The sequence below is a fragment of the Brienomyrus brachyistius genome, unplaced genomic scaffold, assembly GCF_023856365.1.
Source record: "Brienomyrus brachyistius isolate T26 unplaced genomic scaffold, BBRACH_0.4 scaffold35, whole genome shotgun sequence".
In the NCBI taxonomy this organism is placed as follows: domain Eukaryota; kingdom Metazoa; phylum Chordata; class Actinopteri; order Osteoglossiformes; family Mormyridae; genus Brienomyrus; species Brienomyrus brachyistius.
The window spans coordinates 3,406,867-3,476,267 of record NW_026042310.1 but is presented as its reverse complement, the minus strand read 5'-3'; the positions used below and the strand labels follow the sequence as shown (position 1 = coordinate 3,476,267).

The window sequence follows — 69,401 nt, the reverse complement described above, 5'->3', positions numbered from 1 at the left end:
GCCCTGCATGAACTCCTGTGTGACTGAGTGAGTGGCTATTGAGCCGTCAGCCATATTTGTTTGGGGGCTGGGGGGGGGGGGGGGGGGGGCGTAATTGCTGACTGAGTCGTCAGCAATTCCCAGTACGACACCCGTCTGAATTTTTTGCGCTTTCGCTAAACTCACAAATCAATACCGGCGCCCCTTCAGGGGCTCGACCGCGAGCCCGCTCGAGAACGGGATCATGCGGATTTGCCGCCCCAGCCGTGCCCGGCCATTGGGCGTCTCCGTGTCCGCCCTGTCGCAATTCGCCCCGCTCCCTGAACCTTCCCACGATGCCCTCTGATTCGCTCAGCAGTCCTGAGGGACCAGAGCCAAAGTTACGTCCAGGCTGGGAAAAACACTTATCGAGCAAAATAAGAATTAAAAAAAAAAAAAAAAAAAAACAGCCCAGTAATCAAAGCTAGCCATGCGAATAATTACAAGGAGTAATTGCAGGGAAAACATAAAGGAAATGAAAAGCTTTTAAGGAAACTGCCTACTCAGGACACCAGGCGTCTGGTCCAGGGTGGGGCGGGGCTGGAGACCGGCCCGTGCTGAGAGGCGGGGGGTTACAGGTCAAAGAAGGGGGCGGGGAGCAGCTTTCAGATCCATGCTGTGAGGCCCGACTCATTTATGGTGACTGCCACCTTATGGCGTTTTTTAGTATTAACAAAAATATGCACCTGTTTCTGGTGTACAAGCTCACGGTCACACACGTGTGTGTCAGCTGAATTAGTGTTTACTTTTATGTTACATATCACATATTTCCTGCTTTGTGTATGACCTGCGTACTGCTGTCGTGTAATGGACCCGGACCGATGATTTCTTGGTGCTTAGATTAATTGATCTGGGTGACAAGTGCGAAAGAATGGATTTTTTTGTAAGCAGTGACCCTGTAAAACACACAAATGAATATGAATTTCACTGAAAATAACTGAATATAAATGAGTTTGAGGCTGGGCAGCAATTTACTAGACTGTCTATTTGATGTTCAGTGCTTTACCACATCACCGACCTTGGAGACGGGTCACCCGTCATCCTGCCCGATATGGCATCCATCATCCTGCCCCTCATGGTATCCGTCATCCTGCCCGATATGGCATCCGTCATCCTGCCCGATATGGCATCCATCATCCTGCCCCTCATGGTATCCGTCATCCTGCCCGATATGGTATCCGTCATCCTGCCCGATATGATACCTGTCATGATTCCCGTCATGATACCTGTGATGATGCCTGATATAATACTAGTCTTGGTGCCAATCGTGGTACCGCTCATGGTTGCGGTTCCCGTCATGATACCCAGTCTTGGGTAGATCAAGCCAGCGGTGATGAGCTGCTGAACAGCCATCACTTCTCCAGCTTCCAGAAGCCTGTCGGCCAGGCTGAAACGGCCCAAATTCATATTTCATTAGAATTTATTTACATCGGTATTATAATTTAATAAACACACACATGGATAAATGACCATTTTAAGGTGTAATATAAATGCTTTGGATCATAAGTGACCAGTAAACTGTTAAATGTCAGTCTTCCTTGGAACACTCTTTTCGTTTGACACAGCCCAGTGGGCAACACTGAGTAGTTTGCCCACGTGTCTCTCAGAAGATGTGTTTATGTGTTTGTCTTGGATGTGATCTGTGATTCTGGCATGACTGTCAGCAGATGGGAAGCTTCTCCCTCATCGGGGGGCAGAAGGCAGCGCTGTATGGGCTCAGGGGTGGGAACGAGGCCAAGGAACCAGATTCTCTGATCTGAGCTGCTTGGCGACCGGGATGAAGGCCTTAACCCGGCCCCCGGTGGACAACTCGACATCCAGCTAAGACTGATTAATGTTAACACGATGATGATTGCAATACGAAACTTAGGCAGAGAAGGCCTAACAGATGGTCCCGGCCACGAGTGTCAGCAGGGACCATGCTGTTGTACCTTTAAGTGAACACATTTACAACAGGGACAGGGCTGATTCTAGGATTTTTTTTAAAAGCGAAAGACATAAGAGGAGCCAACCTTAACGTTAGCCAATGATATGTCTTGAATTGGTGAGAGACGTGGGAGGAGGCATTCCTGGGGCCAATCGGCTTTCACTTAGGCCCCTGTGGCCCCGCCCCTGAATATGCTTCTGATATTATGCTGTGAAAATGAGGGAAAACACAAGCTGTGTGGGGCTTCTGAGACATTGGAGGGGGGGGTGTTTTACACAGCCTGAATTCACACAGGTCGCTTGTCTCCATGAGCAACGCTGATGCCAGGTCAGCAGTATGTCAAGCACACGTTTAGCCTCCATATCGAGCAGCACTGACCAACACGGATGAGTCAGTGGGCGGCACCCATGTAACGTCATCAGAGCCGGCCCAACCCCTTACGGGGCCCTAAGCGAAATCTGATTAACCTCATTGTCACCTGTCACTTTTCTTCCCACTCTGACAGGCTGATCAGTGAGGGACGCCCCCTGATGGCCGCTGGACCTTAAGCAGCCGCTTAGCTTGCTTATGCCTTCGGCCCTGGACATCCGTTGGCTCTGGCTGGGTATATTCAGCAGTTCAGTCCTACATGGATGCAGCCCGGCAATAATCGCCGTCTTGGATGTATTAATAGGAGAAGTTGTGGGCGAGTGAGAGGGAAGGTATCTCGCCATCAGCAACGGGGGGGGGGGATCAGCGAAGCTGGGGGTGGGGGGGGGTGGCTGATTCATTACGGCCCCCTCCTGCTCCCCTCAGCCAATTACATTAGCGGGCCCTGCACGCTTCCCAGCACCATTTATGGGATTGAATCGCTTAGGCAGGCAGAGCCGCCGGACGGACCCTAAAAGCAGCGGGATCTTGATGCCGCCCTGCCCCAACTCTCCATGAATAAACTGTATCTGGCACCAGTGATTATCTCCCCGCTATGATAAGTTGCGAAAATTGCAAACGGTGAGAAAAAAAAAAGACGACGGATCTGGCCGTGCATGGGGGGCCGGGTGTGGGGGTTTTGCCAGAACAGCGCCCTCCACAGTGAACGATGGAAATGCAGATTTTATCAGCATCTTCCTGAAAGGGGATTTAGTGTGAAGCGGACACGGGGTCGGCACAACCCTTTTCGGGGCCCACAAGTAAATCGCGATTAATCTAGTGGTCATTTGTCATCCTTTCCATTCTGGCACGCTGATCAGATGAGGGTGCCCCCTGGTGGTCACTCAGCCCTAAGCAGCCGTTCAGTCCGCTCACGCCTTGGGCTGACCCTGGCCGGACACATCGATCCTGCAAGATCGATGACGCGCCGCACCGGCTAATTTGACGTGGTGCGATTTAGCGAGTCCTTTAGCGCAGCGCAGTTTAAAAGTGTGCTGTCTGTAATGTGCTGTTCGGCCGAATGTAGCCGGCCTGCATTTCAGTCGGTGATTCTCCCAGTCACGGCAGGAGCCTGCTGTCATACCTTTCAGCAGAAGCATTCAGTCTGAATGTGCTGGCAGGATCAGTCCACTGGATTCACTGCATCCATCTGCTACGATCCACAGATGTATGCATTAAACTGACATTCATCCAGATGTGGAAAAATGGAGGGATCACACACAGCTGCGGCGCCCTTAGCAGACTGACTTAGAACATACAGTAGCCCTTAGCAGACTGACTTAGAACATACAGTAGCCCTTAGGAGACTGACATAGAACATACAGTAGCCCTTAGGAGACTGACTTAGAACATACAGTAGCCCTTAGGAGACTGACTTAGAACATACAGTAGCCCTTAGGAGACTGACTTAGAACATACAGTAGCCCTTAGGAGACTGACTTAGAACATACAGTAGCCCTTAGCAGACTGACATAGAACATACAGTAGCCCTTAGCAGACTGACTTAGAACATACAGTAGCCCTTAGGAGACTGACTTAGAACATACAGTAGCCCTTAGGAGACTGACTTAGAACATACAGTAGCCCTTAGGAGACTGACTTAGAACATACAGTAGCCCTTAGGAGACTGACTTAGAACATACAGTAGCCCTTAGCAGACTGACTTAGAACATACAGTAGCCCTTAGGAGACTGACTTAGAACATACAGTAGCCCTTAGGAGACTGACTTAGAACATACAGTAGCCCTTAGCAGACTGACTTAGAACATACAGTAGCCCTTAGGAGACTGACTTAGAACATACAGTAGCCCTTAGGAGACTGACTTAGAACATACAGTAGCCCTTAGGAGACTGACATAGAACATACAGTAGCCCTTAGCAGACTGACTTAGAACATACAGTAGCCCTTAGGAGACTGACATAGAACATACAGTAGCCCTTAGCAGACTGACTTAGAACATACAGTAGCCCTTAGCAGACTGACTTAGAACATACAGTAGCCCTTAGGAGACTGACTTAGAACATACAGTAGCCCTTAGCAGACTGACATAGAACATACAGTAGCCCTTAGCAGACTGACTTAGAACATACAGTAGCCCTTAGGAGACTGACTTAGAACATACAGTAGCCCTTAGGAGACTGACTTAGAACATACAGTAGCCCTTAGCAGACTGACTTAGAACATACAGTAGCCCTTAGCAGACTGACTTAGAACATACAGTAGCCCTTAGGAGACTGACTTAGAACATACAGTAGCCCTTAGGAGACTGACTTAGAACATACAGTAGCCCTTAGCAGACTGACTTAGAACATACAGTAGCCCTTAGGAGACTGACTTAGAACATACAGTAGCCCTTAGCAGACTGACTTAGAACATACAGTAGCCCTTAGGAGACTGACTTAGAACATACAGTAGCTCTTAGCTAAGCGTGGCTTTTCCCTCCATTGGAAGGCCTCTTGGGATCAATGGGTACCTCAGAAGCATTTGGACATATACTGGACTTCTCGCATCACATGACTCCCTCCACATACCGCCCAAACCCTCCCACAGACGACTCCACCGCTCTCCACCTGACCCTGTCTCACCTGGAAAAGAAGATCACCTATGCAAGAATGCTATTCACAGACGTCAGCTCGGCATTCAGCAGCTCGTGGGAGTTTTACTTACACAAAAATGTTTTGAGGGCAGAATGAAAAATGATTGGTTCAGAGAGATAACCAATCAGATTGTAGAGGAGGTGGGTCCAAGCAACCAGAGGAGGCGGGACAAAGACATCCGATTGGTTGGACCCTGGGTTCTATATTCCTTTAAATTAACTCGAATTGACTAATCTGAATGACTTGATATACCATACATTATAGTACACAACATAATAAGACAATTAGCCTGGATATTTTGGATAAAAAATAAACCATGTTTTGACCATGTTAAAGGCGGTTAAAATCATGGACTTAGGTCTGCAGAACAAACTGTGAGGTATTAGCTATCCTGCCATGGGACACCAACGTAACACCCATTTAAAGGCTTGTTTCAATCAGTTCTGGTGCCTGAATGGGCTATGTGTTATACGTGGGGGGCACATATTAACTAACCAAGAATGACACTAGTAAAACTGCTATGACAATGTTAAAACAGCAACTGAAAGACACTCGTTGGTGAAGCAAATGACTGTTTTAGTTTTAAACAAACTAAGAAACCAATGCTGACCGGCCTGTCAGAAGAGCTGAAATCCACACCCGATGACTGGAATTAAATCTGTTTATCCACTGTGAAATATTCTCTAATGTACATCTTACCACATTTACTTAGATTTGCATTCAATGGTCCACAGTCATAAGCTAGTCAGTCAGAATACTGAGCCTCCTCCATCCTCCAAGTTAACGTTCAAGTCAAGTATTTTGCCTCTTTCATTTGCTGTTCAATATTAAGCTACTTTCAGTATCAATTAATGAATCTCAAATCAGCTTTTTTAATCTACTTTTACAATTTATGCAATATTTCCATAGGCCCAGGGCCGCCATTAGGCCTGTTTTAGGGGGGCTTTAGCTTTACCCCCCCCCCCCAAATAAATGTGTATTTATTGCCTTAAATTTTGAATATTTTGCCATTGCCCCCCTCCCCCCAGTGAAAACGTACGCATCCTATCCATTCATCTCTAAATATACCTCTGCATAGTTCCCATCTTAATATTACATGATCAGTCTTTTTTATTGTACATGGACTTTGTACATGGACTAATAACTATAAAACTTAATGAAACAGACACATTCAGTAAATTGTGGTTTAAGCAATAGACTTTGGCTTTTCAGATTATGCATTTCTATACAACTTCATTAATACCGGGACTGCGTCCATTCACCAGCAGCTGTTGAAGGTGTAGTATACATGCCAACAATCAAATATTCATTAATATTCGCCCGTAAAACAATATGGAAAACCAATGGGTGTGTAAAAGTCACTATAAACTCAAATTGCTGAGCCAATATCTCATCGCAGCAGAAATGGCCTCCTGTTCTTACATATTAACAAGGTTTAGCACACATGGCGAAAGGGCTTGAAATGTAAAAATGATCAGTGTGCATCTCTGCCTGTCGACATCAAAGGTCTGTGATTAAAAACTGCCTGGCATGCTTGTGCAAAGGTATTCCAGCTGGAATACTGAATATCAAAAATACAGCCAACTTTACCACAACAGCAGGATTTTCATGGACAAGCCATTTTGAGAGTTTGGGAAAGCTTGTTATGTCAGGTTGGGGATCACAACGTCTATGCCTGCAAGACCCTACAATCGAACTAGAAAAATGATGAGGATCCCTCTACCCTCCATTGAGGACATCTTCCTCGACCACTGTTTGAGGGCCCCTCTCACCCTTTACACCCTCTCTCTGTCCCTCCCCAATCTGGGAGAAGGTAGGGGAGTTTTACTTACACAAAAATGTTCTGAGGGCAGATCAAAAAAATAATTGGTTCAGAGAGATAACCAATCAGATTGTACAGGAGGTGGGTCCAAGCGACTAAAGGACGCAAGACCAACCAATCGCATGTCTTGGCCTCCTCCAACCAATCAGAACCCCTCCACAATTTTATTGGTGATCTCCCTGAACCAATCATTTTTCATGCAGTAGCACCTGATCTCCTCTACCAGGTTCTGCCACAGCATCTTCCTCAGAACTGTTAGAACTCTAAACTCTTTATAAACCTCTATAAATCTAAACTCTTTATAAACCTAGCTTACCATCAGCACTGGCCACTGTATACAGTGGACATTGCCCACACTGCACTTTTCCCTACATCTGTGGCATATCTGTCATATTATTCCATTTATTATTTCTATATTTATTTTCCACAGTACCTGTTATATTGTGTGGGCACCCCCTAGCCCCCCTGTGTGCCAGTGCACGTATATTCTGTACAATTTTTATTTATTACCTATCATTCTCCTTCCCCCCCCCCCCCCATGTGTTGCACTTGTCTTGTTTACAGTCTCTGCACTTCATGCATATATACTGCACCGCGGTCCTAGGGAAAGTTATTTCATGCCTTTGTATGCCGTGCATCGTATTTATATGGTGTAACGATAAAGACTCAGCTGACTTGACTCCACTTGAATGTAAGTCAATTCAGCCTCTGAATTTGTACCCGCTGACGGCGAAGGTACCAAGAATTATAACCTTAGTTGTGATATGAAGCAGGATGATCTTTATTACTGCTCTCTCTAAATCTCGGCCTGCTGCAGTATTCGACGAGCTCAGCAGCCTTATGAATGAGGATAAGTGGCCACCTGGCTATCCAAAGTCCGGAACGTTCCAGGGGGGAACCGGGGCTGGACTCGGGAGTAAGAGTTGAAAAGGTGTCTGATTTCTAGCTCTACGAGGACGTAACTCTGCCTCAGCTTCTGTTTCATTCAGCAACAGCCTCTGCCAGAAAACGAGCGCCCGTCCGCGTTAATATGTTTTCATCCAGTGCCACAAACATTTTCTTCTGCTTTAGCTTTCTGTCTGCGCGGAGGAAAATACTGCTGTCCAGCAGCTAATCTCTCTGTGGTATTTTGCTTTTGCTAAATAAAATACCTGCATTCACTTCTAACACATGGTTGTGTGTGAGATTAATCAACGGTCAAGCTTTTATAAAAACTGAACTTCATTACTAATCATGACTACTAAGTCAAAATGATTCAAAGCATATACTTAACCACTTCTAGAATTATAAAAAAATATATGAAAAATGCCAGAAATATATACAGACGCTCCTCTACTTACAACTGAGTTACGTTCCGAAGGGCCGTTCGTAACTTGAAATGTTCGTAAGTTGTTATTCGACATCATTTTAAGGGTTTACGCAAGTACAAAGAACTAGGATGCTGGGAGTACGCAGGTTACGCTGCTGCGCGGCGGGAGTAGCGGCCAGAAGTCGTACCAGGCGGAATTAGCGCGCAGAAAAAAGATTGATGTTGCAGAAAATAAACGGGAGCCCGATGAACACAATTTGGACTTACAGTCCTCTCCGTTGGTATGTCTGAAAGTTCGTAAGTAGAGAAGCGTCTGTACAATAACAACCACTCTAATTGCTGCATCATTTGCCTTTTACACGGAGCAGTGTGAATGCAAAAGTTTCTTTCAACACTAACGATAACGGCAGTGCGGATGCAGATATGTTCTTTCAGAATCTCCCGTGAAATATTTTTTTACGTTTTAGTACGGACGTATCATCCTCTGCCATCAGCCTGTACTATCAACCTGTGCTATCAGTCTTGGCTATCAGGCTAAGAAAAAAGCCTCAGCTACAAATTGTGCTCTCTGGCTATGCTGCCAGTAAAATGCTATCAGTCTGTGCCATCAGCCTGTGCTATCAGCCTTGGATATCATCCAGGGCTACAATTCTACACTGTCATGCTAGGCAATCGGCCTCCACTGTCGGTCCATACTATTAGCCCTTGCTATTATCCTCCGCTATGAGGCTAGGCTATCAAGCTACGTCACTATCTTTTGGTATCAGCTTATGCTATCAGCCTCGATCTATCAGCCTCAGCTGACAGCCCGTGCTATCAGGCTATGCTATCAGCCAATGCTAATAGCCAATGCTATTATCCTCAGCTGTGCGGCTAGGCTATTAGGCTACGCCACCATCCTCAGCTGTCAGCCCATGCTAATCTGACCAAGCTCTCTGCGTGACCTGAGGAAAGGTGGAAGAAAGAATGGTGACGACGTTAAACCCACATTTTAGAACCCAGCGTGCTACCATTTACAATATAATACTGTAAAGACAGATCGCTGGTGATCCCTCATGTGACCGCGTCTTCTGTTTGTTTGTGGGTCATTAATGCAGTGTTTAATAATCATTTATATTGGGGGGGGGGGGGGCGTCATGTGCTGCAGCATGCCGATTTAATTATCCCGAACGCTGCCTCAGCTAACCAGCAGGCATCATCCTGGGAAGAACGGACGGGCGCAGCACGGAGCCAGAGAGCAGGAAGATGCCGCCACATGGAAGAGAGGAAGAAGAATCAAGAGCAGGCCAACTCCCCGCGAATCGAGGCAATTAAGCTGCCGTGATCAGCCACACAGCCAGGGAGAGGGCGCACCCCTGGGCGCGAGCCGGGGGTCAGCGTGGGTTCATGTCAGGGCGCTCAGACCACGTGCTGCAGCAGCTAGGGGGGGGAGGGGGGGGTGCAGTTACAAGGTCCTTCATGAATCTTATGGGGAAAAGAAATGTGTGATTGTCAGTCATTCAAGTGCCGTTAAAAATACAACCTCTCCCAGGGTTACGACGGGGTTACATCCCAACGAAGCTATCATAGGGGAAAATGCATTTTAGTTAATACAACATCATAGCCTAGCCGACATAGCCTACATTAAACATGCTTAGAAAGAGAGGTGGAAATTTCAGGTCCAGAAAGTACAAATCCGGACCAGGATTTTGTTTCAACCAACCAGTTGAGTTCTCTGTGACTGTGACTCTTTACGCTCAACTGGTTAGATGAAACAAAATCCTGGTCTGGATTTTTACTTTACTGCACCTGAAATCTCCACCTCTCCTTAGAAAACGTGAATTAGCTTACAGTCAGGCAAAATCATTAACGCCCATATTTTATCATAAAGAGAACGAGAAAAACATTTACCGATGGCAAAGTCTTAACACGGATCCTCGCAACCCGGGGAGCGTCTGCATATTAGTAATCGTTTTGTTGGCCTGGAATTTGTATTGGCAATATTTCTGCAGTCACACACAGACAATAAAGAACACAAATGTACATAAATGAATAAAGTAGATGCAAGAACATGAGCAATAGTGCAAGTCAGTACACAGCATACCCAGTGCGACTCGACGTGCAAGTTTACATGCCAGCATCACATGCGACATAATTTCAACTAATGTTGCGATTTAGTGACGAATTCATCCTGTCGAGGGAATTAATCGTTTTCACCATGGATGGATATTAATGCTGCTGCTGCCGTTTTCATTTGCCGCTGCCGGTCATTAGAATGGCTCACTTCCTGGCTGCGATTGGCTCATTAGCAGCCACCCCCCGGGGGGTCACTCGGATATTTACCCAGCATGCCTTTCTCTGCGATCTGACCTCTGCTCGGGGCTCCTGCCACCGCCTCCGCCCAGCCGTCCCAGTTTGATGCCGAAGGAAGGGAACTGCACATTCCCCAATAAATCCTATTAAAGAACTAAAAATAAAATGAGTCCAGGGCCCCAAAGAGGCCTTCAGCACAAAACCTCCGACTCGATTTACTTTCAGCATTTCTGATGATTTTTTTTTTCTCTCCCCTGCTCTTTGTTATAATTTTGTATTTCAGCAAAACTGAAAATGCCATTTGGGGGCAAAGGTGCTTCAAACGTGGAAAGTTGCAGCGCCCGCAGCAAGGGAAGGCCCGAAAGTGCCCCCCACCCGCCGGGGTCAGCGAGGACGCAGGGACATTGTGGGTCTTTAAAGAGACCGGCGTCTCTCTCTCTCTCTCTACAGAGCTGATCAGATGTTACCTGGCCTTGGTTACACTTTGGTGGGTGATGTTCTCCGCATCCTGGGGCACCACAGCAGATCCGGGGCCTGGAGGCGCGGGAACCAGAGAGAAGGACCTTCACACAAAACCTGGTGTGCTGGAGGCTTGCTGCGGGCCCGCAGCAGAGGCACCCTGCTCAGAAAGTCACTTTGGACACGCCTCCTCCACCAGATGTTCTCAAATAATAAATGAATGGCTAGCGAGTACCATCAACAGATCATAGCTAGCTAGTTAGCAGAACATGCTGTTTCAGCATCCACTAAAGAATGTTTGTTTTATATGTGGTGTAGTGACTGTTCATGGCCAGCAGGGGGCCCCCAAACTTGGTAAACACCCTGTGGTGGGGGCCTGATCCTGAGCCAGCGTCACACAATTAGAGGCACATGGATGGACTGTTCTTCCTTCGCCGCTCGTACTGCTGCGCTCAAGTGGCTGTAAACGATCCTGGTTTGCTGTCATCTTCACTGATCTGCTAACGGAAGCGTCTCCGGCGAGAAGGAGGACAGGGCACCGGAAACGGAGCCGCTGTGCAATTCCGCAAGGCAGGGCGTCAGCCGGACGGCGTGTGCCATGCCCGTGCAGAGCGCGCCGCGGTTACGACGGTACAAAGGTGAAACAAATTAAAAAATAAAAACCACAAAGCGGAATGGTGAAATACCATTATAATTAAATGCTTATCAGGAAAAATGTCACACTTTGTTCTTAAATAACAAAAGCAATTAGAGAGATTCATTTTAATAAAATAGGGTTTTAAAAAATATATAAAAATAAAGTACTTGTTACAGTATTCTCCCTGGGGATTCTCCAAATCGCACTGAATGTTCATGATGAACTCCTTCACCCCACCGATGTCGCTCGTACAGCAGGAGGGCACTTCACCTCCATTCTTCTCCGCATCTGTGGTGCCAGTCTACAGTAGGACGGTACCGGGTGCCCTCTGATGCCTCTTCCAGGTGGGGGGCGCCCTCGCGCCGGTGGGCCGGGTCACACGATGGTGGCGTACCGAGCTTTCTTCATGCCGCTGTGCTGTGTGTACAGGGTGCCGGGACTGTCAACATCATGGACACCGACTGCGTTTGGAATCTGCAGGGGTGAGGGTGGAGGGGTCAGGGTCAAAGGTCATGCCAGGAGGACAGCGCTGGCGATGCTGCAGGTCTGTGCTCCCCCTGCTGGTCATGTATGGAACTCTGAAACGTCTATTTTTAAGAGAGCGGGCCGATAAATACAAGACTCATGTAGACCTTAATTATAAGGGTTTTGTAGCTAACGCTTTATTTAGATATTAAAATTGATGTATTATATGTATTATAAACTGGCTCCCATCTCTAAATATCCTGGTGTTACACTGAGATTACGCTTTAGAAAACTCCAGCACACGTGTGGACACATGGTCATCCTTCAGCACGCAGCTCAAGGCCTTGTCTAGTGTCTCGTCAAGGCAGAAACGTCTGTGTCGGTTCGCAGGATGACCGGGCCAGGTGGAGCTCATCTTACCTGGTGGCCGTTGATGGACGCAGGCTGGGACATGACGCTGTCATTGAGCCGGCCATTGGCGGCACCTTAAGAGAGCGTGGGAGAGAGTGACGCCCCTTATCAATTATCCTTTTTGAGAATATCATCCGTGTGTGGTCACAGCGCTGATTTTCCAAGATGGCTGACAGGGTTACTGCGTCATGTGACTTTTACAGCCAGAAGATTCATTAACATGGACGGTGCAAAAAACGCTGCATTTTCAGTCTTTTATACAAGCCTGCTTATGCCCGAATCACTGATCCGCAGTCAGTGAACAGACCATGTGCCCCCACCCTTCCTGAGCTTAAGATGCACCTCACAGGGCATCTGCTGGGACTCCACAGTCCCCGCCCCGTGGCTGAGACTCACCCGCGTGGCTGTCCGTGGCGTAGCCCAGGTTGTCTGCCCCCTGCCCCCTGCCCCCCTGTGCCTTCCTGGGGTCAACAAAGGTCAAAATACCAAATCAGCTCAATATCTCTATCAGGTCTTGATCTGCTGAAATAATCTGAATTAGTAACTCAAACGTTCCCTAGGCGAGACACACCATCGTCCCCCCCAGCTCTGTATGTGCGTTTTTATTCGAAACCCTTACCTCATATCCTCTTCGTATCTGGAATCTATAAAAGAAGGTGACAAAGGCTGAATGAACACATTTTGCCTGCAGTTGAACCAGGGCGAGTCAGGGCGAGAAGTCTCACCGACTGTCATTTCCATACTCTGACTTGAACGTGCGTACAGACACTCCTCGCTTAACGGCCGGGTTCCATTCCTCCGACTAGATCGCTAAGCGAATCGGTCGACAAGCAATATTTCAAGCATTCTGTATTGGTAGTGGGTTTGCGTCAACCATCTCTAGATATAGTTTCAATGTGATCTTTGCATCATATAAATATCCATTTTTAGTATATTTATAAATGGTTCCAGTGGGTAATCATTTTTATTTACTTTCGGCAACGTCGTGTACTATGGGGCACGCGATAAAATATCTATAAAAATCTAAAAACGAAACATGTAGTCTTGGAGATTGCGAAGGCTAGTGTAGTGAATAGTGAGCGACTGCGGGAACAAGGGTAAGACTTAGAAAGGGTGATGAGAGATGAGGTGCCTGGCGCTGAGACGTCGCGCTTACAATACGGACTGGCCAGGGAGCTGGTCAAAAGTCCGGGTAGGTCGTTAAGTGAGGAGTGTCTTTTATAACACAGGGTCCGATCTAAGGAGCGTCGCTCAGAGAGAGACTGTAAGAAGGCTTTGTGGCTTTTTTAAGCTCCTCTATTTTACACACAGTGCAACTGGATGCGTTTGAACCTGCGCAGCTCCTGTGCTGTTAACCTGTCCTAGTCCGCGAACGGCGTTTTACTGCCGAAGCAGTGGAACAAATCAGCAATGGAGAGAAAAGAAAAACAAAACTCCAGGCAGTGTTAAAGCGACGTTAAGCCTTGGATCCTACAGAGCCTGTATGCGTTTTCCTCGTTATCGAATTCATCCGGGCTGTTTTTGGGAAGTGACAGTGAACCTCGCTTTTTTTTTTTTTCGAGAACTTCAGGGGACATCATCCCAAGCTACCGCGGGGGGGGGGGGGGGGGGGGCGGGAACGGGTGATCGCTTATTGGCCGGCTGCTAAACAGGGTAAATTGCTAATCTCTCCTGTAGCGAGGCTAATCATTGTAATGGCAGACTAGGGTTGCGTTAGGTTGTGGTAAAATACTTTTTCAACCTTGTTTTCCTGCCTGCATGAATGTTTTTGACTGTTTGGCAACGTTTTATTGAGTTTGGAAATTGGTAAAATATTATGCAATTCTTGATTTTAAATCCATCCTTAAAACATGATCTGTCAAATCTGTCTCACTGTGTATATATATATATATATATATGTATTTATATAATTTATATATATTATATATAATTTATATATATATCCTGGTCTTCACAAACAGTGTCTGTAACGGGCTTGCATTACACATCACTGTATTATCCTCACCACTGGGTTTTTGGGTCAGAGCTGTGTTTTCACTCTCTGGTGTCCGAGGATGTTACAGTCATCTCATTTACATACGCTGAGTAAGCTTTGGCTCGAACCCCATCCGGCCCCCAGCTGTCATGAATAGGCCCACCGCTGGCTGCACCCCCATGCCATGACTATGCCGTTGACTCATTAGCATATGCAAATTCGCGCTGTGGCCCCTTCTCATTGAGCACCCCTAGAGGGCGACAGTGAGCAAGACCTCCAGCATCAGTTAGGCCTTTACTATCTTGGCCTGTTGCTCCTGGAGGAGGGAGCAGGAAGACACCTACGTGTGGAATTCTTCCTTTGGCAGTAGCAGCAGACAACGATGACGATGACGATGACCAGCAGCAAGACGACGCCCACGGTGACGGTGACGGCGATGAGCACGGTCAGGTTTATCTGCTGCGGTCGGGCCACTGGGAGAGAGTGAAGAAGGGAAGCAGGAGGAAAGCAAGAGGAGAGGTGAACCGTGTCACAACACACCCAAACATACAGCCAGAGACCATGGTGACAGTATCCACGTATCTCCATGGGAACCGAAGGCCATCTTGTGCTTAAAGTTATGCATCCAAGGACAGATAGTAGAACTGGAAGGTTGGTCAGGGGGTCCTTAGAGCTGAACTTAGAGCTGAACCATTATGAGGTACATCCCTCAGTGTCATAAAAATGCTGCCCCCCCCAGCGCTGGGAACCCAAACACTGCAAATTTCTCTTCTAAATCTGTGCTAACTGACTCATTCACTTGGTCATCCTGACTTTCAGGCCTCAGGCAGCTGAATTGCTGCTATTGCTGCTGTTATAATAATAATCATTATAATAATAACTATCATTAATAACCAATGGGCCACTTCAGAGGGTCCAGAGTCTCGGGTTTGAGTTGGAGGACAGGTAAACAAACACTGAGGCCATCAGCTGGATGGCCGCGAACCCAGCAGGAGGGTCAGCTTCACGTTTGTTGGGTGAAACGTTGATTTTCAACCATTTTCTACCTTTAGATGACCTGCCCTGGGGAGCCAGGGATGTGTTTGGGAGGTCTGTACCGTGAACCGAAACACTCCGCCGCGCCGAGAGATCAGATCACATGACACGTGACGTCAGGTATCTAATTCAGACCCATCTCTGAGTAGGACTGGGGTGATTTGGAGCAGGTGGGGACTAAACTGTTACTTTAAGTAGCATTTTGACGACCCCCAATGACTTATCACTCTCAGACTTTTATCACTCTCACGATTTAACACTTGCAGTTTCGCTGCTCAGTCATTTAACATCAGGGTTGATTAGAGGATTTTTAAGGTGAGGGGAATAAGAGTGAGCCACGAGTCATACAGGGGCCCGACCTTATTAACCAATGATATGTCTTGAATCAGTGAGTGACAGGAAAGGGGGCACTCCGGAGGCCAATCAGCTTTCAGCTGAGGGCAGTGCCCCTGAGGCCCCGCCCTTGTCACCCCTTTTAACTGTTGCTCTGCGGCCCCTCAGCCGGAGTCTCTCACCGACAGTGAGGAAGGCACTGCTCGTCAGAGGAGTGGTCAGGGCGGGCACTGCAGCCAGGCACCTCACGATGATGCTGTTGCTGGCGACGATACCCAGCGTGCTCGTGGAATTGAAGAGGTCCTGTCCGGCCGGCAGGGTACTGATGTTGTACATGTCCGCATCGGCTATGCTGCCCCCTACAGTCCAGGATATAGTGGGTGCAGGGTACCATCCTAGGGCACTGCACTGGAAGTAGGCCAGGTCTCCTTGTGTCGCGGTCTTGTTCATGTCCGGGATGTCCACTGTCCCACTTACTGGGGGGGGGGGGGGGGGGATACAGGAAAGCTATTAAAGAAGTATCTATGGTTCTTAGCCTAATAAAGATACAGAATAAATCACATGTTAAATGGAGTCGGTTCAACAGTGAGTGAGCACACTGTGAATTTAACTTCATTTAAAAGACTGCAACAGTGCTACTGTAACCAAGTCTTTCTATTGGCCAGAAGTAGCAATGACATTACACAGGTGATTATATCCCCCGATGTGACAAAACACATCCGTCACGAGGTCTGTACCCCTGAGTCATTCCTAAAAATCGCCAGGTGCTTCTTCTGAGCACGGATGGGAACTGGATTCCCAGATCTGTCCTGCTCGCCGACAATCCCAAATCCTGATCTAACCATGGCGGCCACAACGACGCATCTCCGTCACCGTCCCTGACGCATTTGATATTATGGGATGCTTGTCCTCTTTTTTTTATGCTTTTAACGGTCGCCGGGAGTGCCGCTAGAGATTTGGGGCCCCGTGAACCATAAATCTACCACGTTATCGCTCACACTGCGCCGTGCCAACAATAACAGGGGGTAATGCAGGAGGAGGAGGAAGAGGAGGAGGAGGAGGAGGTGCGGACGGCTCTCCTGGTGCTGGTCCAGACCGCGGTTTGAGGGTAAAATATTGCAGCAAGTACTAGAGCACTGCATCAGCACCTACTCCCCTGCCCCCCCTCCATGCTACAGTATATCACTGCATGTAGATGGAGCATCAGGCAGGTCAGCAGATCCCCAAAGAAAGTGCAGGGGGAGACCTTATTATCACTGCCCAGGGGGGAGGAGGATTCCCCCTCCCCCTATCACCCGCTCTCTCTCTCCCCCTCTCTCTATCACCCTCTCATTCTCTCTCCCCTCCCTCTCTCTTTCTCGCTCCACAATCTCTCTCCCTCTCTTCCACTCACCCACTCTCTCTCTCTCTCACACACACAGCTTTGTTTATCTCTCTCCTCCTCTCTCTATCACCCCCCTCTGTTGCCGTCTCTATCCCTCTCACCCTCCCTCTCTATTCCCCCTCTCTTCCTCTCTCTCCCCAATCTCTCTCCCCTCCCTCTCTCTCTCTCTCTCCCCCCTCCCCTCCTCTGCGCGCAGAGTCTGACCTAAGACCCTATAGGGCTGGCAGACACACAAACAACATTTCCATTGATGTATTTCAGCTAGACAGCCTCAGACACTCTGGCTTTAACCCATCACCCTCTTTTTGCCTCCTGCTAGCCAGCCTGTGTCCATGTCCAGACTACAAACGGATGCAGCAAAGTCACCCTAAATCTAGATCTCCAACCGTGGAGAGGATCTCCACGAGACTCCATGCTCATAGACAAATCCATTTTCATGGATTTCTCTTGACGGAGGGACACAGCTGGGTCTGACGCCCCTGCTCTTAGTGTCGCGAACTGGGGGTGAAGATGAGGAGAAGGTTGAAATGCATGACATCAGCTGATCACAGAGAGCTGAAGAGCAAAGCATTATTCTTGCACCTCAGCCTCCTGAACACTGGGGGGCGCTGAAGAGATGCCACCAAGTAGCTGAATACAAGCCCTCACATTCAACCCAAGTTAACCTGACATACCTCTGTTCATCCTGATGTTTAGGACTGATCGTTTTGTTACTTTTATGAAATAAAACTGGTAGGACGGGTACAGAGCAACAATGTGCTTATTTGCTTGTGTGTGCACATGTACCCATTTATGATTATGCTACTTTATTTCTATGCAGAAAAAGACAACTTCCTGTACAAGTCTCCCAGTGGTTGATGGTAGTTGTCATTTCCACTATCAATGTCAGAGAATTAAGAATCTGCATTGTTTGAAAAGTACCTCAAACACGCACAGCTGCCGTTCCCCGGGCTGCAGCCAAACTGAGCTCACCAGGCACTTCAAAGTGACAGTTTTGCTCAAAGGGATCTTTTTAGCTGCATGATAAACAATGTATTCATATCATTTCACCAGTGCCCAAGAGTTACACTGCAACACCCGCTATTTTCCCTCCCTTTAAAACCTGAAACAACAATGTCCCCCTCCCCCCGCGGAATGCACCCACAGCAAACACACCCCTCCCTTGTTCTGATCGATAAAGGAGTTCTTTGAGGTTTACGTCACTGTTTGCCAAAGTAATAGAAACCACAACGTGAACGTCAGACTCTTTGGCCCCGCCCCCTGAACTTTAACCTTTCGTAATCACTTCCTGTCCACCTTCCTCGCACACAGGAAGGTGTGAGGATCCAGGAGCTCTTTATGAATGAGACCCGAGAATAAGAACCACATGATCTTTCTCATGGTGTGCCGTACATTTGCTCCTAAATGTTCCAAGGAAGCACTTAGTTAACATAGCTGAATAATAAATGAATATATTTTACCTTGTCCAAAACCAGGGTGAACCAGTCCCTGGAGCAATTGGGACTTACAGGTCTTACTTAAGGCCCCAAGAGAGAAATATTTCTGCTGACCCTGGGATTTGAACCAGTAACCTTCTGATGACAGGAGCAGCATCCTAACCCGCTGAGCCATACACCATCCCCACAAGTGTAAAATAATTTTAAAAAATAGGTATAAAATAAAAATTCCTGGTGCTGAGGGGTCACTGGGTTTGTCGGCATAGGGTCGCGACCCACCTTGTATGGACAGCTGGGCATTTACTTTCTGGATGTTCTGCACGTCACAGGTAACCTGTCCTGTGTCAGTGCGCTTCACACCCAGGATATTGATCTCCCAGATCGAGAGTGTGCCGGTGCTGTAGTTGAGTGCGGTGAAGCGCGGGTCGTTGGACAGGATTCCATGGTCCTTGGTCACGGTCAACACCACATTGCCATTCAGCAGCCAGCTCATTACCACCCACTGCTGGTCCACACTGCAGTTGAAGGTAGCATTGGCCCCTCTGAGGACTGTGGCCATCTGGGGCTCCAGCTGAACCTCGGCCAGTGCTCCTGGGAAATGAAACACTGCTCACTGCGACTTGTCCAACAAATCATCCATCCATCCATCTTCTTCTCCCAGTTAGTCTACAGTCCCCTGTACAGCAGGCTAGTCTTAAAAATAATAGAAGCTTCTTTAAAAAAAAAAAAGCAGTCGGAATAGACACGCACCGGCTGTGCACAATATCAGAAGGATGTGGAAGGCGGGCCCCATCTCGTCGTCACGGGGACCCCAGCGTCAGCATCCGAAGCCAGGGGTTGGGCTTCTGTACAGAGCGAGGGGAGGGTCACGTAACGCCCTGCAATGCTGATGGCTCCTCACTCAGGTTGAGCCCTTCTTCTGTCTATCTGTGAGGGCCTCCTTCGCTGCCCCTAAACACCTGAGCTCTCCCTGTGTCCCCACACAATGTCCCCCTGGTGGGGGGATTGCAGGCATGCGGCTCCACTTACCTGAGCGATCGGCAGGCGTAGGAGCAGCGCCGGGCAGATTCTGCTTGTTATAACACCTTTCTGGAGCGACTGAAGCCAATTCGGTGCTTGGAGTGAGATTATATCACGCGAGCGGGTATCCCTGCTTCCGAAAGGACGCCTGTCAGAGGGTGTGAATCCTTATATTACTTTCAAAGGCTGAACTTCCCGGAAACTCAAAGTACATCCATGATAAAATCTATTTTTACAGGCCGTCTTCCTGTATCTGCGATACAATGGGACGTGTGTTTCTTCAGCAAGCACAGAAAGCATCGGAAAATGCCTCGTGTTAGTTTTGTTTTCATGTGAGAATGTTTGACGGACCTTTCCTTCCTCTCACCGGTCTGGTGGCCGGATGAAAGCCTCACTTTCACAGGACTGTTATCTGACCAGATAACAAAGTTTTAGGGTTGACCGGCTCTGAACCTTAACCCTTCAGAACCTGACATCCGCACAGAAATTCCCACATTCAGAGCAAAATCCTGAACCTTCCCAGTTAAGCTCCAGTACCTACCTGAGGATGATTTCAGGTAGGAAACGCACTCCTGACAGCTGCCCCCGTGACACCCCCGTCGCAGCTACTGCCCGTGTCGATATGGGACCAAAGTCCAGCCTTTCCTGACTATGTACTGATGAAGCGCATGCTCCATATTTTAAACACCACTGAGATAACGCCCCACCTACCTCACATTACCATATCTGCTGGCCAGAGGAGCCCGTTGCCATGTCATTTTTGGGCGGAGCCTCCCATACACCAGCCTCCACGCCCATTTGTCCTCTGCAGGTTCCTTGGCGCGCATTCCGAGAGCCCCCGGCCGCCTGCTTATTTAGAGGGCCACGTTACGTTTTCCGGGCACCGATCCTATCGGCCGTGTTGCATTCCTGTCAGCCTCCCAGAGGCCGAACACCAGGCCGTCCAACGGCATCCTGTGGTTTAGAACATGCCATTGTTTCCTGAAATACACGCGCACAATGCAACACGAATGGAGCACAATGGATGCTCCTCGAGGACGCATTCCGGCCTCGTGCTGAAATGCGATGAAACATTGATGGGACGCTGTGCTGGAATGACTCACTGGGGTGTAAGTCCACCAACTTACTTTATTTAAACCTGATGTCATTGTAGGGGGGAAACAACGATTTGTGACAAAGTATGATGTGATTTCCAACCATTTGTGATCTGTTAACAATAACAGGCTAAATGTAAAATCTACTCACATCAGACTTACTCAATAATTAACAGCACAGGAGCTAATTGTACATTTATAAACAGAAGTAATTTATAATATCATCCATCCATCTTAACTGCATATCCTGGCTGTTTCTTGGTGCTTCTCCCAGAGCAGGACACACACACACAAACAACCATATATACAGAGACTCTCTCTCTCTCACACACACACACACTCACACAGACACACATATATGTTCACAGACACATATGCACAGACATATATATACCAGACACATACACACACTCACTCCCATAGACACACAGACACAACCTTACCTCCACCTTTTTAGCCACTAGCCGCTACCAACAAACATACAACGTGGAGGAGGGATTCGAACCCATGACCCCGGAGGAGTGAGGCCATTGAGCCGCCCGCACAGACACACGCATCACGTTATGGGCACTTAGACACTAAACGAGCGACTTGCTGGGAGAGACCCGATGGCTGCAAAAGTAGGATGTTCGGTGAAAAAGACGGGGTCCGATACCTGATTTCAGTCAGGAGTTACCACCACCCAGCTCAAAAGGAGGGAACCCGCAGTCTCCAGCCATATAAAGTAACTCCACTGTTATGCATGCGGTTTATTTGTTTCGATTCATTTGTTAAATACAAACTGGGCATGTAGCGCCAGCTGAACGTCTGCGTGCATGAAAGGTTATAGCTCCATCTGGTGGCAGTACGGAGGAGGTGCTCAGAGGTTTTCATTTAATGTAAAGGGCTGCAAATCCCTCCCCCCCCCCCCCCCCCCCCCCCCCCCGATAATTAAAAGCTAGTTGGTCACAGTGTTCAGTCGCAAGACAAAACAGGTGTGAGACTTGGCTACACCCAGTACCACACCCTGAAAATTAGCCTGTAATCATTTCGGCTACCTGGGAGCGGGGTAACTGTTAACCGCTTCCTGGGAAGACTGGCAGGAGAAAAATGGTGCTTCCTCAAAACCTGCTTTATACCACTAATTAGTCATTCTTTGGATTTTGACAGATTAGGAGGAGCAGCCTGTCGTGGGCTCCTGCAATGACACAGTGTTATTGGGTTGGGGTCTCCCTGCAATTTTTATAACCCGACGTAACATGAACAGTCCAGCAAGACTGAAACTACCCAATCACGTCCGTCCCATGTGACAAGGCCACCAACAAGGACCAATGAAATGTACATCTAAGCCCCGCCTACAAACCTTCTTAGAGGCATGGCTTGTGTAGCCCGAGTCTCGCACCAAGATAATCTTCACCAGTCACTCAAATGATGTGCGGACTGCACGCATTATTAACGATAACCCACGTCTAATGACGCGGGAGCTGTGTTGCAGATGTGCAGAGTGACAGCAGAGAAACCTGTAACTGCCAGTGTGTACGGACTGGGCTGAATGATGCAGGCCGTGATAAATCCACCCACCCCCAAGGCAGGCAGTTTTCAACAGGAAGCACACACCCAGGTCGTTTTTGCATTGTATCCATTTATATTTCACAGGGAAAAGAAAAAAAAACCGGAAATGCTAAAAATAACAGACACACACTCCTGGGAATGTCCCACAGGAACGCCGCACGGAGACGCAATACAACAACAGAATGGACACCACGTAGGAGCGTCGGACAACGGCTGGAGAGCCCAAGCTGCACCAGCCCTCTGTCAAACGCAACTGTGACAATTGACGAGGAACGGAACCCCTGCAAGGGTGAACGACTCTTCGCCGAGATTATTTAGAAATCAACACTTTCCAGGAAACGTAATAATTTAACAAACAGATGATGTGACCACATGCCAGGCTGTTCAGGACAAACACCAAAGTAAAACAGGAAGAGTAATGACCTTGAAGGCAACCACACACACACGCGCGCACACACACACACACACACACACGCGCGCGCGCACACACACACACTCGCGCACACACACACACACACACACTCGCGCACACACACACATGCACGCACACACACGCACGCACACGCACAGCGGTTCGAAAGCGAGAGCAGGAAAGTAGTCTTGGACATGTGGAGATGTTCTGCTGGAACCAGGGCTTCGGAGAACGTGGCGTGGTTCCCCCTGCTCAGCCCACGGGCTGGAGAAGCAGCGCCACCACCTTGTTGCACACCACCAGCCAGCACGTGATCCCAACTCCACCTGGAACAGATGCATGGTCCAGACTCGATAACCATCACAGCAACAGGAAGCACGCGGGCGGGTTTATGACGCGCCCCTGTATCCACAAGGTGGCCTGTTCGAGTCCCAGTGGACTGCGAAGAGTAATCCTGACTATCTGGGTCTAAATTTCTAGCTGTACAACTAGGCAAGTATAAATAAATATTTAAGGTAACTTAAAAACTCCAGCTGCAGGTATTACCTTTCACCTCTTAAAAGCACATAACCAAATATATTTTCCATACTTAATGTGATTCAAACCTACAACCTTCCATTTAAAAGCACCATGTTAGCAAGCTGAAAGCCCCGCTTACATGTCCTGCCCTTTAACACCCACACACTGACCTGGCACCCCAGAGGGGAATGCGACCAGACGCTCAAGAGGGACGATCCACTGGCTGGGGAGGACCGTCACTGGGCTGGCGTAGTACTTCCAGATCAAGGAGATCATCAGCACGGCCTGCAGAGAATGGTAAATGGACTGCATTTATATAGCGCTTTTCTACTCCTACGAGTACTCAAAGCGCTTTACATTTTATGCCTCACATTCACCCATTCATACACTCATTCACACACCGGTGGCGGAGGCTGCCATGCAAGGCGCCAACCTGCTGACCGGGAGCAATTTGGGGTTCAGTGTCTTGCTCAAGGACACTTTGATTGGGTCAGGAGGAACCAGGGCTCGAACCTGCAACCCTCCGGTTGCCGAACGAGAGAGAGAGCCAATCACCGAAAAGAAAGAGCGTATTCAAATTATACGCGCACAAACGACACCACTACACAAACCCCCCTACAGGATGCCCACGGTAATAACGCTGCTCACCTGGAGTACATGGTACACTATGTTCACGACCCACTTCACCTTAGCCTGGTAGGCAGCTCTTGATTTCACTGCAAAAGCGAAGCAGAGGTTTCGGATAAACGATGGCAGACATGTCGCATAAATCACCACATTTCAGCCTCAATGAGCAGGAAAGCCGAACGTTTAAACTTCTACCTCAATGCACAGTATGAACTTTCGAGCTATAAAACACAACATTTAGCTGAAGAAACAGCCAAAGGTCTTTTACGTGATGAGGGAACATGAGACCAACCACTGGGCCATCGGAAGCAAGCAAAACAGGTCGTTGAACACCAGCTGTGTGCTTGTACTTAAGTGTGACAGTAACATGGCTCTAACCGCCCCCCCACCTCAAAGGAGCTTTACTCGGGCGACAGGAAATTCCCCATTCCAAGGTCACCTTCCCTCTCATCCGGCTCCTGGTCCTTAAAGGGCTTACATGATCTTCCATTCAAATATCTACTACTAACATGTCCTCTCTAGGAGCAACCAGTGAGGGACATCCATAATCACCGTCAATGGGAGGGGATGCATTTTCTCCAAACGAGGAGCAGCATGACCTTCCGAAAATGATCTACAAGGTCATAGCTTCTTAGGGAACAGGAGTGGGCCGATCCACATTTTTCCAGTTCTGATCTGATTCCGATACACTAGCAATTAAAAGCTTAAAATATTCCCAGACTGTCAGCGTCTTCTCTGGTGTTCTTAGGCTCCCTCTACTGCAGAAAATGTCACAGCAGGTGGAAATCCCTGCACTCACACCAACTGAGAGGAAAAAAGACTGAGTGCCAGTGGTAGCATTCAGCTTGAATTCCGTAAAAAAACAAATCTAAAATAGGAAAGAGCTGTCATGCAATTGATTGTACAAATAGATTTAACACGAAATAGAAGCTCTTTTTAGAGACAGCCAAAAACTAAATAACTAAGTATCGGGTGCGAATGGCCGACATCCGATCCGTCAAATAGGTCTGGATCGGCACCGATACCGATCCAAATATCGCATCTGTGCATCTCTAGTTGGGAAGTTCATCTGCTGACCACGCTGATTTTTTTTAGACTGTCGATGGATTCATTGGCTTCTAACTTCCCATGACTGCTTCTAGATGCGAGGGGTGTATTTATCGTCTTGGCATGTGCCTTGCGTGTGCTCGCCCTTACCAAGGGACTTGAGCTTGTCGGTCATCTTGTTGATCTTGCGCTCCAGCCTGGCATACCTGGCGAACTCATCCATCATGCTGATGGAGGACAACTCCTTCTTCATGTCCTGGATCTCCTTCCGCATCTCCAGCTCGTGCTCTGCATCCTTGTGGAAGACCTTAGACAGCTTCCGAGGAGAAGGATTAAATGGGAATCAGCCGTCAGGACGAACCTTTCAGTATGTTCAAAGACAGGCAGGTTCCTTCAAGTACTTTCTAATGATAGTTTTCAAAGTTGGAAACTTTCCATGGGAATTAATGGGAATTTGCTAGGTTAGCCTATAACAGGGAACTTAAATGTAGTTGGGGGGAAAAAAAAACATTTTGACGGCACTAATAGTGATATCATTGTGTAACCAAGTGCTAGTGAATAACTGTTTGTGTAAAGACCCCCCAAAATAAGCTAGAGGCTTGCACGTCCAATATTTCCAAAATTCCTCAGCTTAAACTTCCCATGGAAAGTTTCCGCCACTTCGCAACCCTACTCTAATGGGATATTTTCAAAATTTAACAGAGCTTAATACGCCAGCATCACAGTGAAGCAGGTTGACATTATTCCTGTATCTGTGTAAAGGTCTGAGAAATGTGTACAGAATGATGAGCATGAAAATGGGATTTTACAGGCGGTTACATGATGACATAGTTTTTGACAAATTGGTGCATTGGATTCAGCGACACTGACTGATGGTTCGGAGAATGGAACACTTGGACTGGTGGTGGATATGGCACGGCAAGAGGGACCAGGGACAGGCAGACAGAGCCAGCATAGTTTCTACTAAGACACCAGATGGGTAAATCCAGCAGACAGATTTTAGTACACTTTGGGGTTTCAATGCATGGCAAATGTTAGTTCAAATTGGAAGTAAGTAGAATTACGATTTTAATTAGGTTTTATGCAATTTGAGCCCTGCAAAAGTGCTGCAGTAATTTCTTTCTCCTCTTTTTGAAGGAGTCTGGCACCCATTGGGTGGTGTGGAGTGGAGGCCGCAGGGAAGTTCTGGTATGTATGTGCCGGAGAAGGCGTGGGTGGTGTAGTCACTGAGGTAGGGGCTTTAACCTCCTTTATGTTCGCTTTTCGTATTCAGACATGACCAAATGTCATATCCATGACTGAGTGTCTACCTTAAGATGACTTTTTAATGCCCTTTAAACTGGTCACATTCGTATATGCATGGACTGGGATAAACATCACAATTTGTAATATAACGCATGCAATGCCATAAATATATAACTGTAATAATCACATGGTCAAACCAAGGCTGTAACTATAGTACTGGAGGACATGCCCCCCCCCCCTCCCCAGATGTGCTCACAATGCACACCCCCCAAAAAAAAAACATGTAATATAATTACGGCCTTGGTCCCCTCCAATGTTGACTCCATGACTGCGTCCTTGCGTAAAACATTAAGCTGCCCGAAGGAATAATGCTCCCGAGACTGGTGTATTGGGATTATAGCTTTTAAATCGTGTTTTACTAATCGTAATAAAATAATTCCTCTCCTATGCTGGGGTGTCGCGCTCCTTTCTGATGCAGCGCCCTGATAGCTCGTCCAAAATTAAGGACATGCGTACAAATGAATGATTTCATTAAATGAATCCATTTGGTCCATGTATCACCTCTTGCGGTTTCAGTTTAGTGCGGCCCTTGGTTTCGACTACAACCAGAACAATCACGGAAGGGAAAAATGCCATTCTGCATGTACAGACTGTGGGGAGACTGAGATATCTACGTACAAGCAGCGTGATGAACATGTTTTTGTATTTTATACGGACTGCGGCCAGAAAGGTGTGTGTATCAAGCGGGTAAACACAGGAGAGGCGCCCATTAATGATAGCGAGGAACCCGACCGTAATATCACATTAAAAATAGCCGAAGTGGGAGCGCAAGCGGCCGTTACTTGCTGCATCCCCAAAACGAAAAGGTTAAGGTGTGAGAAGTGAAATACAGCTATTTTAACCTGGTAACGCGATTACTTAAGTGTGTCCGGGATCTACTGAGAGAATAAATTCATGAACAGAACATGACTGCTATGGCGCACTCTTAAGGCCGTGTGAGAAGGTCGCTCCCGGGCCGTTATACTTACGAAAGAGGAGATGCTGGGCAGCAGCGTTTTCACCAGGTTACACAAAAGCACGGAGCCCAGCACCAAAAACCAGGCGCAGCCCTCCGCCATTTTCGCTCCCTCTCGCGCCGGCGCCCCCTAGCGGCACGTGCGCGTGCAGCAGCACGCTCCCCCACCGCCTCGCGTCTGGCGCGCGGGGATCTCGGCGCTGCTGACTAGGATATACCGCTGCGTGTCTTTCACAAAAACACATGCGTGTGTGGTGTGTTGATCTCGTGTTAAATGCGAGTCACCCACTGATAATTCAGGCGAAAGGGATTTGCCTCATGTGTAGACCACGGATCTGAGGAAAAAATTAAATCGAAGATCACTGTAATAAAAATGGAAATATACGTGATATCAACACCACTATTTTGGCCAAGACTGTGCATATAAAATAACAGTGGCGTGCTAAATATACGTGCAGCATTAGCTAGCATACCCACACAGGTATGTTGCTATGATTTAAAAATGTCTCGGTGAATCCCAAGTCCAATGAGAAGAGGAGCGAGGGGCGGAGTGTAGGTTCCCCGTCAGGTTGCTGCTATAATGAATAGAATAGGGAAGGGGGAGAGAGAGAATCCAATCCGGTTTGAGCTAGTTTTTGTTTCGGTGAAACATTATAGTCTGGTTAGACTCTGGTAGAAGGTACAGCTTTACACTTTAAGTTAACGTTGTACTGTATTTCCTTCCCACATATCCATAGAGGGAATATTTCCCGCAGTATTTTACTTGTAAAAAAAATAGAAGCGCGAGAGAGTGAAACATGCCGAAAAGAAACAAAGTAAGTGAAATGCCGTTAATTGATGTTTACATTTTATGTAATTGACATTGCAACAAGTATTTAAAACGGTGCGTAATCTTATTAGGTGCGTAATCACCGTAAACGCATCCGTTGCATTGCGATAAACCGAGATGCAGCTGTGTTGCACTTTTCTGTTTGGGCAGCGGGTTAGATGTCTCTCGTCTGTTTTGATTTGGGAAGTGGCGCGTTCTCTCCGTCTGATCTCCCTACCATCGTTTTTAGGGGATCGCTTTCTACTTTAGCAATAATTTATGCTGCTGCGCATACTAACAAAATAAAACTTTCTTCGTTTGCATTTTTTGCCGTCGTTATTTTCACGACGATGAGTATCGGTAGCTTGTGTGTTTGGGTGACGATCTATGGGTTTTGCAAAAAAAAAAAAAAAAACTTTGTACTCAAATACAAAAATAACAGTAATAAAACATTATTCGTTTGCGTGTGGCTAGTATATTATAAGCGTTAAATATTGGCACGTATTAAATGTTTGAGGAAGGTGTGCGCTCGCATGGAGGGGCAGCGAACATGTACTGCACGATTCCCTTGGTGTCTTGGAAAAGGGCATAAAGTCTTGGTGTGTCATGGCTACCCTTACGCGAGAAGAACATTCGCTCGCTTCCTACTGTCGCCACCCCTCCCTCCCCTTTCCGCACGTTCACCTCATTACACTCAAAATCGTGTTGTGTGATATTGCAAAAACAAAGGGATTGTCTCGAGGGTACGCTTCTGTAACAGAAAAATGGAGGAGCGCTCCGCTGCAGGTCGCTTTTATCTTCCTGCTCCCAGCCGAGCCGCCGCGTTATGCAATGGCGCGTCCCCGACACCCGACATCACAGCGCCGCGCAGGATTCCAGCACGTTCTGCGGCGGCTCGGGCGAACCCGGACGATCGCGCGGTTCCACATTCGAACGAGTGGCGGGAAGGCGCGCGCCTCTCTCTACGCAGCCGGCCAGACCCCCCCCCCCACCACAGCTTATTAACCGCGAGCTTACGCTGGGGGCGGAGCGGAAGTGCAGGAGGGGGTGGGGCCGACCTAAGGGGCAGGGCTACATATCGCCTCCCTCCACGCGCTCTTCAGCGCCGCGTGAGCTGGAACCGCTGTACAACGTTAATTACAAGTAATGTATAAGCAAATAAGGCGAGTACATCTTTGGCTGTAACAACCAGGCCGCATGTACGTTTCCTGTGAACTTTTATTCAGTTGCATAACAATATAAATGGCTGGTTTTGCCCCCTTGTCTATTAGACTAGATTAATTTTTTTGCATTTTTAATCTGTGCTAATTTTCCAACATCTTCTCTCTGCAGACCAACAATGATACTGAAGCTAAGGAGGTATGTCAAACAGCTTTCTTCAGATGTCAGAGGCTAAGCCATTATTCAGTTTTACCATAATAACTTGAGAGGAAACTGTAATGTCCAGCCTTCTGTGAAAATACTAAGTCCTGTTTTCAAATTTTTTTTCCAGCCTAAAAGGAGATCTGAGAGGTTGATAAATGTAAGTTCAAGTCAGTTTAATGCTGCCTGTGTTTTCTCACATCTATACCCACAATTATCATGCGTCACATTTGTTTAATCAATATTTCAGAAGCCTGCAACCCCGAAGTCAGACCCAAAGCCAAAGGTAAATTAAATCAGTTGCATTAGTCTTTAACGTCTTTTGAACTTGGAATGTAAATAAACCTGGGAAGGAAACATAGATGGGTTAGGGGGAACTTCCAGTCTGTGGGGAGGGGGGCTGGCCATTTAAACTGAATTAATAGGAGGTGACAATTATTTCTGAAGTTTCTTCCTGTGGTAATTCGCTGAGCTGTGAGGTTGTCTGGCTCTCCGTAGAAGGCGCCTGCAAAACCGAAGAAGACGAAGGATGCTGAGAAAGCCAAACCAGAAGAGAAGAAGGAAGAGACTCCTGCAGAGAACGGAGAAGCCAAAACGGACGAAGGGGTGAGGGGGGGGGGTGAGAGGGTACAGCGCAGAGACGCAGACTGGGGTGGCGGGTACTCTGCTCAAAGCTGGTAGAAATTTAGATATTTGGCTCTGCACATTTTAAGTATTCTCCGCCAGCAGGGGCATAGTGGTTAAACAGAAATATAGATGCGTTTCAAGGCCCGGGTAGCTTTCCTGATGTGCAGAATTTTTTTCTCTCTGTGAAGTATGCAGTTATGCAAATATATTGCAGAAGTGAGTCAATGCTGGTTTTTGTGAATGTGTGTTTAAGAATGTAATTGTATTTGCTCGAATTCCTAGGCACCAGCGACGGAGGACGCAGGAAAGCAGAAAGAAGAGGGAAAGTAATCCATCTCACCTGTCACCAGAGATCCCTGTACCTCTTCTCTTGTACAATTCAGGGGAATATTTTTACTTACTATTTTGTAAAAATGCAGGTTTTTTAGTAGTTTGATTGTAGAAACACATTTTTTAAGAAAAACAAAGGAAATTACATTTTGGTCGGGATTTCCGCAAACATCCCCACGTTTTTAAACCTTCGGAAAAAGATATTAGCCATTGTAAATGTCAGTGAGTTTTATTTCTCGGGTGAAGGGGGGAAGTGGGTTGGGTTAAGGGTGCTGGAAGGGGTCAGTGTTGAGCGAGCAGGCCTTCTGTTTTAAGGGTATCTGTCGTACAGCAGGAGGCCTACTGTCATACTTACATTCCATAGGCTTTATGTGTCAGGGTGTGGTGGAGCGGCTCGGTTAAAGCGTAGTCTGTTTATAACTGTTAAATTCTAGAATGTTTGTTTGTAAGCTGTGTTCTATAAATGTAAACGCTCGTGCGGCCTTTCTTATGCCACTTCTGCTTAGTAAGTATCCCCTGTAGTTCCTGAGTTGGCCCCCTTTCTGGTCAGTGTGTTGCGTGTGTTCGTTTCATCTTACGTTTTTTTTTTTGTGATAGCGTTGCAATTAATTGTATGGCTGCTGTGGGGGAAAAGAGGGAAAACGATGCATTTCGTCCACATTTCTGAACACCTTGTGCGATGGTGCTTTGTGTGGATGGCTAAAGGAATATCTGTGTTCTTAGCAAAGCTAAAAACATACGTATCAGTGTTAAACATACTGGTGATAAATGTTCATTTTATAAGGACACTGGGGTGTAACAACTATGTTCATTGAGCAAACCAGCAGTAGCAATATCCACACGTGGGTTTTAGGTTATAAAAAAAGAATCAAAGTGTACAGATTTTTTTCTCTGTTTATAGCTGTATCTGTAATGATTGGTATAAATAAACCAATAAATGACAGGTGATATTTTTGTGTTTTGCTTAAATACTCAAAGATCTTATTCATTACTGAATTACCAGTTGAAAGATGGATGGGTTGAGCTGAAATACAAATTTGAGTACATTATTTAGAGGAGTTGGTAGTCCATCTTGACCACCAGAGGACTCCGGTTGCAATAAACTTTATATTTAGCATTACTAGAAAGAACTAGTTTTAAACGCTGAAATAATGCAGTAATCCAGTATGATTACAAGTAAATTCGTGTTGCCTCTTGATGTATTCCACTCCAAACAAATTAGCAGGCATTAGATAACCATGGATTTTGCCAAATTGTGCTTTTGTGGAAAGGTTTTTCTATACATATGTCGCATCTTTCAAGTGTTCTCGCGCCAATGTTTAGCTGTGGACCAGGCGGTGTATTTCCGTGAAGCGACTAGCGGACTTTGCAATGAAAGATGAAGACGAAAACTCATACTGAACTCGATCACATCCTACTGAAAAGGAAGTAAATTGAAAGTCGATAATGCGATTGTATCACATATTTGAACGTGCCAAGAAGATCAAGATAGAAGGTGAGCCTTTCTGGGGAAATGTCGTGGGTCAAAGTCAAAGTTATATTTGTTATATTCAGTACAATGTGCTGTTTAATGCCTGCTTCCCTGCATGGTTTCAAGACTGAGATGGGACATCACAAACAATGCATTAAACAATAAATATCAAGTAATTATATTACCTATAGTGTGTAACTGGCTGTAAAGTGAGAGGCAGTGCAAAGAATCTAAGTATAAATATTTACATATGTAAATTCATTATAATAAAATAGCATCTATACCTATATAGTCAAAGGGAGGTATACCCTGTGAAATGTGAACGTGAATACGGAGTTCATGAGTGGACCCTTCGTTTGTATCACGGCGTCTGAACAATTCGACTGAAATACCATTTTAGCGATTTAGATATTTTGTGTATATTTGTATAATCTCATATTTATTTCATAAAATCCCAAGCGTTCCCACCTTCGGCTGGAGTTTGTCATTGAAAAAAAACCTGAATAATAATAATAAAATAATGATAAAACCGAAGCCAAACCAGGGGGAAATGGAAAGACAATGTTAACGGTGTCAAAAACACCATCAGTTTAGCTGATCGATTTACTAAAAACGAAGGAACCCAAAGATCACTTAAATATACAATATCACTACATAGCTAAACGGCACACATTTCTCGACGAGGATCATGTATTAATATTTATCAGTATCTGCCTACTTTTCCACCGCTGGTTCCGACTGTCTTCCCGCTATTAAAGTAACTACATTCGTTAATTATGAAACATAATATTTCAACCCGAGCCTTTTATTCGATGGAAACGTAGACGTGAACAACAGACTCAATTTAATAACCTTTCTTTTCGGGGGGGAAAAGGCAGAATTTTATATCTGGGCTAGATACGCAAGGCTGGGGGAATCATGTTAGCGAGGACGGTCACATCCGCCCAGGGCTCGGCATCTGCACCTCAAAAACCTTTACGTTTATAATGAACCTTTGTAAATACATATTATATGTATTTGCACCGCTGTATTCATATTCCGCATGGCTGCTGGGTTACAGAGATGCTCTCTGTCAATGCGAACATTTTGATCAGAGATATGGGATTATGCCGTTAATTGCAATCGCTGCTGATAGCTGTTTCGTGGCGGAATCAGTCCACGGTACCCATTTTTATTCTGAAACACCTTAAATACCCGGTGTAATAATAATAAAAAAAAGACGCGCGCTACCTGATTTGTCTTTTAGGTCCAGTCAAAATTTGTATTTCGTTATTGTCATGCAAAAAAATGCACTCTGTTTTTCAGAGGTGAATATCGGTATAATAATTTCCTTTAAAATATCTCGACGAATGACACCGAAACCGGAAAGAAACGGCAGATTGAGTTGTGAAATCTGCGTGTAGCGATTCGTTTCCACTTTCCTTCCATACGCGGCTGAAGGTGACTTCATTTGCAAGCATAAAGCATAGTATTATGTATATCATTACCGCTATTCACAAATGGAGTTTCAATGCATGTCGGTAAAACCCCAGGTTACGAACCCGTAAGGACACATTTTGGAGTGTCGTCTCATTACCAAACACATTTATAAGACTTTGTGATTACAGCTCTAATAAGCGATCTTCTTATATGCACTTAGCTTTAGTCCTCGCAGTTTTTAATGGTAAATATCAAAGAGTATGCACTCCGAATCTCGGAAACTTTCACCGAATGGTGGACTTCTTTTAATGCCCCCCCCTTAAATCCATTTTAGGATTTACATGCACACCGCACTTCTGGAGCGGCATCTCAGTGCATTAAGCATCGTCTCCTTGGGATATGAGCACGGCTCCTGTAAAACATACAAAGTACTTGGCCTGGCATCTTCCCAATAACGATTCGGGGAAACCTGTCGGTGTTGTATAATCCCATTAAAGGTTTACCACTCCACCCTTCAGGATGCGCTCAGCGGTTATTCCATCCATACTATCGCTGTACGCCGGGCGGTCCGTGGCGTTTGCGATGGTCTAAATAGTCCGAATGTAACCTTTTCTACTTTAAAACCTTTACACTACCCCCATTTTGATTACACTCACAGCAAGACAACGGAATCCATACAAGTAGGTCTGATAATAACACAGGCCAATTAAAAATATCCACTGTGACTAGACGGTTATGATACAAAGTGTATTTTTGGACGTTTTACCAACTGACAGTCTCTGTCACTCATTTTCCTGGAACATGATTAGCGTTAGTGGTTTGGGCACCCCTGGGACCGCTGATGTGGCTCTGAATCTGATCCTGGGTCAGTGCAGACCTTTCCGTCCTCTTCATGGGCTGGCAGCCGTGTTTCTCTGACCTTGCAAAATGCGTTGCTTCGGCACAGGAAAGTCGGTGCCTTTCCTGGATCGGCACACATCAGTTTGCGTGACCCTCCTGCGATGTACTGGTGTCCCGTTTATAAGCGGAGTCGTGCTCACTGGGAATACTGGCAAGAATGATAAGCTGGTGAAAGAAGCGGAGAGGGATACCTTTTGCGGTGACCATTAATCGGCCAGTTAAAGACAAAAGTTGTGACCGTTTTGCTTTGGAAAAGGTGTTTCCATCTGGGTCCTTCCTATTTGTTTTCGCTCTTGGACGCGGGGTGCAGCTTCCTACAGCAGGTGGCGCCACATGCACATTACACATTTCTCTCATGATTTAAAGTTAGCCTACATGCTAAATAGCTTCACCACTCAATGTGCTTTTGCTTCTCAAGACAGTCAACCTTTATCAGATCATCAGGAAGGTGAGATTGGGGACCGGAGGAGGATTTTAACCAGAAAACGACAAGTAACAGGCAGTTTTGCCTGTTTCCGAAGTGCACGGAACATGAACCCCATCCTGGACTCTGTATGTGGGTGTGTCCACGATGCACAGGAGTGGCATGGTCTTGCACACTGTGTTTGTGGGTAAAATTCTTATACCACTAAGGGGCTTTGGGGACGTTTCCACGCATCAGTGACAAAATAATAAAGTTAACTTACAGGATCTGCCACGTTGTGGGAAAAACCAACAAAAATGACAAAGCACAACTTGTATTTATAGCTTTTACTTAACATTGTACAAAGCCAGGTCTTCTGCTGAATGAGAACCTGAAAACACGAGCAGGTTTCCTTTTCAAAGCATCTCAAGGTAGTTCATCTGCAGGGAAGTCCAACAGAAGCAAACCGACACACAGGAACACTTACGTCTACAGAAAGAATGTGCCAGAAATTCAGGGATCAGAGATGCCAAAAGAAACAACTCACTCTTCGCCAAATACTACTGACGGACTGGCTAAATACAAAGATGAGTTTTCTTAATGACCAGCGAATGGGAGAAGACTAGCTTTACCAATGTCAGATACTCCGGGAAATTCCGAGGCTTGTTCCAGAGCATTCCGCCATCCACCTCCTAGGCCTCCTTCTCAGGTGGAGCCTCATCACCCCCCTTGGTGTTCCGTGTATAGATGATCTGTGCTCTGTGTTTTGACACCAGCTTGATGAGTCCTGGGCAGAGACAGAAAGAGCGTTTTATGGAGCACCATCCTGAACAAGACAGCCAGTCCCCAGGTGATGAGCAAGTTCTGTTCACTGAATCTGTCTTTAAGGGGGCTTTTCCACTGCACTAGGTACTATACTTTTGGTACTTCAAGGTGTTGGTTTTTCAGTTGCGTAAAAACTTCGGGCAGCATATTTTGTACTGAATTAAAAAAATTGCTGTAGTATATTATAGGACTGGACGACAGGCGATATTTATACCAACATGGCATGTCATGCACATCCAAATCTTACATTGCTAGTCGGCTATCTTAAAATAACTTCGATTCTGTACGGATATTATAGCACAGGGGGTTAAAGCTTTGCTAAAACATTTTTACTCTGTCATAGGGGGAAAAAAATTTAAATTGCAAAGTTTTTCTTTTATAGATTCTTATATATTTAAAAAATCTGTTTAAAGTTTATCTCCTTTTGCATGAGCGCTGCCTGCGTTCTCCGAGACAATTGTAATCATTTTCATCCTTGCCGTTTAAATCAGTCAGAGAGGTTTGAGAGAAATTTATGAACTCCTATTTTGTTTCACAAATACCCCAATGCTATATTTATTACAAAATCACATAGCGTGCTGTCCTAGCGACATTCAACAAAACACACCCCCCCATCCTTTTTATTATTCCGATCTTTTGTTGCATTTGTTCTTATGACCAAATCGCTTTTTTTCCCCCTTCGTTTATCATCATGTTCTAATTTCGAAGGTGTCGTTTTCAAGGCAGCGTTTGTAATGCGTGTTCAGATGCAGGCTACTTGAATAACCAAAGGAAACGTTTCAAGTCCCACCCCAAAGTACCGCAGAAGAACCCCAGCTGGTTTGGCACTTCCAGTATTGGAACTTTTGGTATCGGTACTTGACCAGAAGTCAACAGAAAAGCGAAAGTACCAAAAAGTACCATACCAAGTCAAATGTGTAGGCAAGTCGGAATAATAATAATAATAATATACAGTATAACAGTATACAGTATACATATAGTGCAGTATGTTGAGCCAATGAACCAGTGAAGCTGTGCAATGTTTTCCTCCAACCTCAGAAAGCTGTGCGCATTCGTTATTATGAACCACTGTACTCATCCCGAATTTTTAATATAACAGACTTTAAGCCAGTTCATTCCTAAGTACGAGTAGTCTCTAAGTCGGATTGTCTGTAACACCATCCAGCATCTACCTACTGGCTCCTGATTGACCCAATCCATGAGTACTGAACTGGGCTTCAGCTGGAGGTCGTCTCAGACACACACACACACACACACACACATACACACACACACACACACACACACACCTTTGCCTAGCAGCTCCTGGAGTGCAGTCCTGGCCAGGGAGCCGCGAATTTTCAGCCTCTCCGAGACCACGGCTGGCGTGATCAGCTTGTAGTTGGGCACCTCCTTGTACAGCTTGTCGTAGGTGGCCTTGTCGAAGAGCACCAGGTTGTTCAGCTTGTCCCTCACCTTCCCTTTGGACCACTTCTGCTCACAGATACAGAGTACAGTCAGTTCAGCACGTGCTCAGCGGGTATCGGACCCCACCATGGTGGGACACAGTGTACCCCGGTATGCAGAAAGACCCGCTCAGGCTGAGAGCTAAAGCTCACCCTCAAAAACTGGACACCCCATGACCCTCATTCAGTAGAACATGGATGATATAAGCAAGTTGCTTTGGTTTAAAAAGTATCAAACACAGAACTAAATACAAAGGCAGGTACAGCCCTAGTGTACGGGGAACAAGAGCCTTTGCACTGACTAGATGCTACTGCAGCTTCAGTCTACATAGAGACCCGACACAAGTACGACATACATATGTTGCTGATTTCTGCAGGACGGCCTAATAGCAAAGCCCACCATCTCGCTCGCTCACACTCTCACACACACACACACACACACACACACACACACACACACACACACACACACACACACACACAGCTTTACCTTTTTCTTTGCTTTGCCACCAGACTTGTTGACTGGGTCCTTGTCCTTTTTGGCTTTGCCTGGATCCTTCTTTTTCTTGTCATCCTTGGGAGGCTGTGAAAAAGAGAAAAAAATTACACCCACTCAGGTCATATTCAACTCAGTAGCACTTTCCGTAAAAAAAAAAAAGATCTACAGATACAGACATGCTAAGACCAATTGTCAAACCGAACCATCTGACTACACCTCACACCAACCAAATTAATGATGCAAAAAATACCGAACCGATTGTGGCTATAGATCGGACGTGGCTAATCTTATCCAGAAAGGGCCATTGTTTATGCAGGTTCGCGCTGCAACTGCCTAATTAGATTAGTAATTAGAGGACCGATCGGATGAATAGTCCTCACGCCTGGGTGTGAACAGCTCACTCAAATCTTATCCCAAAAGCCTGCACACACACTGGCCCTTTGCGGATAAGACTGCCCGCCCCTGCTGTAGACAATTAACCAGTCAGGTACATAAAGCGAACCGGCAGCCGCTTGACACTGCGCACTGGTACGTTTGTCAGCTTATGTAGGCACATAGTATATTTTCGGTAAGACTTTAGGCCTGTTTAAGCAGAATTCTCACTACGATAGTTTACATTTTGTTGTCACCTATTTAACCAAAAGAAGACATCTAAATGGATAAGGATTTAGCTAGCTTGCTAATTCGCAATGTGGAGAGAGTGTGTATTGTATGGGAGTTAGCAAATTAGCATCACAAGCATGGCGTTGACCTGAAATGCTAACTGTTGTTGAATAACACTTACAAGTATACTAACAATAATGGTACTATATTGTAAGAGTACCACATCCGGGTGCATAGTTTCACGACTTTCATTAGAAAACGCATTGATTTGTTTTAGTTTATCGGTACAGGCCTCCTCACCATGTTGCTGCACCGGCTGAACCTGTAAAGAGAGGAAGTTTAGCCCCTGCATCAGTCCCTAACAAAACCCGTATGGCCACCACATCCGGAAATACCGCAGGCTGCCTTCTGGGAAACGTAGTTCTTATACAGCGGGTAACCTGAAATCCGTTCCAGCATTAATACCGCACAAACGCATTTACAACGAAAGACGTATCTGCGGCATTGCCTAAGCACCGCATAAGGGTGATTTATTTATATCACCTATATATATAGGTATATATATGAGGATATTCAGCTCACAAAGATTATACCATCATCTGACTATTGCAATTAAACCGATCGTTTTTGAACATCTTATTTGCGTCTAAAGAAATATAGGGTCTTACAGCTCACAGTGAACTATTTATACTACAAAAATAGTAGATATATAATAAATAGTAAAATTGTTTCTGGATCGATATGTAGGTTTCACATCAGACGACCAGTCCAACGGCATTTGTTCTTATTCATCTTTAATTATAATTGAATAAAATTCTGCTTTTACTCAATCTCCCCCAATTCTTACTGAGGCCAATTGTCAAGGATGTGGCTGTTGCCTTTGATCATTACAAGATTCATCCCCCTCTGGGGTCACTGCAGTAATCATCCGATACGAGTATTTAATATTATACATTAAACCTGGTGCAGTGTTCGTCAGACCTATTAATGCGGTGTGCTTGAACAGGTGAGAATGTAATGGTCCACTCAGATAAAGATACTATGCATAATTACAAATCCACGAAGACTGGTTAACCACCATTCTATACTATGAATTTAAGAGTAAGCATCTTGTTTAATGTTTAGAAGTGTTTGAGCTGGATTTGAATTTCTGAGACCTGAATTTATATGTTACCTTCAGGATCTTACTGTGGTCTAGATACTGAAATCTTCATGAGAAAATTGAGCAACTGTGCATATCACAACAAAATGGTATATTAAACTTTTATACTGTGGGTACTGCTGCATATTCAGCGGCTTGACTGGCCAAGAAAGTCTGTCATGCTGACCAATGAGAGCGCAAACTGGGTGGTGCCCCCGGATGGTCGTCCCCATTGGCTGTGAAGGACTGAGGGGTGTGGCCCTCAGTTAGCCTTAGCATGCACACGGCCCATCTTGGTGCGGATGTTGCGCAGTAGGAAGAATCCAGCTGTAGTCGCGATGCAGACGAGCTCGGCGACCCAGAAGGCCGTGTCCCAACTGTAATGCTTGGCAATGGTGCTGAACGGGAGTCCCGCGAGAAAAGCCCCAACTGTCCAATAAAAAGAAAACACCTTCCATTAATAGTTCCATCAAAACGTACACAACTAAGTGAATATAGACCCAGTTTGTTAATGGTCAGCATGGGATTTGCAGGGAGCGTCAGGAAGTTAAATGCAAAACCGCTGGTACAAAATGGCCGAACCTCACCGTTGGCGGTCAGAGCCACGATGGCATGAGAAGTCCCACAGTAGTTGGAAGGGGCGTTTTCACTGGCTATCACACCGAAGAGGGCGATGGGGCCGCAGGAACAGAAGCCGAACGCGGCCCCCAGGACGAGTATCCAGATCTGCAGAGACAGACAGTGCGCCTTCCTGTGTAGCTCCCCAAAGAGTCTTATTGTCTCTTTATTGTCAACTTAAGATGCGCGTCGTTATTGTTGGTCACAGTGCAAATAGCGGTAATAAATAGGATATAGATACTGAGATGTATGAATATGACAGTTAAAGACATGGACGTTAAGACCTAGACACAGTAACACAGCATAGATACATTAATAGGTAACTATCTGACTGGCGGGGAAAGATTGTGCAAATCTGGTATGGAAGTGTACTGTCTTAAAATGTCTATTTATATTCAGTTTATTACTGTTTGTTGTGTTCTGATGAGTATAATGACATTAAGAGCAAAATCTTCGTAGGTGTGTCAAGCACAGCTTTAGCAATATCAGTATCGGCGGTCCGGGCTTTTGGACGTGAGCTTAGAAAGGAGGAGACTTGGGAACCTCTTGCTCTGATAAACCCGTCAGGACTGAGAGAGGGTGCAGAACCAGCAGCCAGGCGGGAGCTTCCTAAGTGACACAGAAGAGTGACATCGTGTGGGTCCCAGTGAGCACATCCTTATAAAAGGATGAAGCTCTGGGTGAAGAGCGTCGTCTTACTTTCAGAGGAGTGACGGTGACTCTGAACAGGTACATGGAAAGAAACATCCCAGCCATCATGGAGATGAGAAGGTTGTGGCGGGGGCTGCCGTGGGTGTGTAGGCCTTGCTGCATGGGGCGGTCACATGATGAATGGCACACGGCATGCAGGGAGAGGCGGTCACATGACCATCGTAACGCTGTAACCTTCACAAAGTCTATTTGGAATTTCCTGATTAATGTAATCAGAGCTGCCCTCCCCTTTTTGGGGCCCTAAGCGAAATCTGATTAATCTCATTGTCATCTGTCATCTTCCTCCACATACTGCCAGGCTGATCAGATTTGGAGTGGGGGGCCGGGGGGGGGGGGGGGGGGATAGGGCGCCCCCTGGTGGCCGCTGGACCCTAAGCAGCTGCTTTGTTTGCTTATACCTTGGGCCGGCCCTGAATGTAATATAAGGTGATCAGAAGGTTCTGTTCCGTGTCGCTCTGAGCGCTAACTCAAAAGAGACATCCCACTAACCTTAGCGACGGCCCTGTCCGTCAGGTACCCTGCTGCCACGCTACCCACCAGGCCTCCAACCTCCAGGGCACTCATGTAGGAGCTAGCTGGGGCAAACACAACCACACACATACCGGTGCTGTCAGCCGCCACCTCCAGGGGTTAGGGTTTGGTTTCAAGACGGTTCTCTTTAAGCTATAAAGAACATCTCCCCGAATGTGTCCAGGATGCTGTCGTAGGAATATTACAATCACGTTCTTTGTTGGTCAGCTTTGTACCCAACGATACTACGGTGTTTTACGGTGTTTTGCGCTCTGACACACTCTGTTGGAGAATGTTCTCCGAAGCTCTTGGAGTGAGCATCTGCTGTTTGGCTGGGGATGGGATTTTCCCCACGTGAGGTGCCCGGGTTCCCGCCGTCTGCCTACCGATAATAGCTGACTGGTCCTTCTCCTGGATGAGAAAGAGCTGCCCCCAGTCTGAACAGGCCGTTTTCACTCCGAACACCATCAGAAAGCCCGTGGATAAGACCCACAGGTAGGGGGAGAGCAGGAACTCCCCAAGGGTGCTCTCGTCACTCTGGGCTCCTGAGGGGAGAGAAACGGGGTTACAGGCCCCCGCAGGCTGTCCCCCACCCGAATAAGTTCTGTGGTCAGTCCGACTGGATGTGTGAAAAATTCTACCAATCAGAGATCGCTTATTTTTATAAAAGCAGCTATTTCTATCCACACTCAAGCCAGACGCCAGTGAAAAGGGTCAAACAGCTGGCTGTAGCAGCTGCTCGGTATCTATCAGTCACAGGCTGGAGAGGAAACCGGCAAACAGTAACTTCACTTTAGTGAGCATTTCAAATACATGTTAAAAAAAAGTGTTTGTGTAGCTCTTCACCAGAAGGCTATAGGTCCAAGATCCATGGGGGGGCGGGGGGTTGTTGTTGTACCTTTGAGTGCCTTAATGATAAAAGTGCAATAATCCATCCACTTTAACTTCTGATTTGGTGTGTATGCAGGGGTGGGACCACAGGGGCACTGTCCCCAGCTGAAAGCTGATTGGCTCCCAGAGTGCCCCCTCCCCTGTCACTCACAAGATGCAAAACATATCATTGGATTATTTGGATACATAAGGTTGTCTTGCTGTGTACCTGGCATAAAGCTGCATAACACAGGGAATGCATGCGAGCTCTGTACTCAGGGGTGGGACTTAACCCTTATCATTAACCTTAGAGAACCCAAGTGAAGGACATCATACAGAATCCGAGCTCTTGTGGCCAATCAGGTGGCAAATAGCGCCGCCCACGGACCGCCCCTCTCACCCTTCTTGCCCTTCTTGGTTCCGGGTTCGATGCTGGCCAGCCCCACGCTGCTGGGCTCGTTCTTGATGAACAGCAGGCAGAGGAAGGCGGCGGCCATGCAGACGAGGCCTGAGGCGTAGAGGATGGAGCGCCAGCTGTAGCTGTGCGACATCACCGTGGTGACCACCGGGCCCAGTCCGCCGGCCAGGTTCATGCTGCAGATCAGCAAGGCCCACCAGGTGCCGAACTGCGAAGGCTCGTACCACTGAGGGGGCAGCGGGGGGAGGCAGAAGGGCAGGGCCAGCCCAACATTACCATGCAGCTTGTTTACTTACTTTACAATCAGTACAACCAGCAATAATAGGGGTTAATGGGTTCATTATGGTTTGCGATGCGGTTATAACCGTGCTTTTGTTATCACTCTTTAACCAGCTAAGTGCCCTCACCCCCCTGCTGTCAGCTGACTCACGCAGATAAGCTGGACTGTGCAAGCTCAGAGTGTGGTTAAGATCACTCCATCTCAGGAGTGCGTGGGAATAATCGCACCTCATCTGCTCACAGCAAAGCCCAAAGCCACACTGCCCCCTGCTGGTGGTGATTCACGATGCATGTTCCTGTTTGGTCAGGGGGTGGGGCTTCTGGGGGGGCACGGACAGGGGTACACGGGGGTGGGGGTTTTTCCCAATCCTTTCTGTCAAGCTGCCGATGGGGCAGTGACAGGTGCAGCTTCTCTTAATGCCAAAGGGGAGAATGTGTGCAAGCCCCCCACCCACGCACCCAAAGGGCGAAGAGTCGGAGGGGACCGTTTTGCTTTTAATATCCACAAATCCAGCCTGTGGGGGGGGGGTATGTATATATTGTATATATACCAAGTGTCCCTACAATGTGATAAAAGCCTGTTATTTTGAAGTTATGGGGACCACAAAAACCTGTAAATGCAATAAAAAAAACTTAAAGAGCCATTAGTTTTGTATTTTTATGGTTAAGGTTGGGACTGGGTAGGGGTAAAGGTTGTCATTGTGGAGAATACGGTTTTGCCTATATAACAGTGGACGGTCCCCACAAAGATATGAGTACCGGTCTGTGTGTGTGTGTGTGTGTGTGAGAGAGAGAGAGATCATTCATTGCCAGCATGTGTATCTCGTGTTTCTGCTCTCCTCTGCTATGGTACATGTGTTCTCATCCCAAATGGTAAAGAAACAGTGGAATGTTCTCACACTCAGGATGGCCCCTGCAGTGGGACCCTTGAATTACACTCTGCTTTAGCGATAATATCTAGAGGTGTCAATGTGGAAGATATTACTTTCAGAGCCAGACAGCTTTCTGTAGCACAAGTGCATCACCAAAGAACCTCTGAAGAAGTTCACCTATCGCAGGCCAGGTGACAATGCCCCCCCCCCATCCAGCCTCACCTTGCGCAGGACCTTCCCGCACGGGGGCCACCCGAGACCCTGGCCCAGGCCGTTCAGGAACCAGAGGAACGCGAAGAGCCCCACCGAGGAGGAGCAGGAGAAGAGCATGTTGACGACGCCCACGGAGAAGAGGCCGATGGAGAAGAGCCAGCGGGCACTCATGTGGTCCGAGAGCACGCCGCTGACAAACTTGCTGATGGCGTAGGCCAGCGTCTGGCTGCTGGTGATCAGACCTGGAGACGCATGCGGGGAGACTGGCTCTGAGTGGCTGAGGCTTCATGCAAACCAAACGTCCACCTAAGCTCAGATCATCAGGCATTAAAGAAGAACAGCAACCTGGTGGAAGAATTTAAGCAACACATCCAAAGTTCCTGTCCTTCCGTTCGTGTGATGGATGGACAAATGGCCAAATTCCTTTATCTGCCTCTGACATTTTTATACGTTCTTCCTTCTTATCTAACTAGAGTTTAGCGAGTTGAATGTGTCCTACGGGTCTAGAAACACCACCCTACTGTACCATCCTGCTGTGTTTGTACTGACATTTCTGTACGAAAATGTGGAATTCATTTTCTGACACAATATCCACCACCTGTAAAGCTTCCATGACCTCTTATCCTGTACCGGTTTCCCGAGAGCCTGGAGCCTATCCCAGGATGCACCAGCACAAGGCAGGGGATACCCTTGATGTGAAGAGACAGTGATAACTTCATAAAACCTTCCCAGCTTTTAAGATTCAAATTGCTATCTTCCTTGTCAGCGGACTCCGGAATGTGCCACAATTCCAATCTAATCCAGAGGAATTACTCATAGGGTAAAAAGGCCCCTTGAAAGCTTTATGAGCACCATCAGAAACCTAAGTCAAAATTGTCAATTAAGCGAGGTCTCCCCAAGGTCTATAAAAAATGCTTTCTTTGAGAGAAAACTATTCATTTTCCGCCTGAAAGGCCAGCCAATTTTCCGTACTCTGAAATCCTGGAGAGACACCCTGTAAAAGAAAAACACGTTAAGTGACACTTTACTGGTCCCCGTGGGGAAATTCTCTTTTCGCCTACCCCATCTTGCTCTCCATTGCACACATATAGGTGAGAGCAAGCTAGGCAGGGGGGGGGGGGGTTATGGGCCTTGCTCAAGGGCCCACAGACATGCTGCTATTCTGCTAAGGCCGGGCTTGAACTGGCAACCTTCTGACCACAGGCACGGAGGAAGACGTTTAAATCGATACACAAGCAACAGCCACCGGGCCGAATCCACGAGGCTGCCACACGCTTCTTCTGTATTCAGGATCCTCCTACCACCGTCAGGCTCTTACCGAGATCATCTTTGTCGAGTTTTATCTCTTGCATTACAGAAGGCATCACGAAAGCAAAGGTCTTCCTGCTGAAGTAGTACAAGGCGTAACCCACAAACATGGCCAGGAAGATGGTGATGCGGTAGTATGTGTAGCTCGCCATTGTTCCTGATCTGAAAAGTGGGCTGTAAGTATGGAGGAGGAGCTCAGACCTTCAGAGAGTGCTGGGATACAAAGCACTGTGCTGAGATCTCTGTGTGCATGGGTTAAGGGGCAATGAGTGGTCAGCTCTGCCCGTCCATGGGTTACTGTGCCTGATTATATTTTCAGTAGCCGGTGTGGGCAGTTCCAGTTACTCCGGGCTTCTTGTTGTATGCTGACTGATTTTCTTAGTTCTCTTGAACGTGTGTTGACTTTTCTATCGGCCACACCACAGGGTATCAGTAATCAATGTTTATGCACTCTTCAAGATGCCTGCTGTAGCCAGATGGATGTCTGTTCGGGACCTGAAAGACAAAAGCATATTGAATCTGGTTCAGACCCTTCTACACCCAGTATGGATAGACACTATTTCTCAACTGGTGCGTTGCAGCCAAATAGGGACCAAACCAACACACACTGTACTCCCACAATATTGGCAGCGACGTTCCTACTGTCCCGACCTAAATCTAAACCCTTGGTTATGACACAAAAATGTGTCGCGAAACCATTTTCATTGATAAATGGAGTGTGTAGTTAAAGAAAAAATATATTTTAAAAAAATTTCTGTCAGATTTATTTTTTAACACTACTTGACAGCATTGTGTTACTTTTACTGTACTGTGTTATATTTACCATAACTACACTATTTTTTTGCTTCAAACTTGTGAATCGTGTCTTAATGACCGCAATAAAATGTGAATCCTCAGGGTAAACAAAGTTGAGAAGCACTCCATTAAGAAGACGGTGTATACGACGGATCCATGGCAACCTGTGTTGCGTCATAAGGCTTCGAGTTGCGTAATACATCTGTAGATGCCTTGGGTTCACGGAGGTACAACGGAACGCCAGCTAAGCATTTCGGACATGGAGCGAAACGATCCAGTCTCCCGAAATAGGACACAGACATGCTGGAAGGGATACGACTGGTTTTGAGCACGGATGCACCAAAATGAAATTAAAGTATAACATTTTAGCCCTGCTACCTTATTTGACATTTAACTTGTTTCGCAACAAAAACGCGAGTAGTCATTTACATTATCTGTAGGTGATAACCAAAACACGTTTTACTTTATAAAATGTGAAAATGTAAGCCATGTTTTAAATAATTGGTACAAGCACGTTTTATTTTCACATTTGGAGGAGCGGGGGGCTTTTCATAATATATATTTTACGATATCATTCATATTATTGTATATAATTATTGCATAATCACCAAAGGGAGGTATCTTGAGTATAAGTTGGCATGCTTTTTGTATTTACTTATAATTTGTAAATGTTTTTATAAACCATTAATCACACATTACAAATTTGTGACAACGTGCCCAAAGTACATTCTGGATTAACTTTTTGCTCAATTGTTTATGGATTAAGAGTGGATAAAAATGTACACCATGCAGTTACATACATATAGGCCTATGCAAAAACCTCGCTGAAACGGCTTTAGCTGTGCACACCATTTAGGAATAACATTTAACCAGAATTAAGTTATTTCGTCAAGTTGTGTTTGCTGGAAAACGCTGTGAAATTTCATGCTGCTCGGCCGTTGCGTTTAAAGCTCAGCGGGACTCACCAAATATCCTCTAATCTCAAGAGAAGTAAATTAGCCGTAGTTTTAAAACGCAGGATTAACTCACGGCCAAGCCGCCCGCTTCGCTCTCAGTGATCGCCGTGATTCCTGTTAAGTTATAAGTATCTCGGTGCACAGCTGTAATGTAACAGGCTCCTCGTCAGCACTGTGACTGGAGATAACACCCAGTGCTGAAGAACTGCTAACACCAAGCTACAATGCATTGCCAAGAGATCTTTCCATATATACTCATTGTGTGCTTGGCTTTTACGTATTGTTTCAGTTACTCCACATTTCGAACGAGTAAGTCACATAGTTTGCAATACTTAAATATGCAATATAATTACAGAGGCGGTTTATTCTTAGTGTAGTTAAGAGTCAGCAATGTGCTTGAACTACATGTGTTCGAAGTACCTTAGAAAAATTCGAGCTAGGGGATCACCCGTTTTACCGATCATCCATTAAAGTGATCACCCGCTACACCGAACACCTGCTATACAGTGTACACGCTATACCGAACACCCGCTATTCTGATCAGCCGTTATACTGAAGAGCTTTCGGTTTTATTTTGGGATCGGTTCTTCCTCCGAAAGCGCTTAAAAATATAACACGAAGGGTTGCACTGATGATCAAAGAGTCTTTTCACTCTCAAATGCCAGGATTTGAAGTGATTTTTAGTAACTTCACTGTCATATCTTTTTTTACTTCAAAGCCTCTCCCCCTCACCACAACGATCGTGTGCTACATCGAATCCGCAAACTTGGGGGGCGCGAGGGAATAACACCGTCCGCTACACCTACGACTTCCTATTCCTTACACTGTAACTAGGTTACTGTAAACCCAAACAAATCACAGGAAACCGCTAATAAAATATGATAGGTATAGTGCGCATGGCAATTAACGTCTCTGTGACAAAAACATGTAGGTCTACGACAGGACCGTAGCCAAAAACATATTTCGTGTTGGGTCCACAATTCTAGGTACCTTGATTTAGCCATCATGGGGAAAGGGGGGCTCCCTTTGGTATATTTTGCTGGGCGAGTGGGCTGAAGCTATAATTTCGAGGGACGTTCAAACTCGCAATTTTACTACCTTGGCTTGTGCCCGGTCTATATGAAAACCTCACTAAAACAACAAAAACAGTGTTACTGAAATACAGACGATTTTTCTAGCGTTCAGTGTCGACAGACTGTGATTATTTAGAGCACTAGATGGGGCTAGAGGAATGAATATTAAAATAAAAATACAGCCCGATGAAATCTGAATTATCCAACAGAGCTAGAAACAGAAGATATACACTATATATGTGTTACGATAATACTTTATAACAAAGTACTGGACGATACTTACATTATTTTAGACTTCGTAAAACTTCTTAAATCTGCGTTTCACAAAGTTTATCACATTTCAGGTGCAATTTAAATTTTAACGAATTAGCTGCAGTTAACTTAGGTCACGTTTCAAAGGAAAAAGACTTAAATTGCACACTATGACGAGTATTGCTGAATTCATATTAAGTTGATTTTGTGCATAGTGAGCATGAGTGTGCATTCATTGCATAGTTTGTATGAAGGAATTTACTTTACGTATAACATTGCCCGGTGGTTCAGCACTGAAAAATGACCAACACCGAAACGAAGCGGAAAACTCAGTTGCATTGTAATAAGGCATAATGTCTCCCATTCCAACTTGTGAATATTCTTCTATGTCCAGCAACAGCCACACAAAATTCCATCCAATTCTGCTGTGGAATTTAGGAATAGCTTCTTCCCCACAGCTGTCAATACGTAACTCAATAGGCCCTCGATTCTCCTGCCGCCCCCAGCTTCACACGCAACTTGGTATCTGGATTGACCACTGTTTTTGTTCGCCCTGTCTGCACATCTATCTATCTATCTATCTATCTATCTATCTATCTATCTATCTATCTATCTATCTATCTATCTATCTATCTATCTATCTATCTATCTATCTATCTATCTATCTATCTATCTATCATTTTGGTTAGATCCTATCTGCATTTCACTAGCTCTATACCCGTACTTAAGAATCTTACAATGAAGTTGAACCTAATCTAATTAAGGACATTCAAACTTATATACCGTAATAACAATGCATGTGTACAATACCAGGGTTGCCAACTTCGGTCAGTTGGCTGGAGTGAGATTTTCAGTTCGAGGCAAGTCTGCACATACGTTTGTACGACTTTTTTTTATCGTGTAAATAGTCTGTAAGGTTTGCAAACTATCCAAACGCTTTTGATGTAGCTAACTTAAAGTTTATAATGGAATAATATATATTTGCTGAACTGCCGTGAAACGTTATTCTCGTTTTGGGGAAATTTTATTTTATCATGCCGGCCGCAACATGTTGCAGTAAGACTGAATGGAGTCGGGCTGGATTTAGTTGTATTAATTACTTTTGAAGACCTCTTTATTTTACTGTTTTTTTTTCCTTTGCTATCCGATTTGCTATGGCGCAGAGTGTGTTAAACCTACCTAAATCGCAGAAAGAAGAAAGCAAATGATCGGAAACCACAATCTACACGTTATGGCAGAACGGCGGCAAGCTCAATAAAAATAGGTCATCTCTCGTTTATGACACCAAGCGCTACCTTTCTACAGGCACTGGAGGCGTGGTGTTACATAAAACAATTCTGCTTTAGCCCGACACAGCCTCGTCGCACGTACCGGGGTCTTTGCAGAGCTGTCTGCTTGACTGAGCGATTCACTGTGGCCACATTACAGATGCAATCAGAGGACCTCCGCTTTATATGCAAAAGACATGTTGCCTATATGACAGCATCAAATCTGAGAAGGAAGCCTCAGATTTTATCAGTCCGCTCAATGCTAACAGATTAATATTAAAAAACTTGCACAAACATATTCATACTTAGACGCAGATGTGTCGTTTTAACATGCGGTTGGAAAGAATAATTTAGAACAGTGTGATGATAAACTTTGGGGCTTAAAACTTAACGTCTCTCTGTGGGAAGCCGCACCCAGTGTAAGCGGGGCTGTGGAGAAGGGAGAGAGGCTTTTAGCGTCCGTGCATTAAAAAGAAATGGAAATGAAACTAGCGACAGGTACAGAAGTATAAAATGAGACGTCAGCGACAAAATCACACTCAGACTACCGGTACTTAATTAAATAAATTCGTATAATAGTTGCATGTTTTGGGTAGCTGGTGAGGACACACTTTTTCCATATAATCTCCTTAGTAGTCACTAAACTGACATACATTCTTCGTTGGGAGAGCCAGGCCATACAGATCTTGAGGCAATTGGTGGATAAGGACCTTGCTCTGGGACCCAAAGGTGAAACTGTTGTGCTGATCCTGGGATCTAAACCAACAACCTTCCAATCACAAGTATAGCATCGAACCCACTGAGCCGCACACCAGCCCCACAGCTATGTAAAGCAGTACAACATCCATTATGCTTAGTACTATATTGCAGCTTTAGGAATATGGCCTTATAAATCAGGTCATTTTCCATATAAGCCCCAGAGGAGCATGTTTGCATCACAAAACCAGGGTTGATTTAAATAATAAAGTGATCCATTTATTGATCACTGTGAGGAAACAGTCTTTTTGCACCTCTCTCAACTGGCTCTTTGTAGAGTAAGCTGACTGCAAAGGACAGCCACCTGTTGGGGTGCCCTGGGAGTTAAGGGTTTCGCTCAAGAATTCACTGATGGGTTGAGGCAGGGTTTGAACTAACAACCTTCCGGATACAAGCACACAAACTTAGCCCACTGAGCCACACGCTACCTCTGGGCATGACACTGCAGCGTTCCGACTCACGCCCATGCAAGAAATCTTACGGAAACTCTATATTATTCCATTATAAACCTAAAATTAGCTACATCAAAAGCGTTGGGGCAGTTTGCAAACCCTACAGACTATTTCCAAGGTAATAAAAATGTTACATTCATGTGGATGTGTGCGCACACTTGTCTTGACCTGAAAATGTCACGGCAGCCAGCTGACCAAAGCTGGCGAACCCAGGAATCTCCAAGGATGGGGTTGTGTGACTAAGCAGGACCAGGCAACGATCAAACAGAAACCAGAGAGTCAAACGGAAAAAAATCGAGATTTGTTTGCACTACGTCTGTTGCATTCGCACCTTGTCTTGTTTTGTCGGCACTTTCCATTCCTTACTGCTGTATGCGCCAGAACTTCCCTGTTGGGATCAGTGAAGTGTGTTTTATCATGTTAAATCAAAGAAACAAACGTAACCAGGGAATGGAAAGATGATGCAGAATGAGACCAATAGCTCAGGGCTGAGCGCTCCAGAAAACCAAAGCCGAGCCGAGCGGACGTGAGATCAATAAGACGGCTGCAGGTGGGGGTGACCACGCTTCGAATACAACCACGCGTGTGAAACAGATTCCGGAACATAAGGCAGAATGTGACCGCGAAGGGTGACCCCCCGTCTTAGGCCGTGAGAGAGATGAGTCGGGTCAAAGGTTCCCCCATCATCAGCTGTTGCGCTGACCTGGTGTAGATACCAGCTCTTTTCCGATGTCGGTCAGCGTGCACTTCCACAACTCACGTCGGTGACCCTTTGCCATAAGATACACCACTAGTGCGTTTTATTAGTGGGACGTATATTCCGTGTGTGTCTGAGGTCTGTGCCCAAAAGCTGCTTTTGGGCATGTGGTGATAGGTCGCCCCATGTAAAGTAGCACGCAGGGGTCAAAGGAAAAAAAACGTAAAATTCATTTTTGAGTCTCATAACCTTTTCCATTTCTGTCTCTGGTGGTTTACCAGATACTCACTTTCTGCAAGACACCTTCTAAGGATGTCTCCGAAACAGTGTTTCCCCATGCTCTCTCATTTTTTTTTTTGTTAGGGACAATCTACTCTGGCATGTTTATGTCACAGAGCGAGATGTAAAAATGATCTTTTCTCATTTTTGTTTTTGAGTGGGTGAGACTGACGAAGAGGTGCAGTATTTCAAGCGAACAGGCTGATGAATGCAACGGCATTTCCGCGAATCAGACCTTCAGATGCACTTTTCATCAAAGACTTCCTCCTTTGAACCTGCTGCCTGCTGGTTGCTCTCACTCGGGTCTGCTGGCTGCTCCCTCTTGGGTCCTCTCTACCTCGAGGCGGACAAGTATCATGGATCAGTGCGGCAGGACCTCTTACCTTCTCATCATCTCCGCTGTTCTCTGGCTCAGACTCGCTACAGGTAAACGCTTCTTCCGTCGTCTGCTGAGCCCAAGAGCTTTTGACACGATACCTACAAAAGAGTAAAAACAAAAAACAGGTGATTTAACATGTGGAAAAGCTCAGATTCAAGAGCCAGGGAGAAGATCCAGAAAGGTGATCTGAATTCTGGCAGCTATCTAACTGCAAAGCTGTGGAAAATCTACCAGATCTCTAAGTCACTTTGGGTATCTCACAAGACATCTAAGACTTCAACATCTGACTTAAAAGTAAATAAAATACTAAGACAGAAGAGGTCGCTTAGGAACATCTGTCCAGTACAAAAATAACATGTCTGCTGACAGCTGATCCTTTGAGTCGGAGCAGATTAGAATAGAGTTGAATACCTTTTATTGTTACTGCGCATTTCTATACAAAGAACCTCACTGCATAGTTCCTTAAAAGAGTACATGTAACCTTCCACACGTTGTCACCCCAGTCTCTCACACACCAGTTTGTACCGGGCTTCCTCATGATTTTTTCGTGTGCCTCTTTTTCCGTTTTAACGTTTTACCAGCCGAGGTTTCCACCTCCCTCTCACATGCTCGTTTGCGTACAGCCTGCCGGGCCCCATCATGTGGGTTTTAGGTTTTTATTCATCTTTTCCTGCTTTACGAAACACGATTAGTCAACCAGGGTGACGAAGTTTCACACCAAACTTAATTCTCAAAAAAACATGTTTTTTTTTTTTTTTTATGTGTTAAATGTAAATATATGTATTTTATGATCACAGCCTTTTTTTTACACAGCATGTCGGTTTGATCAGTTAAGTTTTCCGCTGCCACACCCTGCATTCCTTTCCCCTCGTTCTCCCCATTGTGTGGCTCATTCCTATTACTTGTTTACCCTTTCCTCTCATTACAGCCCTTGTCTGGATCACCCCAGATGCCTCTCGTCTGCTCCCTCGTCAGTGGTGTACATAGTGCCTCCCTGTTTTGAGCTCCCCAGTCCGGTCATTAATGTTGCTGCCTGTGCTGGTTGATGCTTCCCACCCCATTTTGACTCCCCGGCCCCCACGGTCCGTTACCTTTTGACCTGCTTGTAGTTTGTCTAATAAAGACCTTTTTGATTGTTTTTTTCCCCCCCCCATGCTAGCCTTCGTCTCCATCTTTGTCCGTGACGTGACATCCGGCATTTCTGGCAAAGTTTAAAATGCATTTACCTAAAATGCATGGTGAATTAGCGCAATAGGAAAGTTCCCTTAACTTTCTGAGGATCGCAGGCAAATCAGTTTCAGAAACGACCCGAATGGGCTGCGGCATTTCCCAGAGGTCTTTGCGGTAGCAGCAGAATAAGGGTGGAGGAGGCCCAGGGCAACGGAGCCTAGAGTTACACAGCAAAATTTATCTCTATATTTTGTGTTTCTGTGTGTTCTCTTTCACCGTGCAATATCACAGGAAAGGAGGACATCCCGATATTGCAGGACAAGGAGATCAAGGCAGCTGTCGGGACCTCAGTGAGGCTGAGCTGCCGGTTCCGCTATGTGGCCCAGGTTAACGACCCACTGTTTGGCAAGTTCTATACAGACTCCCTGGGGAAAAATGCGGGGACATCCGGCAAGTTCAGCTGCCAGACAGACGGACGGCTTACGAGCTGTGAAATGTTTTCCATAATTAATGTTACGCTTAATTTAAGTTCAGTCAAATTCATCTGTGAGGTTACGATCCCAAGACCCGACGAGTTGGTGATCAGGTCTGGACATGGCACCACTGTCATACTGTACGGTGAGTAAGAGGTCTGCAGGATGAGGTCTATACCTTGAGTTACTCATGTTTTGGTAGTGATTAATAATAATCCTGTTTCAGATATACTGGTGACTCAGTGAATTGACCTGATCATTACTGACGTTTATGACGTTTGGTATAATAATATAATGCTCATTTTGAGCATGACGTTTTATATCATGGATTATTTGCGAGTAAAATACTGTTGATTAAATATCTTCATGGCTGATAGAGCTGAATGCATATGAATTAAAATCCACTATTTGCTGGATAAATTCCACTGTATGAATCGGTTGCATTCGCCTCACAAACGGCCGCTGTCTTTCTGCCCCAGCCGAGCCCGTGTCGCTATGGATACAGCCCCAGGATTTGACGGAGGGAAAAGAGGCTGGATTACGATGCGACGCCCATGGTTTCTACCCCGCCAACGTGACGGTGAGCTGGCTGTGCGGAGAGCGGCGGGAGCCGAAGGGGAGCGTTCGCAATAATTTCACCACCGAGGCGGACGGCACCTCCTCCCTGCACAGCTGGTATAAGTTCACCCCCACGGCCGGAGAAAATGACACACCGTGCTTCTGCAAGCTCTATCATCACCTGTGGACACGGGAGAGAGAAGCCTGGGTCACGCTCAATGTCAGCTGTGAGTCTGCAGAGTGTCCTGCCGAAAGACCTGAAGGATAAACACTTAGAACAGTGATTACCAGCCCGGTCCTCCGGGACCCTCAGACACTCCAGGTTTTTCCTCTCTCCCAGCATGCCAGTACCAGACAATCGATGTTCATGATTGGCTGGGAGCTGGAAAGCAGCAAAAACTTGGACCGCGTGGGGGTTCCCGAGGACTGGGCTGTGACACATTGATTTAAAGACATGAAGAAAACAGCATGTAAATGCAGATATGTAACTAACACGTAACACCATTAACCAATGAGACGGTCCGTGTGACGCTGTCATGTAGCTTAGCTAATCACATTCGTGCTATCCTCCTGCTAGACAGTCCGAGAGCCATTCAGGTGACCTCTGACCTGGGTCACATGACGAACGGCACCCTGCAGCTGGTGGAGGGCTCCCTGCTGAACGTGACGTGTGCTGCGAGCGGGAGACCCCTCCCGGAGATTCAGTGGTTTTGGGAGAACATGACCAGGATTTCATCTGGGGGCAACCTGCTCATAGCCACCACCACGGAGGAACACGAAGGGATGTACTGGTGTGTAGCAAGAAACCAGTATGGGCAGAGTAGCGCCAGTATGCTCCTACTGATATCTCCGAGAAACTCTGGTACGTGTGAGTGGAATATCGCCTGGATTTTTGGAAGAAGTAGCTTGATGCGAATGTTTTTAACTATGAAATTGTCGTTAAAGATCAATGCAGCGATGCGGAATTCAGGTTAGGGTAACAAAAGGCCAAACGCAGTGCAGGAATCCAGTTACTGTTCGCCGCTGGGGCCTTTTAACTGGTCTGCTGCCGTTTCCAGCATACAGACAACATCCTGCGTACCTTTCAGTCCCCGACGTGCATCTCTGTGGCGACTTGCGAGGTCTTTGTGCAGCATCCGGCACCGTAATTATACCTGCTAACTGACGTTTATTCCTGCTCCATCGACGGTTCTAGACCCTTTTTTTTGTCTCAATCCCCCTGAAAATTGTTTTTAAACTATTTGGTAATTTGTTCCTTATTTTCACACACATTTCGTGCCCTCTGCCTGGCACAGTTTACCATGGGGACCCCCCCCCCCCCCCCACCTTTTCCAGTTAAAGGGCCCAGTAGTGAATAGTAGTTGGTTTCCTGGGTTGCGTTTTGCACTCAGCACTGTGTTCATGCGGGGACCTTTCGTTATGCAAACCTGCATGCTGCACCGCACATTAACTGATCTTTAATGATAATTTCACAATTTAATCGTACTCGGGGGGGAGGGGTGGCGTCCCGTATCTTGGGGAATCCCCTCGTGAGTCAAATCCTGGAATCGCCCCTGTCTTACTCATGTAGGCCTAACTAAAAATACGTCGTTCCCATAACAAGCAGCAGTTTGTCTTATTTGAGTTTAACAGACTTAATTTTAAGAATAATAAACTTTAAAGGCAGATGATGATGATGATGATGTATGTTCTTTGTATGATGTTCCCTCTGATTGCTTTACAGGTCCCATTGCACTTTACATCTTAGGAGCCGTTCTCATTGTCACGCTGCTGTCTGTCATTCTCTGGCTCACGCCTCGGTGCAAACCTCAGCCGAACCGAGGTACCTACCGCCAGCAAAACCGCGTGCAAACAGCAGACTTACACCATCGCTGTCTGGCCACCTCTGGCTGGGCCGTGCTTCCTCCTGCTTAGCATTTTGTGTAAATGAAATCAACAGACCGTTTACCACTAATTACGCCTCCAAAACACCGTTATCTTAAGAGCACCTGTAGTCGGAAATTTCACCGCCTTCACCGGTGCCTCTGTCGCTTTTCAGGTCCCGCTCCAAAAAGGTAAGACTGCTTTTACTTTTCAGAATTCGTTTGCTATCATCTAATTGTGCTACAGCTTTTGTGAACCGTCCTAAATGTTCTCAAAGAAAAAAAAACAACACAGGCCTGTATACAGTTGGACCACTTATGTCTTGTGTTTGTGGTGTAGAGGAAACCACACTGGCGTGCAACGTGTGAACTGAGAGGACGACCGCAGTATTCATTTTGTCTGCATGTGAAAATGGGGGGGGGGGGGAGGGGGTTGGGGATGGGGTCCAAAGCATAGGGCAATGGTGTTTTTAAAAATGAAAGTATCAAAATTAAAACATGCTGCCGTTAGTCTCGTCAATACCATGCCTTACAAAAAGCACACGATCTTGCAGATACTTCGAACAACGATTTTGCAACGATTTCCTTATGAATGGAAACAGATGCAAAGCGTGGTGCCTGGGTTTGCTTTGCTGTGGCGATTGCTGGTAGCAGGCTAGTGGGGGTATTGATAATCCACACGACACAGGTAACTAGGCCTGGCTTTTTGGGCTAATTTATAACAATATCTGCGTTTCTCTTGCAGTACGACTGACGGAGTCGCCACTACGGTCCAAGGTGAGGCACACAAACTTCCAGGAATGAGACGCTTTCCTTACACCAGGGGTGTCAGACTCCAATCCCGGGGGGCTTAGTTCTTTCCCTGTTCCACCACAAATGATTCAGCTCAAGAGATGTATGGTAATTAGCACAAGGAGTTGAATCAGGTGTGTTAAATGAGGGGAAACCCAAAAATGTGCCGGGCTCCGGCCCCCCAGGATTGCAGTTTGACACCCCTGTATTAAACATTTATATGTGTAAAATATTGCTCTCTGTGACACACAGACATGTATGTAGGTGACAGCAGGCTTGACAGTGAAGGGTTACGGGCCGTGCTCAAGGTCCCACAGACTGACCTATCTTCCTGTGGCTGGGACTCAAACCAGCAACCTTCCGATCACAGGCACAGAGGCTTAACCCACCGAGTCACACACTGCCCTCCTTAATGTTTCTTAGTATGTTTGTTTTTTTTTTTAAAGCTGAATGATGACACCTGTATTACCTATGCAGCCCAATAGTTCAAAAAGTGTAAAAACAATTTGTAACATTTTACTTGAGAGGGGCAAAAATAATATAGGATTATACTAGTACTTATGAATTAACCAACCACAAACTAAGTCTTAGTTACATGCTGATCTCATGTTCATTCATCATTGCTGAATCCTAACACATCTGTTATCTCCAGCAATTACAATATTTGTTATTGAAGGAACAAGTCATGAATAACACAAGTGAAATACCGACCTCAGATTTGTTCATCTTTAATGAATCCTGATGCATCTTTTATAAATCAACTAGCTACTCTTCAGATTCACAATGCCGTATTTGTCCCCAAGGGGAAATTTTTGTGTTGCAGTAGCCATTTACATAAATTACAGGAATACACAGACGTGAGGTAGGCATAGCGCCAAATTACAAAATGTAAAAATAAATATGTACAAACATGCAAAATGTACAAATTCGAAAAATGTGTGCATTGTGCATTATGTATCACATATTATTTATGAACGACATTTGTTCATGATTTGTATTTGCGGTCCCTCAAGCAAAGTGATACTAAACAATTTTGCAGGCAAATGAAAAGCCGCGTTACGTAAAACCAATTTCACATAAGTGGGCTACATAGACCTACAAAGACCAATGGTTTCATTTTCTGTCATTTGTACGCGTTTTAGCCTGGCAGTGAGTGAAATGCCTTTTCTTAATGCAGAACTGATATACTTAATGCAGAATGCGTTCACCGCAGTGCACATGAGGAGCGCGAGATCGCGCGGCTGTTGCAGCCGGGTCAGTGCAACCAAGTGTCCCAGGCGCCGTAACATGGATCTGTGAACAGTTTTCAAATAAATCCCTCTTTTTGGTCTCTTTAGATAAAGACGACGATGGCGTGTCAGAAGTGCTGTACGCTAAACTCAACTTCGCTGCGTCTCGACATCCAAAGGCGGCGGTAAATCCTCGCCGTCGTTTTTGTCATGTTGAAACGATTTTTGATGTATCGCTACTTTAAATGGCTCACATCTCACTCCGCCATAATATTAAAACGTTAATTCCAATTTCGTTATATATGTAGGAAATTGGGATAATGTTTTCCGGCGTACTGAAATAAAAGAATGATGACCCCCCCTTCATTATTCCACTGAGGCCAGTTGTTCTGTTGGGGGGGGGGGCAGATGTTTTTCACCTTAAAGTAACGCTGACAATGTAGTGTAAGTAATAAGAAGCAAATGACAATTTTGAAAATCAATAAGTTATGCAATACTCTCAGACATATTTTATAGTTTTTTTTAAAAAATATGTGACTCTGACTTGTTTAGACTCTTGCTTCCACAAGCTTCACTATTTTTTTCTGTCATTAATTTCGCTTTACAGTGACTGAAGCGGCTCTTCAGTTATTACATTTGTTTCTCCTGTCGCCAGCACACAACATTTTAGCCCACGTATATAAACGTGAATAACAATAATAGCGCATGTATATCAAACCCAAGTAGCATACGTATTTAGGGGGACCACGGGGGGCATGCATGCGCTGGTCCCCCCAGAACCTCCTCTGGTAAAATTGGTAGTGTGACAAAAGATTTTCTTTTTTCCATTTAAAAAAAAACTAGAAACATCTCTGCAGTTTCAGCTCGTCATGTATCTTCCCTGGATAAACCACCGGATTAGCTGTTAACAGTCTTTAGAAACATATGAAACAATAATAAATGCTAAAAGGAAGGAAACAATAAAATGATAAAATCGTTTGAAAAGATCTTCTGAGTACACTGGGGAACATTTCCTGCTATAGCCTAGAAGTGGGTGAAATGATTGATTAGAGACCCTGCCCTTTTCTGTGTCCCCCCAGCAAGGAGAGCTGGAGGTCTCCAGTGCGGTTGTATACAGTGAAGTCTCCCGGAGGAAAGAGAGTCATGTGAACACTGGCGGCCAGGAGGAGGCACTGCAGAGCACGTATGTTCTGGTTGAATGGCCGTCACGCTGTCCGTCTCCTGCATCTGCTCTGTCTTCAAGGGCCGCGTCGCCGTCCTTGGTGCCCCTGAGGGACCTCCCGCAACAGCCAAAGAGCCTAACATGAACTCGTAAATACGCCAAAAAGGGGGAAATGTCTCAGGCGACGTAAATGCAATCGCAGGACGACCGCAAGCAGATCGTAATTACCACAGATTAGTGTCGGCTGCTGTTCGGAAACTGCCTTCGCGTAGTCGTCCTGGAAAACGGCGAACGACTTTAGTGTTAGATCGTTATGTAGGGCGGACACTGGCTAGACACTTGTGCTCTTTGTGGCACGTTGCAGTGCCCGGAAACAAAGCCTGGCCCGTGCTGATGGAAAGACAAAGGAAACCAGGGCAGCACGTCTCCATGTTATTGTACATATTGATTTTTGAACCCGGGGAAGGACTATGGAACTCTATCATTACAGCCTGTACGCCATTTCAACTCGGTTTTCAAAAACGGGGAGGAGGAGAGTGACTACTTCACGATAGAAAGCCATTGATTTAAAGCCATCTTAGAGTGCAAATGTGTGGTTTCCCCTCTAAAATGCACACTGGGATCATGGTTAAAGACTATCAGAACTTTTGTGACGATCGCTCCCAGCTGCAGAGTTTATCGGCTGTGTTAAATAAATCAGCGCGTAATTATGTAAATAAAACAGGCCATTTTACCCGAATATTGCTGTATATATTCCCGTATGTATCTGTATAAACACAAGCTGCAACAAGTCTTTTAACAGACTAAACTCCAGAATAAACTGGTTTGTTGGTGTAAACTGTGGCTTGTATTTGATGTTTTAATGGTGGCTTTTTGGGGTGAAGATTATAGCTTATTTTTGGGTACACTGAAAAGTTGGAAGATTCCTTAAACTTTCCACCTTCGCTTCTCTCTAGATATTGAGGGTGTCTGTCATACCACTGATTCCCCTTTTGTTGTGTGATTACACCATCAGATCAATACGTTAAATTAAGACAAAGATGTACAGAGTGGCAGAAAGCAGACATAATATTAACATTGCTGTTTGTGATGCAAAGCAAACACGTCAGTGAGAGTAAGTTTAAAACCTATACACTACCCACTTAGTGCGCCGTTCCACCGCACCAGGTACACGTACTTTTGGTTCTTCAAATTGCTGGTTTTCCATTGCCGTAAAAACCGGTACAGGCGCCGAGAGCCGTCACAGGGCGAGGTGGAGCATTTCGTACTGAATTCGAAAAATGGCTGTAGTCAGGGGCACTGTAAGGGGGGGACATTTAGGACGATTCCAAGGGCCCCTGAGTGACAGGGGGCCTAAAAAATCTGGAAAATAACTAGATTGGTTTGGACTGGGGGGCCAAAATGATATGCTTTCAACATCGCATGGTCAATTCTGTACGGACGTTAAAGTGCAGGGAGTTTAAGCTTCGCATTTTCCTCGGTCATAGGAAAAAAACGTAGCAAGTTTTGCGATTTTATTTATTATCCCTTTTCAAGATTATCTAGTATATGTTTAAAAGTTTAAAGTTTTCCTCCCCTGCTTCTGCATGAGCGCTGCATACGTTCTCTGAGACGACCGTAACCATTTTCATCCTTTCTGGTTAAATCGCTAAAGGACGGGTTCCTGAGAAACCTATGTGCTGATGGAAAGTACCACAATTTTTATAACAGCAAAATAATACGGATGTAAATCTTACAAAATTTAAACACATACCATTTAATACCTTATATGTGCAGTGTATTTAATTAATGTTTTTTTTAATATGCACATAATTCAAATGCTCCTAAATAATGCTTTATATCATATATTTGAACTTTTCATGTAATTATATATCGCAATATATTCTGCATTTCTTGGCCTGCCTTATTACAAATCTTAGTCACACCATCTTCAATTTGACAAAATCAAAGGACACAAGATTAGTTTTAACTTAATTATTATTTTTTAAGTACCCTAAAACAATGCAAATGCAAAGTCAATATAAAGACATTAAACAAACACTGGATGAGAAGACATACGTCTCAAATATTATTTCTCTTCAACGTCTGCAAAATATTTTAACAGTATTTAATAATCACACATTTTATTGTTTTGCAAAGACGAATGTGCTTATGTGTCTATCAGTGTGTATGCAAATGTGTTTGTATGTGTGTGTGTGAAGTACATTAGGAAGCACTCACAGGGACATCTGAAACATTGTGTCCCTTTTACATCTGCACAATACTTTAACAGTAGTTCACAATCAAACATTTGATACACTGGATCTTTCTTAATGCCCCGAATGAATGGCCTGTGCGTCAAAGTGTGCATGCAAGTACGTTTGTGTTCACATTTGTCATTTTGTGCGTGCGAGCGTTTCTGTGCATGAGAGTGTGCATGCAAGTACGTTTCCATGCATCAGTGTGCATGTGAATGTGTCTGCGTATCTGAGTGTGTTGTGTGTCAGAGTGTGCATGCAGGTGTGTGTCTGAGGGTGCATGCAGGTACGTGTCTGAGGGTGCATGCAGGTACGTGTCTGAGGGTGCATGCAGGTACGTGTCTGAGGGTGCATGCAGGTGCGTGTCTGAGGGTGCATGCAGGTGCGTGTCTGAGGGTGCATGTGAGTGCATTTCTGAGTGTGCTACCGAGTTTTTATCTAAAGAACAGTTTGATACACTGACTGTCAGTTAACATTTAAAGCAACAGTCGTTTTTAACAAAGGTATAGAGGAGTACATTTCATATAATACATATTTTGTCGTGATCACTGTCTCTGTGATATCTTTATTGAAAGAGCTTGATTTTCAGTTTTTGGAGAAATTTTGTCTCCCATAGGTTCATGAGTATCTTCTGAAATACTTCAAATGTGCATTTGAGCTCTTAGGGATAATTCGAGTTGAGTGCATAGATTATCCTACATAACATAACAAATCGATAGGTGATATATCGCATGTCTCTGAGTACCTTAACTCCCCCAATAACAATCCCAACATGGCAGGCTGTTCCAAAGCTTCTGCATTTTAATTTTTTACCACATAAATCCCCATGGTTGTTTGGGGAATTGCCAGTTCTGTCTCTTCACGTTTGACATCCTGAAAGCACAAATATTTTGGTTTAAACTTCGTTACACAACGAAAACACAAAGGACATATAAAATGCCGCCAGAATTTTCCAGTCCAGGGTGCGTCCATCCGTCTGCCTGTCTTTGCAAAGGACTAGCTCACTCAGCAAAGCAAACATGCATACATTTGTGACAAAGCGAGTAAAGAGGTCAAAGATTCAGCCATATTTCCCCAAAGTTGATGAGAATAACCTGTTGCAACAACAGCAGCAAATTCCATTCCAGTAAAGAAGCAAATGAGACAACTTCATCTTTTGATGCAACATCAAATAAATACTGCTTACACTACTTTTCAATTGCTTTACTCACAGTCCGACTCCCCATCCTTAATATCTGTTAGCAACAGGCATGTTTTTTGGATGTGCTTAAATTATAAATGAATGAACGCATTTTTAATTAAAAAACTGTTGTTTTTTTGTATTTTGTAGACTAAAGACAAAGCTACGAGCAAACCAACTTATCGAACACCGATCCCTAATGAGTCATTTTTGTGATAAGATAATAGATTTGGAACTATTTCAATAAGTGGCACTGATAAGAGTAGCCTACATTATCAACCACCGCTTTATCCCAATTGTGCATCTCCAATTCGGCAAATAGTCATGTCTCTGGGCCGCGAGAAGCACAATTCGAAACCCAGATGAGATTCAAACCAGCAACACGAGCACTGAGAGGCATAAGTGCTAACCGCTACAACACCATTCCACCCATAAGAATAATATGGATAAAACATAAACAATATGCTAAATGAAAGATGAAGACGGTAAGGAAGGATTTTACACCCACCAGCTGGTCCTTGATGAGGGTATTGCAGTCTTCACCAAGGTACACACTAAGGCTCTGCAGCACTCTGACAAGTGAGACATAGAGGAGAAATACAGTTGAGTGATCTAATTAGTCCGACTACAGCTTGACTATACTTAATATTTTTTCCATGAGTATTTAAATCTCACACCATTGTAATTTGTGTGATTATTTGTCTGATCTTCTGGTCTGATCTTCTAGACCTGCCTTTACCACCGAAGATGGGTAGCAGTTTTCCCGTAAACTTGTCCAACTGGGATATGAACAGTGATTGTAGAGGTACCATCGTTATTCTTGTAAACTCAGCATTCACCTGAACATAAACACACACAGAGACCGAACACTGAGAAATAGAAAAGTCAACTCAATGGAAACTGATTTATAGAGTCAAAATGCACTCACTTCATCTTCTTCGAAAAATGCTGGCCATCCATTTCGGAATTCTTCAACCGCTGGCATGCGTTTCAGATTAGCACAGGCGGCAATGGCGACGTGACGAAGGTGAACGCGGGATTTAATTAAGGAAATGTCTCCAATACAGCTCTAGACAGTAAAAACGAAAAACAAGACCTGCACTATAATGGAAATGTAACTTAAATATAGTTTATTATAGCAGTGGGGCAAGCAGTATTAAATCATAAGAGTTTTCAATACGGCTCACCGGTGTAACTATAGTAAAACCTTTCACAATGCTGTCCCTAATGAAAAACAAGCTTGTATGGTGTTTGAAATTGCATTTACACAAATACAGAAATACAAAGAAAGAATGAAAAAAGTAATACATACGATCTCTTACCACCAAAACCAGCGCGTGAAAGACCAAGCAAATGAGGGCTGTCGCACATGCGCATTACCGACACCACTCATCTTACAACATTTAATAGAAGTTTTATATAGTTTATGCGATGTATAAAATCTTACCAAAATAATATTGTCTTCAGTCATTTTTATTTTCATCTAAAATATGATAGGAAGATGCTTTATAGTATTAAACTTAATATAAATAATTCAACGGTAGTTAATGGTATTTTTGGGATTTAGAAAACTTATGTAAGATTATTCATATATTTGCTACAAAACAATTTAGTAAAAACTAAAACCTGTATTTTTAGTTTAAACTTAACTGAATTGATTTTACATTCAAAGTTAAGCATATTTAATTAAAGATAATTTAAAATGGTCAAAGATTATTTTCTTGTGTAGTACATTATATAAAATACTTCATTTCTTGTCGTGCCGTTTCCTATCTTGCTGTCTGTTCTTCCGACCAGATCAAAAATGAAACTTGGGTCTTTCATTTGTCCATACATACTTTATCAATACTTTTATTTTTCTTACTTTGTTAATTGTTGTTTCACATTTCTTTTAAATATGGCGGTTGAACTGTTTTTCAAAGGCAGGCGATGTGCATAAGGGTGATTCCACCGAATCGGTGCCATTTGCATGTTATAAATCTTCAAAACTGTATTCATTTTTAAAACCTTTTTCAATACTAAATCTAGTTACATATATTTAACTACTCAAAACGTGCACTGGTCAGTCTCAGGTAACTTTGTTTCATTTTCTCAAGGTTTGTAAGCGCAAAGTCTCAGTCCTCTGACCAAAACCTCAAAGCCGCTGTTTAAATATAATTTCAATGTCATATCAAGTAGGTCGTTTGCGTCAATAAAGTGTGTATTTTAAAAAGATGATTGGCTTCATGTTAAAAAAATAAAAATGTAAAATAAATAAGTAAAAAAATAATTAAAAAATCTGTGTACATATGGGTAAGTTGTTCTTTTCTCTTTTAACGCATTAAATGAGCAAATTCATGAACCAGACCCATTTGTCATCAAAGCTAACTATGATAACATTGTGTGCATTGAAGTAACTTACCAAAAAATGTTTTTTTTCCCCTTATAAATAAATGTAATCTAAGAAATCATTTGGGTAGAGGACTGATCGTTGAGTTCGACTACCACAGACATGCTTGCAATATCGTCAAAAATACAGGAAAGAAAGTGAGAAAACTTACGTTTGGTTACTTGGTGGTCTATAATTAAGAGACTGCGACGATGCAAGTTCCGGCTGAACATGCCATTTGTGGAATGTGCCAAATTTAGGGACAGAAATGTATTAGGGCAAGAGTACGGAGTGAAAACCCGAGGACACGACTGAAATGTGATTTTTAACTAACATAATATTGATTTACTATAAGGAAAATGAAGGGAAATGCTGTCACACAACAATTCAAAAAATATATTTTGAAGGTTTTTAATCATGTTTCATGATGAAAGTATTAGTTAGTATTAGTGAGCAGAGACGGGTGACAAACTATTTTATACCTAGTTTTCATTAATGTTTTGCATCATGTATGTTAAATTTGCAATGGGCACATCGTGGAGGACACTTTGCTTTAATATTAATATGTATGTAGCTAGGCTACTTTTCATACATATTTACACATATAATGTCCTGGGGACAGAAATGGCACAGATTCGGTGGAATGACCCATAAACAGTCGACAAAGAAAGCGTGTCAAGTCCCACGCCAAAGTACCAAGTGGTTTGGCGCTTTACGTTACTTTTGATACTGATAGTCGACCAAAGTTAATTGAAAAGGGAAAGTAGGCTACCGAAAGTACCGTACCAAAAGTAGGCTATAGTGTACCGGGTGCGGTGGAAAAGCACCCTCCCTAACTCAGTAATATCCCATGACCGTGATATTTCGTGAAATGTCGACATCTAGTGGTTCACCTTAAGTCATTACATCCATCCAACCATTTATCTGATTAGGATCGCACGCTATTTTCGAATATAACGTAAGAGTGACGTCACCCGTTCAGAATCCCTGGACAGATGGGCGTTTTCCTGACCCCTATCCCGAATTTAAACTAATATCAAATCTATCTTTAGGTTAGTGGTTAAAAATGAACGTGAGCAGTCTATGCAAGTATAGAAGTTTCTAGCTAGTATACAAGATTTTATCATAACTACAATATCAGGGGCAATTGTAATAGTGTTAAAATGATATAAGCACCTTGTTTGTCTGTGGTGGTAGTTTTCTGTTAGAAAATGAAAATATTTCACTAAATCTAAATTTAAAAAAATTAAGGTTTATCAACTGTGTTTGTTACAGCATAGGGCCGGCATGGTGGTGCAGTGGTTAGCACTGTTACCTCACACCTCTGGGACCCAGGTGCGAGTCTCCGCCTGGGTCACATGTGTGCGGAGTTTGCATGTTCTCCCCATGCTGTCGTGGGGTTTCCTCCGGGTACTCCGGTTTCCCCCCACAGTCCAAAAACATGCTGAGGCTAATTGGAGTTGCTAAATTGCCTGTAAGTGTGCATGTGTGAGTGAATGGTGTGTGAGTGTGCCCTGCGATGGGCTGGCCCCCCCATCCTGGGTTGTTCCCTGCCTCATGCCCATTGCTCCCAGGATAGGCTCCGGACCCCCCGCGACCCAGTAGGATAAGCGGTTTGGAAAATGGATGGATGGATGGATGTTACAGCATATGTAGCAGCTCATTTTTGTAAAAATAGTGCTTTATATAATTTTTTGTTTTAAAATATTCTGTTTTATATTCAAACAACATAACATATTCACAGAAAGCGTGAAGGAACTAGTTTGTCTGTATAGTGGATTTAAAATGATTTGATTGAATATAACCCAGGAGAACCAAAGAGGATGATTAGTTCACTTGTAAGAAGCACACATTTTATATAATTATATAACTTAACTTTTTCTCAGTTCACGTAATCAAAATCTAGTTACTACTAGAATAGTAGTACTATACTAGTACTGCGGACAATGCAGACCAAGCTCTCACACTGGTCATACAGGGACCGAACAGCCCTTATAAGGCAGCCCGACACCCCATACTGCCGGACCACCCCCCACAGGACTCCCCGAGGGACGCGGTCGAATGCCTTCTCCAAGTCCACAAAGCACATGTAGACTGATTGGGCCATCTCCCACGCACCCCCCAGGACAATGCCGAGAGTATAGAGCTGGTCCACTGTTCCACGGCCAGGGCGAAAACCACACTGCTCCTCCTGAATCCGAGGTTCGACTATCCGATGGACCCTCCTCTCAAAGAAACCCCGAATAGACCTTACCAGGGAGACTGAGGAGAGCGATCCCTCTATAGTTGGAGCACACCCTCCGGTCCCCCTTCTTGAAGAGCAGGACCACCACCCCGGGCTGCCAGTCCAGAGGCACTGCCCCCGATGTCCTCGCGATGCCGCAGATGCGTGTCAACCAGGACAGCCCAACAACATCCAGAGCTTTGAGGAACTCTGGGCGGATCTCACCCAGGACCTGTTTGCCTTGGGTGACCCTACCAGAGGCATAAAGCCCCGGGCAACTCCTGGGATCATTGGAACACACAAACCCTTCCACCATGATAAGGTGTCGGCTCTAGGAGAGGGTGGTGTGTCCTTGTTTGTACATTACTTTCTGCTTATCAGACAGTAACAGACACACTTATCGACAGCTGAAACTTTTAATGAGGGAACTGGTTTACTGCCTGAGCTTTTTAGCCATCTGCTGCTGTTTTTTCTTTAAGTCTATTTTGTTGTTATTTACGTGTTTTCCTCTTTGATTATGCACAGTTTGCATCTTGAGGCATGATTTAACTTACACCCCACTGTTTCCGGCAAACTGAAAATGTCACGCGTGAATATTTTTCATCTAACAAGATTAATGTGGGCTTTTCTTAAAAGGGAGAATGAAAAGAGACTTAATATAAAGTATTTAATCACAAACAAAGATACCTGCTATGTGCAGGGGTTGGACAATGATACTGAAACGCCATAATAATTTAGGTCCTTTTTCGGCTGATTCAGTATCAGTTTGCCTTGGGGATGACAGACACACGGTCTGCATGTGACCAGAGGTATTTTGAGCCGTTCCTCTTACAGGACAGCGTCCAGCTCACTGTGTGATGCTGGTAGAAGAAAATGTTTCCAAACTCGTTCCTCCAAAACAGCAAATTCAGATCTGGTTCCTGTGCACGTCATGGGAGATGTTCAGTTTCACTTTCATGCTCATCAAACCACTCTGTCCCCAGTCTTGCTTTGGGTATCGGTGCATAATCATCCTGATACACGGCAGCACCTTCAGGTTACAGTGTTTAACCATTGGGTGAACCTGGTCCTCCAGAATGGTTCTGTAGTCCCTGAGAGTGATGCGACCATCTAGGACGAGCCCCGGGCCTAGGGAACGCCATGATATTGCAGCCCAAACCATCAGTGATCCACCCCGTGCTGCACTCTGGGTACACAGCAGTCCGGGAGATGAGCCTCTTTGAGCTTCTCCACACCTTAACTCTCCCAGATGTGGGAAAGACGGTGAAGGTGGACTCATCAGAGAACAATACAGGTGTCACATTGTCCACAACCCAAGATTTGTGCTGCTGGGACCATTGAAACCAGCATTTGACACTGGTATGAGTGTCCAAAGGTTTGGCTGTAGCAGCCTGACTGTGAATATTGACCCTGCTGAGCTTCTGACGAGCAGTTTTTGCGGAAACAGGAGAGTTGATGAGTGCATTTAATTCTGCAGTGAGTTGGGCGGCTGTGGTTTTGTATTTCTTTGGATACAGTCCAGACTAGTGCCCAGACGTCCCTGTCAGACGGCTTCCTCTTGCATCACAGTTACTCCTGTTGGTTGTGGTCTGTCCTTCGTGGTGGTATGCCGACATTACCCTGGACTCCGTAGCTCTCACCACAAAGACTTGTTGTCCTGGTCACAGATGCACCAACAATTTGTCCTCTTTTGAATTCTCACATGTCTACCGTTATGTCATGGTTATTGCAACATTTTATATATAGCTGTGCTATTGCTCTGGTAATTCAACCTTCACGCTCTGCTCTTACTGATGGGATGTGTAATCAGCAGTGTTGGTGAGTAGCTAACTATAATTAGCGACGCTACTAACGTTTTTCAGTAGTTTATCAGTAGCACAGCTACTTTTAACACGCTGTAGCTTTTACAATAACTAGTCATTTGTTTCGCAAATAGCGAAGTAGCGTGGTAAAACGCTACTTGGTTAAAAAGTACTACAGGTCGTCGTCGACTTATAACCTATGCTATTTACGACTGATCGACTTTGCGACCGTTCCAGGACCAAAATATGTGGCAGCGCGCATCACCGCGAGACTTCAATTTATTCATCTCGTGGTCAGGTTCGCTCACAGTACATTTTACACTTGTATCTGTTCGTGTCTTAGCGAGTTAAATGGTGATAGGTTATGACAATAGTGAATCAAGGAAATTGTGATAAAAAGATTAAAAACCACAGAATAATATGATTTAAATATTATATAATTTTATTATACAGCATACTGTACATATGATAATTTGCATATAAAATAAAGGGGCGACATACGACCAAATCGACTTACGACCGATTCATCTCGTGGTCAGATCGAGGCTATCAAGTCGATTTTTGTTTTATAATGTCCTTCTGATTAATACTTCAATAACAACCTGTATTATTATTCTCTCTTTATAAATACGGGTATTTTCAGCGACCAATGGGGGTTTTTGCTTGAATACTCCGGGGATGGAAGAATATTTCACGGGAAACAATATTTTAGACACGTTCTAACTTCTATGAAATGCAGAGACGCACTTCGGTTTTTGGACATCCG

The 69,401-nt window shown here is 45.2% G+C and overlaps 6 protein-coding genes and 1 long non-coding RNA gene across 11 annotated transcripts; 2 read left to right on the top strand and 5 right to left on the bottom strand.

Moving 5' to 3' along the window:
- Positions 1-10,776: 10,776 nt before the first annotated feature.
- Positions 10,777-21,524, bottom strand: LOC125721724 (immunoglobulin superfamily member 5-like). 4 transcript variants are annotated; one of them, XM_048997754.1, is made up of 10 exons: positions 20,241-21,524; positions 19,539-19,941; positions 19,260-19,354; positions 18,789-19,100; positions 15,872-16,165; positions 14,666-14,794; positions 12,966-12,990; positions 12,743-12,807; positions 12,356-12,420; positions 10,777-11,944 (listed from the first exon to the last, which is right to left on the bottom strand). In XM_048997754.1, the coding sequence occupies exons 3-10, from the start codon at positions 19,300-19,302 to the stop codon at positions 11,846-11,848; spliced, it is 1,032 nt and encodes a 343-aa protein (XP_048853711.1). In that variant the 5' UTR covers positions 19,303-19,354; positions 19,539-19,941; positions 20,241-21,524; the 3' UTR covers positions 10,777-11,845. The 4 variants fall into 4 exon arrangements, with proteins under 4 accessions (XP_048853711.1, XP_048853710.1, XP_048853709.1 ...); XM_048997753.1 differs by having other exon boundaries at positions 19,539-19,677; XM_048997752.1 differs by lacking the exon at positions 20,241-21,524 and adding an exon at positions 20,071-20,234 and having other exon boundaries at positions 19,539-19,677.
- A 700-nt stretch (positions 21,525-22,224) lies between these two features.
- get1 (guided entry of tail-anchored proteins factor 1) lies at positions 22,225-27,497 on the bottom strand. Its single transcript, XM_048997770.1, has 5 exons — positions 27,053-27,497; positions 24,930-25,095; positions 23,754-23,821; positions 23,276-23,390; positions 22,225-22,912 (listed from the first exon to the last, which is right to left on the bottom strand). The coding sequence occupies exons 1-5, from the start codon at positions 27,140-27,142 to the stop codon at positions 22,839-22,841; spliced, it is 513 nt and encodes a 170-aa protein (XP_048853727.1). The 5' UTR covers positions 27,143-27,497; the 3' UTR covers positions 22,225-22,838.
- Positions 27,498-27,637: 140 nt separating this feature from the next.
- si:ch73-1a9.3 (non-histone chromosomal protein HMG-like) lies at positions 27,638-31,116 on the top strand. The gene is made up of 6 exons (XM_048997772.1): positions 27,638-27,854; positions 29,180-29,206; positions 29,340-29,369; positions 29,460-29,495; positions 29,708-29,815; positions 30,119-31,116. The coding sequence occupies exons 1-6, from the start codon at positions 27,837-27,839 to the stop codon at positions 30,164-30,166; spliced, it is 267 nt and encodes an 88-aa protein (XP_048853729.1). The 5' UTR covers positions 27,638-27,836; the 3' UTR covers positions 30,167-31,116.
- Positions 31,117-34,691: 3,575 nt separating this feature from the next.
- On the bottom strand, positions 34,692-38,165 carry LOC125721733 (40S ribosomal protein S25-like). The gene is made up of 4 exons (XM_048997771.1): positions 38,032-38,165; positions 37,120-37,212; positions 36,474-36,657; positions 34,692-35,146 (listed from the first exon to the last, which is right to left on the bottom strand). The coding sequence occupies exons 1-4, from the start codon at positions 38,032-38,034 to the stop codon at positions 35,052-35,054; spliced, it is 375 nt and encodes a 124-aa protein (XP_048853728.1). The 5' UTR covers positions 38,035-38,165; the 3' UTR covers positions 34,692-35,051.
- Positions 38,166-38,508: 343 nt separating this feature from the next.
- On the bottom strand, positions 38,509-46,602 carry LOC125721718 (glucose-6-phosphate exchanger SLC37A4-like). 2 transcript variants are annotated; one of them, XM_048997716.1, is made up of 10 exons: positions 46,432-46,602; positions 44,682-45,166; positions 43,373-43,605; positions 41,982-42,225; positions 41,098-41,256; positions 40,691-40,776; positions 40,190-40,297; positions 40,034-40,099; positions 39,460-39,598; positions 38,509-39,301 (listed from the first exon to the last, which is right to left on the bottom strand). In XM_048997716.1, exons 2-10 carry the CDS (start codon positions 44,821-44,823, stop codon positions 39,135-39,137), a joined length of 1,344 nt encoding a protein of 447 aa, XP_048853673.1. In that variant the 5' UTR covers positions 44,824-45,166; positions 46,432-46,602; the 3' UTR covers positions 38,509-39,134. The 2 variants fall into 2 exon arrangements, with proteins under 2 accessions (XP_048853673.1, XP_048853674.1); XM_048997717.1 differs by having other exon boundaries at positions 46,496-46,597.
- Positions 46,603-51,187: 4,585 nt separating this feature from the next.
- On the top strand, positions 51,188-59,662 carry LOC125721715 (vascular cell adhesion protein 1-like). The gene is made up of 9 exons (XM_048997712.1): positions 51,188-51,625; positions 53,040-53,366; positions 53,701-54,006; positions 54,357-54,641; positions 55,503-55,601; positions 55,818-55,833; positions 56,387-56,418; positions 57,771-57,847; positions 58,742-59,662. The coding sequence occupies exons 1-9, from the start codon at positions 51,556-51,558 to the stop codon at positions 58,967-58,969; spliced, it is 1,440 nt and encodes a 479-aa protein (XP_048853669.1). The 5' UTR covers positions 51,188-51,555; the 3' UTR covers positions 58,970-59,662.
- A 1,121-nt stretch (positions 59,663-60,783) lies between these two features.
- LOC125721736 (uncharacterized) lies at positions 60,784-63,642 on the bottom strand. Its single transcript, XR_007385949.1, has 5 exons — positions 63,554-63,642; positions 63,170-63,310; positions 62,919-63,080; positions 62,750-62,813; positions 60,784-61,934 (listed from the first exon to the last, which is right to left on the bottom strand). It is a non-coding gene; the product is annotated as an uncharacterized LOC125721736 (long non-coding RNA).
- Between the last annotated feature and the right edge of the window lie 5,759 nt (positions 63,643-69,401).

Excerpts from the sequence above, each read along its gene's own strand:
- LOC125721733 (XM_048997771.1), bottom strand. Across the intron at positions 36,658-37,119 it reads GTGGCAAAGCAAAGAAAAAG|AAGTGGTCCAAAGGGAAGGT; the intron begins GTAAAGCTGTGT and ends ATCTGTGAGCAG. Across the intron at positions 35,147-36,473 it reads CCAGGAGCTGCTAGGCAAAG|GACTCATCAAGCTGGTGTCA; the intron begins GTGTGTGTGTGT and ends GTCTCTGCCCAG.
- LOC125721715 (XM_048997712.1), top strand. The coding sequence starts at position 51,556 with ATGGATCAGTGCGGCAGGACCTCTTACCTTCTCATCATCTCCGCTGTT. Across the intron at positions 51,626-53,039 it reads CTGGCTCAGACTCGCTACAG|GAAAGGAGGACATCCCGATA; the intron begins GTAAACGCTTCT and ends GCAATATCACAG. Across the intron at positions 57,848-58,741 it reads CTCGACATCCAAAGGCGGCG|CAAGGAGAGCTGGAGGTCTC; the intron begins GTAAATCCTCGC and ends GTGTCCCCCCAG.
- si:ch73-1a9.3 (XM_048997772.1), top strand. Across the intron at positions 29,207-29,339 it reads ATGATACTGAAGCTAAGGAG|CCTAAAAGGAGATCTGAGAG; the intron begins GTATGTCAAACA and ends TTTTTTTTCCAG. Across the intron at positions 29,496-29,707 it reads AGTCAGACCCAAAGCCAAAG|AAGGCGCCTGCAAAACCGAA; the intron begins GTAAATTAAATC and ends GGCTCTCCGTAG.
- LOC125721718 (XM_048997716.1), bottom strand. The coding sequence starts at position 44,823 with ATGGCGAGCTACACATACTACCGCATCACCATCTTCCTGGCCATGTTT. Across the intron at positions 40,777-41,097 it reads GGACCAGTCAGCTATTATCG|CTAGCTCCTACATGAGTGCC; the intron begins GTAGGCAGACGG and ends TGTTTGCCCCAG. Across the intron at positions 39,599-40,033 it reads CGGGTTTATCAGAGCAAGAG|ATCTGGATACTCGTCCTGGG; the intron begins GTTCCCAAGTCT and ends CTGTCTCTGCAG.
- LOC125721724 (XM_048997754.1), bottom strand. The coding sequence starts at position 19,302 with ATGGGGCCCGCCTTCCACATCCTTCTGATATTGTGCACAGCCG. Across the intron at positions 19,101-19,259 it reads TCTGATATTGTGCACAGCCG|GAGCACTGGCCGAGGTTCAG; the intron begins GTGCGTGTCTAT and ends TTCATTTCCCAG. Across the intron at positions 16,166-18,788 it reads TGCCCAGCTGTCCATACAAG|TAAGTGGGACAGTGGACATC; the intron begins GTGGGTCGCGAC and ends CCCCCCCCCCAG.
- get1 (XM_048997770.1), bottom strand. The coding sequence starts at position 27,142 with ATGGCGGAGGGCTGCGCCTGGTTTTTGGTGCTGGGCTCCGTGCTTTTG. Across the intron at positions 23,822-24,929 it reads CGACAAGCTCAAGTCCCTTG|TGAAATCAAGAGCTGCCTAC; the intron begins GTAAGGGCGAGC and ends TCGCTTTTGCAG. Across the intron at positions 22,913-23,275 it reads ATTCCCCTCTGGGGTGCCAG|GTGGAGTTGGGATCACGTGC; the intron begins GTCAGTGTGTGG and ends CATCTGTTCCAG.